The sequence below is a fragment of the Cryptomeria japonica genome, chromosome 7 (assembly GCF_030272615.1).
Source record: "Cryptomeria japonica chromosome 7, Sugi_1.0, whole genome shotgun sequence".
Taxonomy (NCBI): Eukaryota; Viridiplantae; Streptophyta; class Pinopsida; order Cupressales; family Cupressaceae; genus Cryptomeria; species Cryptomeria japonica.
The window spans coordinates 579,201,557-579,273,645 of record NC_081411.1 but is presented as its reverse complement, the minus strand read 5'-3'; the positions used below and the strand labels follow the sequence as shown (position 1 = coordinate 579,273,645).

Below are 72,089 nucleotides of genomic sequence, written 5' to 3'. Positions count from 1 at the left end.
CAATTCTTTCGCAAGCTCCACGTATTTCACAAGTTCTTGGTAAGGAATATGATCTCATAGAACAACTTAAAGCTACCCCTGCTAAGATATCCCTTTGGGATTTGATCCAAACTTCTTTCACTCATCATGGAATGTTACAAGATGCCTTGAAAGATTTGAATGTTCCTCCACCTAATACATCTAGTAATATAGTGTCTTTGGTTAACTCTGTGATGAATCCTAAAGCTCAAATTGTGTTTACTCAAGATGAGTTGCCTACTAGTGAAATTCAAAATCAATATGATCCCTTGATGATTGTGGTTATCATAAATGACACTGCTATAAGACGAACACTGGTAGATAATGGTTCTGGCCTTAATGTGTGTAGCATTAATCTATTGCATAAGATGAATGTGGATACATCCCTTATTGAGCCTGACTCTCGTCCCATTCGAGGCTTTGATAATGTGGCTAAGTCTTCATTAGGTATTATCACCTTACCCATCACAGTGGGACCTGTTACTTTGCCCACTCCTATCCATGTTATGTCGGGAAATCTAACATACAACTTGTTATTAGGGAGACCTTGGATTCATAGTATGCAAGTTGTCCCCTCTACATTGCATAGACAAGTTAAATTTATTTATAATAATAAGACATATACCTTGATAGGTGATACTAATTTTCAAGCTTGTTTGCAAACATCTACTTCCAAAGGGAGTTCTTCTAAGCCTTCCTCTTCTAGTGATGACTCGTTAAACAAGATACCTATGGATGAATCATCACCCTCTGATAATCAAAATTCTTTGGATGAGTCTGAAGTTCCTGAAGAAGATTCTTCTCAACTTGAATCTACACATGAAAAGGCTTTTGATCCTGAGAAGGTTCTCACAGAAGATGATTGGGGATCTCTTGATTTCAATCCCACCTTTGTAGGTGAGTATAGGGTTCCTCCTAGAGAGCTTAAAGTTGAAAAGAAGGAAGAAACTAGAGATCAATCAGTCTTACCTGAACCTATGAGCAATAATTTTGTGGCCGCTTCTCAAACTTCTTCTCCTCACACCTCTAATTCTGAAGAATTTGATTCTTTGTCTTATGAAAAACATCCTTCTCTTTCTGAAATGCCTAATAGTTATGGTCATGGTTTTCATATTTTGGCTAAGAGTGGCTATAGTGGAAATGGTTGTGGCACAAATGAACAAGGAATTAAAGTTCCTTTAGAACATAACATGCATGAATATTCATTTGGACTTGGATATAATCTTTCTAAGCCCACCAAAGCATCTAAAAGACCATCTCTCAATGTGAATTCTATATTTAGTAGTGATGATGATCTCACTTCAACTAAATCATCTTCTACTTCTATCAACTCTCATTCCCCTCATAAGGAAATCTTGGCGATGAACAAATCTCTTTATGACTCCCCTCAAATTTCTAAATCCACTTATGAATCTTTATCTCCTATTCATCATAAAGTCCTTTCCTCTAGGGATAAGGCTCTAATAAATTACACTCATCTTTCTTCTAAGATTTCTCATAACTTTCCTTCTTCAATTTTTATCACTTTATACATGTTTTTGATCTCACTTATAGTTGAGCATTTATCATGTCATATTCAAATACCTCATTCAATCTATCATGTCTTTAAATAACATTAATGGCTATTATGTTGCTCATCATTATGTGACATTGGTAGCTCATTTACTGGGGGCTCATTGTCATTCATGATGGTACAATTTCAAGTGCAATCATATTTTTGAAGCAACATAATAGCCTAATTTTTCTATGTTATCTCTTGTTCCTATGGGGTAATAGTGTGGAAATATTCATCGTCTTTTCTTTAGAATCCTCTTTTCCTAGATATGGGAGAAGATGTGTATTCTCTTTCTTATCCTACCCACTTCTCGTGAGGAGCATTTTACATACACTAATGTCTTGCTTGCATGAACTCATGTGAGTATGTAGTACATTTTGTTCATGTCTAAATCTCTCTCTAGAAGATTGTGTAAGTCCTTCTCATTGACCTTATTCTTGGGAGGCAATGATCTTTCCTTATTTTTATCTAAGGATCCACTTTTTCCTATTTCGTGGATGGTGTGAACTTTATTACTTGATGTTATTCCTTGTATGCATTTGTTGTTGTTTGTTCAAGGATTCTCTCTTACAAGAGGTGTAAGTCCTTGACTACAACCGCTTTTGCACTTGGTCAAATACATCCATAATGAATTCACTCTCCCAATTGGGTTAAAAAGAGCGTCATCCTTCATTAAGAATCACTTTCACCTCGCAAAAGAAGGAAGTAGTGCATTCTTATTCTCTTCTTTTTCTTATTCTAGAAGGTTTTATATTTGTCTAAAACAATTCCTCTCGAGGATAGGTGTCTTTTGTACAAAGATCTCTTCTCCTCTAAGGATCTCCTTTACACATACTACAAGATATCCCTTTTCAACTATCTTATCCTTGCTTAAAGAGTGCAAAACTCTCTTGCTTGGATCTATGACATTGTTGCATTTTTGGGGTATCTTCTTTTGTGATGAAGGTAGGTATCCTTGTTCTACTTTGCTTACGACATAAACATTACACTTTTTGAGCAATGAATCATTCTCGGAACCAGAGCACAGACTCTTAGAGCGAGATGTCTCCATTTTTCTTTTATGCAAGGTGATTATTCTCGAAACCAGAGCACAGACTCTTAGAGCGAGATGTCACGCTTTTGTACTATACATATACAGGTTGTAGCATACTCGGGCATAGACTCCTATGAGGTGCTTCTAACCTCACTTACACACACATGCACAAGGTTGAGTGGAACTAGCGGCATAAGGATAGACTTTCTCACTCTCCTCCCTTACATGGATCACCTAGACAGACTCTAGGGGCTAGTTTTCCATGTCCTTTTTCCCATGGATCACCTAGACAAGATCTAGGGGTGAGAAGTCCATGTTTTCTCTCTCACTATTCTTCTCATGGATCACCAACGTGTGTATTCATGCGTTTTTCCTTTCTTTTCTTCTCTTTGCATTTTGTTTCCATTTACATACTTCATCTTGTGTTAGAGAACTCTCAAATCCTCACACTCTTTGTTGTGTTGGAATTGAGATTTAGTCCTCTTACTTACCAAATAATTCTCCATTAGTTTTTGATCTCATATCAAATCTTCTTGTGAGCATTTGTCATCAATATTCTTTAACAATTCGAAGTGGTAAACATGATACCCTGTTTCAACTCACTAAAATTACCAAGCCGAAACAGGGGGGGCATATAGCTACCCTCGAATTTTCATCACCTTCCTTAGTAAGCATTAGGTGATTTTGTGATCTAACATGTGGTTTTGTAGGTTGTGGTTCCTAACTGAGTACTGCAGATACCACTGGGGGCTTCGTTCGACAGACTTATGGATATATCCTTTTTCAAATAACATTTACTTTTCTGTACTTTAGCTTGCATATGCACGTAGTGTTCATATGACCGCTAAAGTGGGGGCTAAATGTAGCCTCGTAAATTGTACGCACTTGCTAGGGTGGTACAATTTCACACCTAGTTTAGCACCCACCTTGGCGCATTTTTCATTTTTCATTGCATTTCCCCTTTAGCACTTAATTAATTAAATTAATTAGGTCTAAGGTTCTATTTTATCATCTCCCATATCATAAAGTTGGGCCCTTTCATTAAAGTGTGCCCCTTTCATTTTATTCCTCCAATACATCATTTAATCAAAAACCCTAATTAGGTCCTATTTTGAACTTGGGGGCTTGATTTCGGGGGTCAAAACATCTTGAAATCACCTGTAACTTTGGGATTCTCTCTAAAATCATCATATCTGACGGCCCTGAAAATTTGGTGAAAAGTTGTCGGGACCATGGCGCCCGGAGTGCACACGGTCCCGGACATTTTTCCCGAAATTTTAGGAGCGTGATCCAATCATAAAATAAAGCTTAACCCCAAGAAATTGGCAGGAGATTCAATCTCTAGGTCGGCCAAAAGTTGAAATTAAGACCTAGGGTTTCATATATAAGAGCTTTCTTTCTTCATTTGAAAGGATCGGAGAATTTTTGGTTTCAAGGGACCTTCTATGCAGTGAAAGAGCCGATCTTTGAAGACTTCAACAACATTCAACATCTATCCATCAAGCATTCATCAATTTCATTCATCCATTTAGGGCTTTGAAGACATTGAAGAGCAATAGGGGATCACCGACTGAAGATTGGCTTGTACCCCTCCCTTGGGGTTGGGTATGATTTCATGTTGTTTTCATGTCTTTGCATAAGCTTCATTATATCATTTGTATTCATGCTTTAGATCACTTTGCATCTTGATTTGGAGCATTTACATTATCATTTACAAGCAATTAGGGTTTACTTTCTAGGTTGCTCTAGTTTGCTTACTTGCATTTTAGGATCTTGCACACAAGGTCTGCACACACACTACTTTTACAATACAACTTGGCTATTCGTGGAGGTGGAAATCACCAAAGCGGGGGTTTGACTAAGGCAAAACCCTATATAGCCGCCCACCATACCCTTTCAGATATAAGTGCAGATTTCGGGATTCGAACGACGCCGCAAGTTGCAGATCCGATGGAAGCAGACGGAAACTGAGCTACACACCGAAATTCAGGGCAAAAGACCAGGACAGGGGTGTGGGGTGCCCTGGTCCTGCCAGGACAGGGGCACTGGGTGCCCTGGTCCCTGGGACAGGGGCGCTGGGCGCCCTGGTCCCTCTGTCAGACAGCAAGTTTCAGACAGCTTTTCAGGTTGCAGAACAGCAATTTCAGGAGCAGTTTCAGGGGCAGTATCAGGACAGTGGCGCCTGCGCCCCCGTCCTGAACATTTTCACTCAGATTTTAACTCCGGGTACGCATTTGCATTCTTGTCTTGTCCTTGTGTTTACAGCTTTCCATTGTTTAATCTCAATTCTGCAATCTTGTTATTAGTTCATACCTGCACTTTGGGTTAGGAATTGAACTTGCATCATTTTATCTTTCAATTACAACAGAGGAATAGAAATCCTAATAGGTAGCCCGTGGCTCTCTCTTCCACAAAAAGAAGTAGCCAATTGTGTGATACCTCTAGGCTCTTTCGTATTCCACAAGTGTGTGATTGAAAGTGAGATTAGGGCATGTTAGCCTAGTCTCGCTTTTTTCCCCCACACAGCATGTTTATGTTTAAATGATACTTCTTACAATTTAAATTATATATTGATTTAATTGTAAAATAAAATTTATTCATTTAGATATTTGCACACTAAATGTATAAATATTGTGCACATAAACTTTCAATACATACATAATTATATTTATAGATTTTTTTTAATTGCAACTACTTCCTTTACTCATATTAATCAATTCCTTGATAATTATGTTTTTGCTACAAAAGATTTGATAGAACCAACCTCCACATTGAAACTACCCACCATAAATCCCCCTAGTGCCCCCAAACTCTCCACCCCCTACACCTAATGAGGCTCAATTGAGGGTAACCACACTTGAAAATATAACCACATTATAGGAGAATATATATTTTTCACAATGAGTCAAACATTCTCCAATATATTTCATAGTTTTCCTCTTTGGTGCAAATCATCATTGACTATCAAATATATTGATGCAAATCTAGATAAATTCCATCTATGCAGGGATGAAAGGTGACAAATTTATTCTGATAGACTTTAGTACATACATATCCTTTATTTACATATTTCTAAATGCACCCTAGCCCCCATAATTTGTTGACCCTTCTATAAACAATACATCCCTCCAACAACAACGCTACATATCCTTGATTTACATAGTTTTAATAAAACGATGTAGGATCCACAAATTTTAGTGTATTTTTGGAAGTGATGGTTGATGGTTTTTTACCATAAACCACATAAAAATTGTGAGATGTCATTCATAATTTTGGAGGAATGGGATTCATTAGTCTAAACATGCAAACTAAGAATCAAACCCATTCACAACAACCTACATTGGGGAACGAAATGACCAATAGGCCTAACTTCAAACTTAAAGTAGAGTTGGGCACAAATGGTTGGATCACATCCCTTTTATTGAAAGGTTGGAATTGGATAAGATAGAATGATTAAATGCAAGAAATTGGCCTATTGATGCAAAAATGAGAGTAATCGACATAAACGGTAAGCTACAAATCATATATGAAAACTCTTAAGTACAAATCTAGAAATTGGAGTTAGAGAGGAACTTGTGTCAATAATTTGAGCCTGAAAGTTGTACTATGTGGCTAGGTGGCGTAGTCTTGTAGGTTTCTAATGTGGATATCAAAAACAGGTTCAGGATCAAGATGTCACTTTGAATATCTCCCTAAAATTTTGTTAGAAAAGTGTTGGACCATGTTGCTAAACCATAGTAACCAAGGTTTTTTGCTTCTTCAAAGTTTGATTCTCTTTGTCTTAGTCTACACTTTTTGAATCTATATTCATTCTCTTTTGAACCTATAACCTGCACACACACAAGAGAGAGAGAGAGAGAGAGAGAGAGAGAGAGAGAGAGAATGGTGTTGGATTGATAGGGATTTTCCTAGGTCAAATCTTGAGTTTAGAATTAACCCTATAGTGATGAATGAAATAGAAAAGAGAGATTACCCTTACAGGACAAAGGCTAGATCTAGAATTAAATATTGAATTAAAATATTATAGCTTTGATATTGCTATCAGGGTTCAACTGTGTATTTTTTGAGTCAAACCCATTGACCCATGTTTCATGAGTAGTGGTTCACAAGAACCCATCTCTCATGAGAATGAATGGTCCACTTAGCACTCATTGCATCTAGGCGATTCTCACAAGGGTAAAAAATTGGGACTTCCCAAGAGGTCACCCATCCCAGTACTACTCCAACTCAAGCACGCTTAACCACAAAGTTCCCTCTAAGATTAAACCCACTTATGTTGTAGCCCCATTTGTAAAACCTTAACAAGTTTTGTGCCTTATGAACCATTCATTATAGAGCCCCTTTAGCTCATCAATTGATAAGTAGGAGCCCCTTTAGCTCATCAATTGATAAGTAGGAGGTATTTTCCATAGCAAGTCAAACTATGATATTGCTATCAAGGTTCAACTGTGTAGTTTTTCAGTCAAACTCATTGACCCATGTTTCATGAGTAGTGGTTCACAAGAACCCATCTCTCATGAGAATGAATTGTCCACTTAGCACTCATTGCATCTAGGTGATGCTCACAAGGGTGAAGCATTGGGACTTCCCAAGAGGTCACCCATCCCAATACTACTCCAACTCAAGTGTGCTTAACCATGGAGTTCCCTCCAAGCTTAAACCCACTTAGCTTGTTTCATGGGTCAATGAGTTTGACTAAAAAACTACACAGTTGAACCCTGATAGCAATATCATAGTTTGACTTGTTGTGGAAAATACCTCCTACTTATCAATTGATGAGCTAAAGGGGCTCTATAATTAATGGTTCATTAGGCACAACACTTGGTGAATGTTTTGCAAATGGGGCTACAAGCTAAGTGTGTTTAACCTTGGAGAGAACTTCGTGGTTAAGCATGTTTGAGTTGGAGTAGTACTAGGATGGGTGACCTCCTAGGAAGTCCCAATGCTTCACCCGTGTGAGCATCACCTAGATGCAATGAGTGCTAAGTGAACCATTCATTCTCATGAGAGATGGGTTCTTGTGAACCACTACTCATGAAACATGGATCAATGAGTTTGACCGAAAAACTACACAATTGAACCCTAATAGCAACATCATAGTTTGACTTGTTGTAGAAAATACCTCCTACTTATCTATTGATGAGATAAAGGGGCTCTATAATGAATGGTTCATAAGGCACACCACTTGCTAAAGGTTTTGCAAATGGGGCTACAAGCTAAGTGGGTTTAACCTTGGAGGGAACTTGGTGGTTAAGCGCTCTTGAGTTGGAGTACTACTCGGATGGGTGACCTCCCAGGAAGTCCCAATGCTTCACCCCTGTGAGCATCACCTAGATGAAATGAGTGCTAAGTGGACCATTCATTCTCATGAGAGATGGGTTCTTGTGAACCACTACTCATGAAACATGGGTCAATGAGTTTGACTCAAAAACTACATAGTTGAACCCTGATAGCAATATCATAGTTTAACTTGCTGTGGAAAATACCTCCTAATTATCAATTGATGGGACAAAGGAGCTCTATAATGAATGGTTCATAAGGCACAACACTTGTTGAAGGTTTTGCAAATGGGGTTGCAAGCTAAGTGGGTTTAACCTTAGAGGGAACTATGTGGTTAAGTGTGCTTGAGTTGGAGTAGTACTGGGATGGGTGACCTCCTGGGAAGTCCCAATGCTTCACCCTTGTGATCATCATCTAGATGCAATGAGTATTAAGTGGACCATTCATTCTCATGAGAGATGGGTTCTTGTGAACCACTACTCATGAAACGTGGGTCAATGATTTTGACTCAAAAACTACACAGTTGAACCTTGATAGCAATATCATAGTTTGACTTGTTGTGGAAAAAACCTCCTACTTATCAATGTTTGAATCTCCTTTTCATTGAAGTCTTCGTAAAAAGGTTGAAGTTTCTATGTAGGACTCATCCATGCCTTCACGTAAATTTGATCACGGATGTCATCTTAAATGCTTGAAAATATAAAATATTTGACCTCTCCTTCACTTCCTTAATGATGTTTGATTGCTTGCTCAATTGGAATTGTAATTTGGAGATGTTTCAAATGAGGGGATAAGACTTGTTTTTACACCTAACCTCATGAAACATGTTGAAAATTATGAAGAAGGTCAACATCAGATATCATTTCCTTCTCATTTTTTTATGACCGTTGAAGGATCCAAATTTGGGCCCTTTTGGCCTGGACTATGGTGCCTAGTGCCCTATTCTAGTCCATATGGGCTAAGACAAGGTCAGGAAGCAAGAGAAGGCAGAGATCACATATCTAACACTGGTTTGAGAAGAATCAAGAATAATCAAGGCTTAGAAGGCAGGAACACTAAAGTGAGGCCCAGGTGAGCATGAAATTGTATGAGGATACAATTTATGACACTGCATTGTGTTTTTTAAGAAAAATATGGAAAACATTTGAATTGGGTTTAAAACCTAATTATTTTGACATCAAATTATTATAAGGTGTTGGTGGAAACATGTCATAACATAGATCCAAGGCACATATCAATCTAAATTGACAATGGTGTGTTCTATTGTTGCTCCTCCACATTAGTTATTCCTACCTCCATTCGCCAGCAAGTAATGGTGTCAGCATTGGGAGCATTGAACACTCTCTAGAAACTTAACTGCAAAGCTAACCACGTGGCAGTTGAAGTTAATACCAAAGAGAATGGGAGAGATGATGTTGATCCTAGAACCTTAAGCATGTCAAAACCATATGCATACCATTATTATCATAATTTTAATAATCCATGGTATGGTCTTGATCACACATCCACTTCTAAGAACTACAACAAAGTAGTCACTCTTAATTACTTTTCTTTCTCCAAATATACAAGTATGTCACATTTTATATACATATTTAATGCATATTAAACTCAATAAACATTTCTATTTTACAATCAATTAATGATTCATTACATGAACAATATATTATCTAGTTTGGTGTAGATGATTGGTACGCTATCTAGGTTAGATCATCTAGTGTCAATGATTGTCCAAATCAACACACCTTATGCGATAAGAGTAATAAATTACCTCTAATCATCTAGAGTACATTAAATATATTTAATTATTTTAATAAACTTAGACATGTATACTTGTTTATGTTTGAGCTTACATGCATTACTCTTTAATTTAAAATTAAGTGTGTACATGTAATTTTAAATTTGATATTCAATATATATATATAAATACATATCTAGAAGGAAAACGCTCAGGGATACAACAAGTCCTATCATTCATGAGCTCAAGAAATTTCTTGAATCACCCACATCATTTAAAGTAAATATGTATGCATACACACCAATTTTAAATCCTATGCAATTTACAAGTGTGTTATGCTTGCATTTGTAAATACTCGACCCTAATTCATGATTTTTTTGAGATATAAAAATTGCAAGTGAGACATTTGCCACACATTTAGTACCAATTCATTAGGATGTGGGAGATGATGAGCATCATGCAATATGCATGCATAATATATTTTATGTGTTTATTTTAAATATTTACTTTCCATAATACATGTGCAATTTTGATATTAATTAATTTCAAGCTAAACTTTTTCTTGTATAGGGTAAGGCAACATCTAGTTTAAGAGGAACTAAGAGGCCCTTTGAATTTCATGATGATAGAACCTAGAGTGTAATGATACAAGAACCTAGAGTGTAATGATACCTTTATTTTATATACTATTTCAATATTTGCATGTTATAGATAGTTTCAATATTTGATATTCATGTAGTCTATGTATGACTATTTCAATATCTATTGACATAGATGTATTTTCTATTCATGGACAATTTATTTGCTATTCACATGGAGTATGTATTTTCTATTCGTGCACTATGTGTCTTCTATTCATGAACTCTAAATGACTATTTTAGTATTTATTTTGTAGATTACATGTATGTATTTTCTATTCATGGACTATGACTATTTCAATATTTATTTCACAGACCATGATTATTATAATTCTAACTTTTCAAATTTTGAGGGATTAATAAATTGATCATCTCATGATTAATCAAACTTGAGCTGATTATAAAGTGAAATTAACTCATTTGCTCGTGTTTAATACCCTAAGTTTTCATGTCTAAATAATCTTTGGACCTTTGTAACCTTGGCTAACTTAATCAATAACTAAATCATGTTTAATAAGAAATTGAAAGTTTAATAGATCTTGGATCTATTGTAATCCTAGAATTGATTCCAAAAGGATCCACTAGATCTAAATATTTGTATGTTTTGAGTGAATTGTGAACCCCAAAATCCTCGCTAAAAATATAATCTAGTCTTGTGTCTGACTCAACCATGCCTTGACAAGAATAAATTCTTTTTCATACTCAAGATTATTATAAATTGAAATTAATTTGTTTTCTCATGTTTTAAAAACTAATTTTTCAAATCTAGAGAATTTGTTGACCCTTCTACCCTTATTAGTTTTACCTAATGGTATATGAGAAAATTCAAAAGAAACCCATGCCACAAATGTATGTAGTGTAAGAAGAAGAAATCAAGGCCAATAAAATATCTACTTGGTAAATCTAATTAAAACATACGATCAGAGAAATTGAAGGTATAGTAATTCATCTTCATGTCCTACAAAAGCAAGCAGTTTCATTTCAAAACAATTATCAGTTTCCACTACACCAATACAAAACTAGAAGAATTTTGGACACTTCCTGCAATCCCTTTGGAACTTATGATTGAAACTTATAGAGGAATTTGGAAAGCTTCCTACAAGCTATTTGAAACTTATGGATGTAACTTATGTCTATCAATCCCTAAGAATAATGAGTCATTTCTTTGTTATTATGAAACCATAGATGTTATGGTTCTATAAAAAAAATTAGGCAATTCCTTGCTTAGAAAAAGGTTGAAAATATTTATATATACTCATGATGAGTTGTCCATAGATGACAAGTGTAATAGGTATAGTCCATATGATAAGGATACATTGAGAAAATTGAGAGAAAAAAGATTGTAATGGAGAGGGAACCCAAATCCACAAATCCCATTTACATGGAGAATGTTTTGTATCAAGTAGATGATGAGATACCTTTGGAGGATTTTAATATATCCATAAAATAGTGACTAGCTTACAAAACTACCCCAACTCAAATAGGAAATGAAGATGAGGATGATGAGCATTATGGTTTCAACAAGTCAAGGAGAAGTGGAAATTAGAGTGTGAGGTAGGAAATCGAAAATGAGAATCAAAAGCATTAACATTAGGCAACCACAAACCTAATTGCAAATGAAATTAACTCCTATCACATTCAATGAAAGAATTGAAGATAAGATGTGAGCAAGAAATACAAACCAAATATAATCTCCTTCGATTGACCTCTATTGTTTTTCTTTATCCTTCAAATATGTTGTGGATCTCACCTACAAAGCACAATTGCAAGTGAAAGCAAGATTTGCAAGCGAAATTGATAGTGTAAGGATACTCAAAAATGTGGTTTGTTAATCAATGAGAAAAGGGCTCTTTTTTATAGAAAAATCGAGATTGATTGGATGGTTATGATTGATTTGAGATTGAAAGTAATCAATGGATGAGATTAAATGAGAGGACATGTTAAGTGATGATAAAAAGGAAAATTCATTTCCAATGAAAAAGAGAAGTGAAAATAAATACTGGAAACATTTATTTTCAACAAAATATGCCAAAATAAAATAGATGAGTGAAAATGATTATTGCAAATATTCATTTTCAACAAAGTATGCCATTTGAGAGTGGAGGAAAGGAGTAGTGATGAATAAGTTGAATGGAGAGGTAAAGAGAGATAGAAATTAGCAAGTGGAAGAGATAAGTAAAAGGAGATTGAAGAGTTAAAGGGAGAGAGAAATTAGAAAGTGGAAGAGTTAAAGGGGGTCATAAATAAATAAATGAAATTCATTTATTTCACCCACACATGGTAATTAAATAAATTAAAAATTTCTTTAATTAGAATAATTGGAGAAAGTGATTAAATAGTTAAAATAATTATTTAATCATGGAAAAACAATTAGCTTAGAATAAAGGGATTAAATAATTGAGTGAATTATTTAATCAAAGAGGAATGGTTAGGATAAAGGGATAAATAATTGAAGAGTTATTAAACCCTAGATAAGAAAATCGATAAAAGGGAGAAATAATTAAAGAATTATTAAACCCAAAGTAAAATGAAGAATGAATTAGGTCAAACCAGCCATGATAGGATTGACATAGTTAATAACGATGATAATGAACATGATCAACAAAATGATTGATAAGGATCAAAAATTAACCAAATTGATAATAATAGGGATCGATGACAAATCGATAAACATTGATAAGGATTGATGGAAATTGACAAATATTGATAATGATAAATGATGATTGATAATTGATAGGGATCGATGATGAATTGATCAAGATTGATAGAAATTGATAATGATTGAAAATGATAAATGATGTCTAATTAACATTAAAGGTTGATAGAACAAACATGTATTCCCTATAGGTAAATAATAAAAAAAGTCGGCTTCCAAAATGTCTCTTGCCCAGGCAATTTTGAAATCCCCTCACAACGGCTCCCTTGCAACGCTGGACCCTGTGTTGGGCATCGCTTATGTCATTGTCGTGGCCATGGGTAGTGGCGATGCTACTGCGGACATACCTGGTGGTGGATTCTCACGGCCCTCGGCTTCATTGGCCTCTCTCTCGGTGTCCCCTTCTAGCGATCCTTCTTGTGATGTTGTTCATGCGTGGGATTGGATGGGAAGGGCTCCTCCTGTCCCTTTGTTCTGCAAGAGGAGAGGGCCTCTGATTTGGGTCGCGGGCAGAATGAGGTTCGGAGGTCTCGGTCTGGTAGACAAATGTTTGGTGGGGTCATTCCTATGGCTAATGCCATTTCAATTAACCTGAAAAGATGATACCACAAAGGAGATTTCTTTTAATGCCTCTATTCTCTCTTCACATGGTGTGATGTGCAGGTTTAGGGGTTTTTGGCCTTCCCTCCCTCAGCTTCACACCTGGGTCTCTAATCAATGGGAACCTCTCACTACCAGTAAAGTCCATATTTTCCCTCTGGCTAAAGGTTTTTTTGTTGCTAAGTTTGACAATGCTCAGGACAGAAACAAAATCCTATGTGATAACTTTTTTAGCTGGGAGGATAATTTTTTGTTAATGATCAAGCCTTGGCACCCTGATTTCAACCCTTCTACTAAAATGTTTAATAAGATTCCAACTCGGATTAGGCTCCCTAATCTCCCATTGCATTTATGGAATGATTCTCTTTTAGAGGAAGTGGGTAACGCCTTGGGAGATTTTTTGATGATAGATGATGAATCCTTTGATATTTTCCATTCCACATTTGCTCGCATACTAGTTGATTTGGATATTTCAAAAAGGTTGCCTACTGAAATTATACTTAGATCTTCTAAGGATTCTTGGGTCCAAGCCTTGGACTATGGAGGGATTCCCTTCCGTTGTAGAAGATGCTTCAAAACCAGTCATGTTGCAGTGCATTGTGGTTTTGAGAAAAAGGCATTAATAGCCACATGGTGGAATGGTGCTTCTTCTCATCAGCATTATATGGTCAAAAAGAAATCTAAACAACCTTGGAGTTTTCCAGATGTGGTTGCTATGGAATCACAAGATCTTAGGACACCCCCTGTTAGGTTTTTTGAAATTGTGCAAGTCTCCAGCTAAATCCCCTAATGTGAGAGTGAATGGACCTCAAGATGCTATTTCTAGAGATTTAATGCTTTGGCTATTAATTCAAGTGGCCTATCTGATAAGGCTAAGCCGGTAGGGAGGTTCAAAGATGACATTTCTGAGACTATGATTGTTGGCTTTCTTCCACAGAAAAATAGTGCACTAGAGTGGCATGACATGGCAACACAAGTGGAAGATGATCGGATTTCTATCAAGGGGAAGAAAGCTAAATCCTTTAAGCCCTCATTTGACATGACTATTTGTTCCCAAAAGAGTAGCTCAAAATGTAAATCATGAAGGTTCTTGTTTTGGGACGAGTTTTGTGTTGATTTTTCCAGTATTGTTTCAAGGTAGCTGGCCGATAGCTGTTCTTTTGGCAGTCTACTTTTTGGGTTCTCTGAACTTTCTGTTTGGACAACATTCTGATTGTGGGTTCCAGATACTTTCAAAATCTATTTGTAAAGGGTTTTGCGTCCCTTCAAAACCTGATTTTTCTTTAATTAAAAACATTAAAGGTTGATCATGATCATGAAATGACAATTGAGAATGACATCGATAAGACCTAATTCAAATTCGAGAAAACGGGTTTGAATAGAAAAGAATGCAAAATAATGACACAATGTTAACAGATGATAAAGATCAAATCTGCAACATAGAGGAAGTGTTAGTAAAATGTGAAAAACTAAAAGAAGTTAACACAAACATGATAAAGTATGACACTGCAAGCGTTGACCATTTTTAGACGCCTACATAGAGAATATTACTTAAGGTCAATTTCATTCCTATGGACTTCTATAGGCGTCATTTAAGAGGCTACTCCTATAGGTGCCACTTAAGAGGCTACTCAATTCAATTCTCATGTATCAAGTTCCATTCTTTTAAGTGATAATGTTCCAAATATCTCAGTGTGACCATTTCAAGTGTTAATATAAATTTTATTGATACCAACATCTCAAGTGTTATAAATTTTATTGATACCAACATCTCAAGTGTTCTAGTATGTATTCATGAAAAGATTGATTTATTAATGTCTTGTATATCATCATCTCGTTCCAATATATATCTTATATAACTCTTTTTCTAATATCTTATATAACTCTTTTTCTAATTGATGAAGCTGATCAGTATTTAGACAATATCTTTTGAGGAAGCCAACCTCCCAAAGGAGCATAAACTCTAATAACAATCTTTAAGATACATTCCTTATAGAAGTCATTACAATACATTCTTTTCAAAGACACCCACCACTACCAATACAATTGACATAATTACTATATTCTAACCAACTAGTGGAATGACAAAGAAAGTACATGAAACCAAATATATTTATAATTACTACTTAATATACTAATATTATACCCCTAGATACATTATACATCCTCCCGCATATTCGGTCCTATTTTTGCATATTTCCCTCATACATTCATTCCTCATTCTCAAATTAGCTATTTTCTTTCTATTTTGAATGAATCCCATTGTGTGGGATCAATTTCACACATGAATTGAACCTTGAATTTCATAGTTGTCAACTCTCGTCATGATCAATTGATATGTTTTGCTATTTAAGAGCACTCAATATGATATGTTTTGCTATTTAAGAGCACTCAATATGCATTCTTTTATCATGGATTATCATGTGTATCATTCACATTTCAAAATCATTACAGAAATCTTTCAATTTAGAGCACTAAAAGGAACCTAAATTCTACAAATAGAATCCTAGGTCACATGAGTAAGAACGGTCTCTGACCACCTCCACAGCCATAAAATCAATCTAATCAAGCGGGTCGACTTAAGAGAATATGACCCTTCGAGTCGAATGCTTTATGACCCTTACAGTCGAATGCTTTCCCCAAAGTATTTTTTTCAGATATTGTCGATCTTTAATAGCCAGAACAGAACACGGATTATGCAAAACAAGTCACATCCATCCACTGTCAACAAATTTATTCCTACAGATTACAAGTCAAACCTGCAAAACTTGAATTTAAATACACAGCAGAGATCACAACGAAAGAAATCACATCTATACAATATTAACAGGTTTATTCCTACATATTACACACAAATCCACACAGAATGTCAAATATGCAACGCTTGGTAGTCAAATTTATTGTGTGTACAGTCGGTCTGTCAAATTCATAGAGCAACCCAATTCAAATTCCATTGTTTCACTTCAGACACACAGAAGAAATGATTGAAAGTTACAATTCAAATTTTCTAAATCAACTAATACATTTATTTCTGTTATTTTTAAATTCCAAAGTTGGAACTATATAATCTGTCCCAACTCTTAATTAGATTAATTATAGTCTCATTCAAATAACCTATATGATGTATTGTAATCCATTGATTCTTTCACATTTTAAAGTTATTTTGAAAAGAAAATGATTAACATCAGTTGGCCATTATTATTACAAGGCAAATATCTTTAGACAAATACAAGGAAAGAACGAACTTAAGCCTGCCCACAAATGGACAAAAATTATTGTGGTTTTGCAAGCTCAGTTTGCACAATCAAAGCCACATGTTTACTTAAAAGTCCCATCTGCCCCATAATAAATGGAGAGATATCACTAAACCCTTATGAAGTTTGAAATGGCATATTCCAAATAATTGGTAGTATTTGGATGTGAATAATTAGTAGTATTTGGATGTGAATAATTAGTAGTATTTGGATGTGCCTAAGAGACTGAATTCTCCGTGACTTCTAACCTTACCTGATATACATTTTAAGTCACGAGGTCCATAACATTTGCCTCCTGGATGTGAAATGGCAATCAGACATGCCAATGTGAAATAAAAATGAAAACCACCAAGTTGGTAAAAGTTACTTTTGAAACTTAAAAGAAATATCAGTATCTAAGTAAGGCTGAACTGTATGACTTCATTCCGAGACAATGTCTCAGCACTTTATTTATTTGTTTCCATGAACATTTTGAACACACCACATTAGAAATCACGATGTTGTTGGAAAACACATTAAATTAAAAAAACTTGAGTAGATATTAGTTGATGGGCTATGTGATTGGAATTGAGGCCATACATTGACATTAAAATCTCTGATTGATGCTGGTCATATGTTTACCTAGAGATGCTGATAGTAATTCATACGATAAGTACTTTTACATTTCATAAAATGTCTTTGTTTTCAGTTCAGCACTTCATACCCATAAAGTTATGCACCATTATATCAACATCAAGAATATCAATACAGAAGTAATTCTTGGCAATATTAATGTTGCCTGGCAGACACGGTAACTGTCAATGAGGGGCATGCTCAGCTCATAACTATAATTTTTCAGAAATATTCAATGCACATTTTTTAGTGCCTACATATGATGATAAATGAAGCATATAAGCCATGTGAAGTGTTCCTCTGTCAAACAAGTTACATGCTTGAATGTCTCTCCTCGAAGAATCCTCCAGAGAATTTTTTTTTGATGGAATTTTTCATCCAATTAGCAATAGCAAGCAGTTATTTCTTACCTACCCTGAAATCACAGTACTTAACATAGAATGCCAAGATCCTGCTTCATTTGTGGACTTGCAAAACACAATTTAGAAAAAATTTCAGCCATAGATAATGCACCATTAATTCCAATGCATGGAAGAGTATTTTAAGATTGAAACTATTTGCAAAAGATACCGGACAGCCATCATGGAAAGAATAAATTATAAATATTCTGGCCATATGTTGTGTCTACAAGGAAACATATGTCCTTTCTAAAGGAATATAAAACACTCTCTAGTTTCTAGTGGGAAACAAAATACACAAGAAAGAAGAAAATGAAAATATAAATGCTCTATGAATTTTATTGGCATACATGAAATCTCAGTAAACAGAATATATCAGGGACACGGGCATTTCAAGGACAACTCAAAAGAGAAATCATTACCCTCATTTAAAAGAGGATATTGAAGACAAATCTCTCTTCGTTTCCTGCACATACCTATGCTTTAAACGCATATTTACATCTATCATGACAGCATTACAGATTCGATAATACCGTACAAGCACAGGCAGAAATGGGGTAACCAAAGCTTAAAACTATTTGTGAAAAGAATAGGATAGAAATTTTCGAGAACCAAACAGCTGCATAATTTAAAGAGTGCCACAAACTCAATCCTCGTAAAAAAGGCATCTTTTTATATAAGGTTAAAAAACGTTTTAAGTTGATAAAAGCCTAGTCATGCAAGACACTAAAATTGTGAATGTCTTCTACATTCATTAACATTTGAGTAACTTCTCTTAATAAAATTACACTCATGATATTGCCCAATAATTTCTGAAAGGTATCTTGAAATTACGGTACCTCATTTGTAAGGAACGAGGCAAAAATTCCTAATATTTCATCTCTAAAACCTTCACTATAAGTTCAAAACATAATGAATTTCTTTAGTTTTTTACTTGTTGTGAAGGAACTAATTCAATCAATTGGTTAACACGCATTAAAATTAGTTCCCAAACAACTAAAGAATATGAAGAACAAAAAAACTCACGTGGGGAAATATCACAATTAATTAAAATGTATATTTTGTTTTTTCCACCTTGGATAAAAGGTATGCTCTAGACTAGATTTCACGGAAATGAAGTAGATCCACAAAATCTTGCTTGGAATATTCTTCATAGGCTTCACTGTAGTCATTTAATACCATGGAATGAAGGTAGAATAGCAACCAGCGGATCATTAAAACCAACAGGCACTGAAAATAACAAATGTGAAGAAGCAAATCAGTCAAGTAGTTAACACATTTTTTAATGCATAAAAAAAATACAATACAACATTCTAATTGCAGTGAGTGCACTACAGCAGAATATAGCTAGTTTTCTTGTAATTTGATGATTGTTGCAGAAAATTACTTGCAGGTACAGTAACTTTAATTGTAACAAATGCTAATGCTTATGATCACAGTGACACTTATCGTAATGATACTAGATGCTATAGATAATACTACCTCCATCATCCGGTATGACCTTGACAATTTCTCCTGCAACTTTTGACTGCAAGATACAATTAATATATGAAAATTGTGCCCACGTGAAACTCTAAACAAATGTTAAAAAAGTTTCTTGACATTGGTAGAGTTCAAAATCGGGTGGTGACCCATACATGAGCATATAAATTGGTAAACAAAACGCCTACTCACCATAATAGGTAGCTGGGAGCCAAGGTGCTCCAAATAACAGACCACCTGCCCCTCCTTAATAGATTTTCCCTGCAAGTTATATCAAAAATGTACTTTCAGCAAAACTTTCACAAGAGTAGTGTTCTCAATTTCTAGATTCACCTCCATTCCTTCAACTCCGAGAAAATAGGCATTACACACAAACAAGACAAACATGTGGGAGATCACAAGAACACATTTGCTCAGATAGGGCATTTAATTCAAAATGATTTAAAATGGCAGATAGCATCTCCAATAAGTAATAATGTGACAAAAAAGGTATATAAATCAGTCTGATATATTTTTTTTAAACTCCAAAACATAATAGTGTATTATTTAGGCACTCTAATACCGGATTCGCCTGTGTAAGCCCAAAATCGGCTTTGGGTCCAAGCTTGATACAAGTGCGATCCGGGTTTGTCCCAGGTACGCTGTGGGTTAGGCCCCAGGCACCCGGGCTGGATCCAGGATGAACTTGAACATACCCAGGCGTAGCCGGCAACGTGGTGAGGAAAAATGGCCCCACCACAAAAAAAACAGTTTTTAATACACTAAATGCTATTCAAACCCTAATTTCACCCATTTGCCTCATTTTTCACCTTCTCTTTGCTCATTCACTCATTTCTCATCACAATACTTGCATTTTTCACCATTGTTTTCCTCCAATTTTGTTTTGAAGGTGGTTGCATTTTTCTTCTAAGGTAAAAGTTGTGTAGGTGTGAGACACGCATCAAAGGCTTGGGAATCATTGGAGAAGGAAAATTTAGCCATCAAAGGTGAATGAATCCTCATTTTTTTCAAGTTTTCAAAATTTTTTTCAAAAAATTAAAGTTTTTTTAAAAAATTAAGTTTTTTTTTTTTTTTTAAAAGGAGTTTTGAATATTTTTTACACATCGTATATAATAGGGGGTTATAATGCCGAATTTTTTTCTAAAAAGTTTTGAATTTTCTAATTTAGGTTCATTCATCATACATAATGGCTGCAAGTGGAAGCTCTAGTTTGCCACTTTGGCGTTATACAACAATGATCAAGCAAATGTAAATGGTGCGAGTTATCTTTGGCAGCGTAGCCATTGTGGCATAGAGTATACGAGTTCATACTATCAAGTGAAAGGTCACTTATGTGCCATATGTTGATGATATAGCATCGGTAGAAATCCTACACGCCGACTCAGCAAGATCAAATGTGTAAATGGCCTATTGGCCTTACACATTTGATGAATCTATCAACTCATATTAATCCTTTAATATCTTTATTAAGTCACATATGCATTATCAGGTTTAATGATTAAACATACATTATCGAGTTTGACTTATCGGATTTGTTTCAAAGGGGCTGACTTTTGGTTAAAGTCCGCCACCCCTCATTTGAAGGCATGCGATGCTTCATGAAGGTCGTGCCTCATTGATGAGAGTCGACTCTTGGATATCTCCTTTCGACGGATATATATGGACGTGGTCTTCCCTCTTTGGAACAGAGATAAGACAGCAAGTTCGATCATAATCAGGCAGCTCGAATTCATGTACAAGCAGATCAATTGATGGTGAGAAATTTATGTAGCGTGCTCGGGGGTGACGATAAGAGCTTATCGTCTATGGTTGGGAAGGCAACAGATCTGATGTTTGCCTGTGGTTAATGAGCACTACCTTAAAATCAACACCATCCCTGCACACGGAATAAAAGCTTGTAAGAGGCCAGATAAAAAAGGGTTGTCAAAAGCTCTAATCCTGGAATATATTAGAGAACAAGAGCAAGCCGACATGAGAAGCAACAAACCAAAGAATGACCATCCCCTTGCCAAGGCAAGCTTGAGGAGGCCTCCTAGTGGCTCCACAAGACCAGCCATTGATCAATGTTATAGTTGTGTCCACTAAAGAGGTGATTGTGAGGGGCAAGTGAAAGATGCAAGTTTCATTGCCAATATCCTTATAGAATCCATTGACATGGTGGGGACTCAAAATGTTGTCCAATTCATAACGGACAAGCTAAAAAATGTAGGGCAGCTGGCTCTATAGTCGAGGCTACATATAACCACATTTTTTGGACACCAAGTGCAGTCCACTCAATCAATTTAATCATGAAAAAGATTGGCACATAAATTGATTGGGTCAAACAAATTTACACGGAGGCCAAGGAGATTCAAATGTTTGTGACTAATGATCACATGTCACAAGCCATATTCAGGACCACATCCAAGTTGGAGTTGTTGAAGGTAATTTAAATTTTATTTTTTGATTTTCTAGTTTGTTTTTTTTATAGTTGAAATATGACGTGTATTTTTTAATGCAGTGTTAGGTTGCCAAAACACAATTTACATCTCACACACTCATCTTAAGATGACTTGTGAAGGTGCATAAGTCCTTGAGTTTTATGGTCAACCCCTTGTGGAGTGTATGGAAGCAGTCAAACATAGAAAGAGCCCAAAACTAAGAGCAGTGATCCTTGATGATTATTGGTGGGATCGTGTGGAATATGTTTTGAGTTTCACCGAACCCGCCATGAGCATGATTAGGTATGCAGACACTGATCACCCATGTTTGGGTAAAATTTATGATAGCATGGACTCCGTGGTGGAGAAAATAAGAGCAATAACAGAGGCCAAGAAACATGACCCAACGGAAACATTTTTCAAAATTGTGCAACAAATTATTGTTGACCATTGGAACAAGATGACCACCCCCTTACATCTCTTTGCATTTGCTTTGACACCAAAGTTTAATAGAACAAAGATACTTGCATTGCCAAGGAGGGTGCCACCACCATATAGACATGTGGAGGTTGCTACTGGCTATAGGACTGCATTTAGAAAGATATATTCAGATGATGAAACTCGAAATATTGTCTTGAACGAATTTGGCCAATTCATATCTTCAAATATCATGATGTTACCATTCTTCATGCCGGTTATAAGATGGATGTCGATGAGTGGTGGTATGTACACGGTCAAGGCTCCATTTTCTTGCAGCCTCTTGTAATTCAAATTCTCTCCCAAGTATGTATCTTTTTATTTTTATTATTATCATTTTCCATTCAATGCTATCATATTAAAATATTTTTATTTATAATTTATGTTTTAAGTTTTTAACTAAATGTTGTATGCAAACTCAACAAGTTGCAAGTTCTTCTTCAGCTGAACAGAATTATTCTGCATAGCCCTTCAACCACTCGTTCAAGCGCAATCATTTGGATGCAAAAAAAGCAAAGGGTTTAGTCTACATACACTCCAACCTTCGTCTATTGTCACATAAGAAACCTGAATACAATGAGGGTGCGACAAGGAATTGGGATCTAGCCCCTGAGTGTGCTAATTTAGATGCTACAATTGCACAGCTTGCCCAAGTCTCTATAAATGAGGCAGCTCTTAAACTTGACACAGATGTAGTTGGTAGGGAGTGGCAATCCAATGGATTGTGGTTCAAATGATGTAAACCAAATGATGCCCTTGAATTTGATGATTCTCATGACAATGAATATGGAGATTAAATATGGGCCATGGATTGTAATTTGAATTTCATTGTGTCATGACATTTTGAGACTTGAAAGTTGAATATTATTGTTTTTGCAAATTATAAATATAATATTACAATATTATGAATATTTATTGGCAATTATAGATTTATGAATATCAATCTTCTTATAGTTATACATTGATAGAGTTTATAGTTTATAATTTTGATGTTTGAACATATATATAATATGTCTACATGTGTGCATGTGTGTATACGGATGTACCCGTACCCGTACTCAAGGAAAAAAAAATTGCCATACCCGTTAATCTGTACTTGTATCCATATCCGTACCCGTACCCAAATCGGCAACTAAGTAATTAGACATAAATTAAAATAACAGATTAATTAGTCATAATTCTGCAAATAATAGCTTTCCAGAGGAAGAAATTTTTTGTTTATTCAATAAATAGAAATCCTAACTCTCTTCATATAATTAATAACTTCTAAGAAACCAATCATGTATTGTTCATTACTTCATATAATGCCACATGTTTTGCTACACAAGCAATCAGACACCACAAATTTGAGCCTCGCAAGTTCATTCCACTTCAGGAAGATTGTCACCATTGGAAAATTCATAATCAAAATTCACAATAAGCAAGGGGATTTGCTAGATGAAGTTATGAATGGAGCAAAGAGGTAACTAGTAAGGCATGCAAACATATGGAGAGTTCTTAGCTAATCTTCTCAAGTTACTGATCTATTTTCAGTTCAAAATGTTAAAAACTCCACTTTCTCTGCCAGGTAGTTTCTTGCTTCCCTATTCAATGTGGAGAACTACGTGAATTGCTGCAGCAGATAGGTGTATCTACAAAGGAGGTCAAACATAAGGTCCAACTGAACAAGAAGCAAAGAAAAATCACGTATATTGACATCCTCACCAACTCCATGAACCTCACGTTGATGACAAGAAGAAAATTGGGGGTGCCTGAGACAACTGTAATGAGATACACAGCAGACACATCTGCCAATCCACAAGTAAATGCGAAACCTGGATTGAGGTTAAGTCAATGCCCATTTTTGTTAAAAGTGATCATTTTTCTATGAAGCACAAATGCTATATATACCAATGATGGAAGCAACACAATAGAACACTTTTTGCTAAACAATCTTGTTCAAGATAATTCACATGGACAGATAATATTGTTGTGATTTCCAATTAAACTATTCCATTTAGTGCCCAAAAAAATTACCACATAGCTCAAGCACCTCAGGTAAATTAATCATATATAGTTCATTACTTCATATAATGCCACATGTTTTGCTACACAAGCAATCAGACACCACAAATTTGAGCCTGGTGAGTTCATTCCACTTGAGGAAGATTGTCAACATTAGAAAATTCAGAATAAGCAAGGGGATTTACTAAATGAAGTTATGAATGGAACAAAATGATAAGTGGTAAGGCATGCAAACATATGGAGAGTTCTTAGCTAATCTTCTTGAGTTATTGATCTATTTTCAGTTCAAAATCTTAAAAACTCCACTTTCTCTGCCAGGTAGTTTCTTGCTTCCCTATTCAATGTGGAGAACTACATGAATTGCTGCAGCAGATAGGTGTATCAATGAACGAGGTCAAACCTAAGGTCCAATTGAACAAGAAGCAAAGAAAAATCACATATATTGGCATCCTCACCAACTCCATGAACCTCATGTTGATGACAAAAAGAAGAAAATTGGGTGTGCCTGAGACAGGTGTAATGAGATACACAGAAGACCCTTCTACCAATAGAAAAGCAAGTCTACAAGTAAATACTAAACATAAATTGAGGTCAAGTCAATGCCCATTTTTGTTAAAAGTGGTCATTTTTCTATTAAGCACAAATGCTATATACACCAATGATGGAAGCAACACAATACAACACTTTTTGCTAAACAATCTTGTTCAAGATAATTCACCTGGACAGATAATATTGCTGCGATTTCCAATTAAACTATTCCCATTTAGTGCCCAAAAAAATTACTACATCACTCAAGCACCTCAGGTAGCTTATCACCACTATGTTTGTGCCTCATGTACCTTCGGTCAGGCTCACTGAATCAAGTCCTGGGATAAATCTCTTAGCCAAACAGGATTCTTAAGCAGCCATGTCAACTTGCATCTGTATCTCCCCATTTTGCTAGGTTCATACGTAAAATTAAATTCAAAATAATAATTGCTAAGACATAATAGCCTCTGACCCCAAACCTAGAGCTGACGGATTGAGTGTTGATGGCAATAAAGAGAAGAATCCTCCTTCCAACTTAAGTATTTGTGACTTCAACTACTCACAAATTACATGGCCATTCCATGTTTATTTGTTATCTTGAACACACTTGCTCATGCAAGTTTGTGTGAATTTGTGATTTTAACAACACCAGTACACCAACTATGCCATCTCACTTGAATATTCTGTTGAGATATATGCTTAAGTATTTGACAATTTGTACTTAATTTCTGCATAAGAATTGTTTGATGTGTTTTGTACTAAAAGGCATTATGCACTTTCGGAACTGACAAGGGTGGTCAATCATAGCACCAGCTTTTATAAAGCAAATAGATAAATATTAATTCAAATAAAATAAGATGAAATATTTGCAGTGAAATGCATAAGTGAAGTTATTGTTGGTACAATCTGACATAAAAGAGAAGATCTTTTAACAACCCCCAATATTCAAAGAATCATAGGATTAACACAACATGTACCAATATAATCAGGGGGTTTGGCTGCCAAAAAAATTTTGAAAGAAAAGAAATTATATATTTTGATAAGAAAAATAAAATTCCAGACTGTTAAGAGTTTGCAAACTCCACCCAAAAAGGATTTCCATTGAGATACAGTACTAAGCCTAATCAGACCAGTCTCTCATGCCAGTTTTAACTTTTAACAGCACATTTGGCACCATGCAACCTTCATCGGCATACTTGGCATTGCATAAATCATCAACCATCATCAGTGCATTTTGCATGGCAATTATCAGACAGCCTCTTCCCACAAAACCAAGAACCTCTCTGCATGCCAAGTTTGCATGCAATTATCTATGACATCATGCAACACCACACATGCTGAAGTAAACCATATATGTGCAACAAATGACAGCAACTACACAACAGGGAATGCCACCATAGGCATGCAACATGTTGTGGCATCCGTGCCACGGAAATGTCTCCATTTGAGTAAACACTTGGCAATGCCCACATGACTCTACACATTGGACACATGTAAGGAAGGATGCAGCACAGAGCTGTTGGGCCTCTTTGTAATTCATGTAGAAGTTTGTACATGTATAGAAGAACCAGAAGATTGATATTGATTCTTTATGAATATTTGTTATATGTCCATTCTTGTTTTTCCACCAAAAGCCTTCCACACCTTGAATGTGTATTTCATTGATTGTTTCTACTTTCCATATAAATATTATATATTACTTTTTATTATCAACTGATACACAGGACTGTTCCTTGGACTACCTAGGATCTGGATTATCAGTATCAGAGCAAAATTCTGCATGCATATTGAATGCCTGCATGATAGAAAGAGGGTTGTATACTCAATTCTAGTTTTGAGTATTTGAACAAACACTGAGAACAATGAAAAATGGCTGATGAGCATGCAACTAAGGTTCTAACATACGTTCAAAGAATGATGCATAAAGCCTTGAAGACATGACACCAAGAACTTTTTGAACATTTCCATTAACTGATGGCAACTTGGACCAGTACTACAGTACCACAGGAAGCATATTCCATGCAACATAAGAATCCTTTTAGAGTACAAGACAATCTGGATATTACCATTTTAAAGCTAAGTTACCGGTTCGGGCTGGGCTCGGGTTTGGGCACGCAAACCCTGTTCATGGGTTCATGCAAAAATATTTTTGCCCTTTAGATTCGTGGATCAGGTTCGTCCGTATATATACATGTATATACACACACATATATACACATATATACATACATGTATATATATACATATATCTACATATACATATATGTATATATACATATATCTACATATACATACATACATACATATTTATGTGTGTGTGTGTGTGTGTATTTATGTATGTATGTATGTATGTATATATAGATATATATACATACATACATACATACACATACATATATATATGTGTGTGTGTGTATGTGTATACATATATCTATGTATATGTGTGTGTGTGGATATGCATATATAATATATATACATATACATACATACATACATATATATATACATATACATAAACATATACATATATATATGTAGATATGTATATATATAAACATATACATATATATATATATATATATATATATATATATATATATATATATATATATATATATATATATATATATATGTGCGTGTGTGTGTGTATGTATATATATATGTATGTATGTACATTTATACAGGGTTCACCCCACAGTGCAGCGGCAAGCTGCAAGCCGCGTTGATACGGCAGTATCAGTTCGAATCTCATGCAGGCGACTTTGGTGAAGGTAGTTTCACAAGCTACATAATGTGCATGCCCCCCCACATGCCATGATGATTGTTGGGACTCGTTGACTGCCTCTACTGAGGTCTACGCTGCATTGGTGCTTCGACAGGTGTGATGGCTGCCTGGAGGGAATGGTGTGTCAGCAGTGTTGCCATGCTGGTTCTGTTTCGACTGCTGTTGTTGCCCCTGTAGGTCTGGCGTATGTGTGTGCTGCGATTGGTGTTCATGATGCCGAGGTATCCATACCCCAACTCGTTCGCAGTGCCTGGTTGATCCACATTTAACATGTGTTGGAGTGATAAGGTGGCTTTGTGGAGAGATAAGGAGGTATGTTAGGAGGCAGTAGAAGGAATGGAGAGATAAGGAGTGGAGAAATAAGGTGAGATTGGAGCGATAAGGAAAGACAGGTGGTGTGCGGAGTGATAAGGAGTGATAGGAAAATGAATGGAGAGATAAGGAGTGGAGAGATAAGGCATACATGGAGTGATAAGGATGAATGGAGTGATAAGGTGAGATGATGATTTCAGAGATCAAATATGGAGGTGTTAATACCTCATCATACAAGATAATGTACTCGGGGATTGAGGTCCCCCGCTGTGACCCCACTGGTTCAAAGCTCCAGTCAAAAGCAATTACCAACCAAATATATATATGCATATATATATGCCTTAGTCACCACATTCGCCAAATTTCCAGCTTCAGGTTCGGGATTCGGCAAATCTATAAAAAAAAAATCGGAAAAATTTGCCGGAAAATTCGTACTTCAAAATTAAACCTTTGTGCCCAACCGCTGCTACAGCAAAATGAAGCGGTTTGTGCCCAGCCACCACTGCGTGAGACCCTGCCCACCCCGAGACTTCTCCCTCGCGCTCACAGTGCACTGCCAGATTTTTTTTTTTTGGTAGTCAAAGAGAACTTACCAAATTTTCATTAAAAATAATGTAACCTCAAGCATACATTCTCAACCAAGCATACATTAATGTTATTTTAAGAAATTCTCTTTCGACCATACATTAATATTGGTAACCTCACGCATAAATAGGTAAAAGTTGAAATGTTATTCTCTTTTGAAAAAATGTGAATGTAAAAGCTTTTATTTTCGACCAAGATTAATGTTATTTATTAATATACTTTTTAGTTATTAATGTTATTTTAATATACTTTTAGTTATTAATATTAAATAGATTTAGATTTATTTATTGTTTTATAATTTTAATTTATATTAAATTTTTATTAAAATTTGAATATTTAGTATATTTAATTTATTTTTAATCTATTTATAATGCTTTCAAATCTATTTTGCAATCTTAAACTATTTTGATAATATATTAAATATATTACTTATATTTAAAAAACAAAATTATATAGGGCAAATTTAATGGCAAATTTTTTTTCGAATTTTTTGCCTTTGCTGAATTTCATCCAAATTTTATGGTTGCTGAACTCAAATTCGAATTTGAACGCAGTGACATAGTGTGTATATATGTATATGTGTGTGTGTGTGTGTGTGTATATATACAAAAATTTAAAAAATATATAGAATTATAAAACTAAATACATTTGATAGTATGATACTTCATCATTGATCAATGCCAAATGCCAATTGATAGTTCATAATTGAATTGGAAGATGGAACAACGCAAAATGACAAAAGAAAAACAGCAAAGGGCAATTGGAATGCCTGGGGCGAACCCCAACACAGACGAACCCAGTTCAGGTGCGAGGACCAAAACTGGCAAACCCGGTAACATAGTTTTAAAAGGAAATTGATGACACAACATTGGATAACTAGATTTGACAACTCAAGGCACACTGCATCAACAATTCACTAATGTCAAGAAGATTTCCTTCGCAATGTTGAAATTGCTCATTTTAGCATTCCATGGTGGCAGACACTAAATGCAATAATGCAACAAGGATCCCCAACCTATTTAGACTTGTGATGCCCTTGTCAGTGCTATGTAGGAGGAATACTACCCCTCGTACATTATGATATATGAAGTTCCAATTTAGTTGTGCCAACATAAGAAGAAATCAATAGAAGATTAGCCACTCAACCAATGAAGTCCATGACTACCATGTGCACCTACACAAGAACATTCCAAAGCAAACACCAAGTGCTCAATTAAACTAGTGGGTCATCACCTACATTTATGCAAAAATGGAGTTGTTGACTTTAACACCTTTGATCAAACATTCTGCCATGCATCCATGATCAAAGCCAAGGCAAAGCTAAGGCAAAAACTTTCCATGAACAAGAAACTAACTTCAATCTTTTTGCATGGAAATAGAATTCCCCCATGCCCAAGCAACCACAAAACGTCAGACTAACAACATAAAGCCCCAAATTTTCCACAGCATCTATACCAAACAAAGACAAGGGCAAGAAACCATAAAAAAGTGATTAATGGTGCCATCATAACTGCACCAGTTCCCACCACAACGCTGAATGCCACACACAAAAGTCACTAGTTGCAAAAGACACATCAACCCTAAACAGGTCAACAAGACTAACAAAGAGGAAGAATGGTTGCAACAAGGCAAAGCTATTTAGGTGACTTGACAATGTACTTTCATGTATGCAGTCAATCCCATGCAAAACACAATCCCCTGTCACATCACGCCTCTCAAAATCTGTAACATTCTATTTGAAAGACCATAAATATATGATAGGGGTGGTGTTTATCAAACAAAGCAACAATGATGGACAATACACATTAGCAGCTCAAACTTAACCTCCACAAGTCATCATCATAATCCAAATTAACTTTAGCATTTGTAAAATATTTCTGCAAGATCACTTTCCTTATGCAGAAATCTGTGCTTCTCATATTGCGTCAGCAAGCAAGCAAGTGCTAGCCATGCGCAAGATTGCTCCTACATCACAACAACTACTCAACAAGATACTATTGTAGTCGAGGAAATGTTCGCAAGATTGCTCCTACATCATCACAACAACTACTCAACAAGATACTATTGTAGTTGAGGAAATCTTCGAAGAACACAAGGGTCTTATAACCCATTGCACAGTGCAACATAGAATCATTTTGGTTCACAGATCCCCTTTCCCATATAGCCCTCTTTATTATACATCTGTTTGGGAGAATGAATAAGTTTGGCACCAAATCCAGCAATTGATCGATCAATTCAAGATCCAACCTAGCACTTCCCCATGCAGAATCCCAATAGCCCTTACACCAAAGAAAGATGGCACATGCCACCTTTGCATCAACAATCACATGCTTAACAAGATTGCGGTGAAGAACAGATATCCTCTATCATGCATCAATGACCTTTTTGGATCAGCTCTGTGATGCGTAATACTTCACTAAGATTGACATCAAATAGGAATATCATCAAGTACCAACTCAGATTGAAGATATTTTGAAGAAAACATCCAAAACTAAGAAGAGACTAAACAAACAAATGGTATTACCAAAACAACTAGACATATAGGAGGCATACTACACCAAAACAACTAGACACTTTGGTATTACCACGGCTAGCAATGCTAGAACAACATTTACATTCATGTCGTTTGCGGGTAGACATTAAGTACCATGTCAAGTCTTGCATTCCCTATTACATTGCCAAGCCCTCAAATGGGAAGCTTGGAATTTACACCCCTTTGTCAACACCAACAAGACCTTGGGAGTCCATTGACATGGAATTCTTGAACAGACTACCTATGTCAAAGAATGATTATGTGCTTATTGTTGTAGACAAGTTCTCAAAGATGGGTCATTATGGCTACTGTTGTCACAAAATTTTGCACCCTTGCTTAACTATCAACTCGGCAACATTGTGAAACATGGAAACAACCCCGAACTGTGGGACCTTGCACAAGGGGGTTGAATCTCCGGAGAAGGCTAGCTTCCTTCTCAATCCAAGTGCAAGTGTTGAACCAACTCAACACTCCAAATTCTGCTTCTAAACCTATCCTAACTGCTTGCAAAGGAAAAGGGAAGAAGGAAATGCTAAAATGAAAGGAGGTGATGCACCAAGATAAGAGATGTTTCTCTCCCCACCCAGAAATGACACAAAGAATCAATTGAAATACCCAAGAGATGCACAAACTTCAATTGCATGAATGACCCCAAACGCATGTATGGAGGTTATAATTTGTTGACTGTCAAAGGGGGGGAAGGATTCCCACAAGTCACACTCAAAAACAAGTTAACATGACATATACTTGAGAAAAAAGCCACAAAACGTGCACTTACAATGAAGGTAAGAAAACATACACAACATGTTGAAGGAAGGCAAGAATGATAATTTCATTTCATTCTCAGGCCAATGGCCAAACTTACAGTTGCAGAAATGCAAGAAAATATACAAATCTTCAAGAGAAGTGAAAGAGCAAAGAGTAGCTTAAGCCAGCAAGGAGAGAACCCTTTACAATGAGGCTTAACGGCCTATATATAGCAAACTGGTCGCAGAGGAGAGACCAATGGTCAAGGAGAGGAAACCCTAACCCTAGCGTGCACAAAGAAAAGTCAGTCAGGGACAGCAAGGAGGTGCACAGACCTGACATGGTCTGCATGCAAGCAACCTGGCCATACCTTGACAAAGCAATTCCAAGGAAAAAGTACCTCTAGAAGGTGGATTGTCTGACACTCAAAAGTCAATGCATGCAAGCTTGACATGAGGGCCATCAAGTAACCATAAATAAGCATGGGCCTATACTCCACTTGATGGCAATCCTACAAAAAAGCATTAAATGTGCCCTTGTAGCTCCATGAATGAAATTAGACAAGTCGTGGGGGTTGGTGGAGAATTAAGAGCCTTGAGTGTTGATCACGTCATCTGAAAGTCTTGCAAGTCATCGAAAGTCGGACATCGGGTCCTACCACAAGGGGAGAGGAGTCAGGAACCTCGGAATTTCAAAATTCCGAGGTTTGGGGTTTCAAAAGGCTTGGGAACTTGGAATTTCTAGATTTCAGGGTTTCGGGTTTCAAAAGGCTTGGGAACTTGGAATTTTGGAATTCCAGGGCTTCAGATTTCAAAAGGCTTAGGAACTTGGAATTTTGGGAATCCGGGGTTCCAAGCTTCAAAAGGCTTAGGAACTTGGAATTTTGAGATTTCGGAGTTCCAGGTTTCAAAAGACTTGGGAACTTGGGAATTTCGGGATTCCAAGGTTCCGGGTTTAAAAAGGCTTGGGAACTTGGGAGTTTCAGGATTCTGAGGTTTTGGGTTTCAAAGGCTAGGGAATTTCAAGGTTCCGAGTTTCAAAAGGCTTAGGAACTTGGGAATTTCGGTATTCTGAGGCTCCAAGTTTCAAAAGGCTTGGGAACTTGGGAATTTCTTGATTTCGGGGTTTCGAGTTTCAAAAGGCTTGGTAACTTGGGAATTTCGGTATTCTGGGGCTCCAAGTTTCAAAAGGCTTGGGAACTTGGGAATTTCTTGATTTCGGGGTTTCGAGTTTCAAAAGGCTTGGTAACTTGGGAATTTCAGGATTCTAGGGTTCCAAGTTTCAAAAGGCTTGGGAACTTGGGAATTTCAAGATTCCAGGGTTCCGAGTTGATTCTAGGGTTCTGAGTTTCAAAGGCTAGGAAACTTGGGATTTTAGGATTTCGAGGTTCCGAGTTACAAAAGGCTTAGGAACTTGGGAATTTCAGGATTTCGAGGTTTTGGGTTTCAAAAGGCTTGGGAACTTGCCTCCCGACAAGACAACACTTAACACTTCATGACCATTGGCCTTGTCCTTGATCAACTGGGGCAGCACTGGTCCATGGAACATATCTCTGATCGGTTCTCACTGATGGTCCGAGGGTGTCATAAAATGACAACATTTTGGCAACCTCTGCAAGATGCTTGCCTGCTAAGAATGAAATCCAAAAGCCTTAAGCATCCATTGGGCACTGAGTCACTGGAAGGACCCAAAACATGTGTGTGCCAACACTTGGAGGGAAGCTGAAAACTAGAGCATACATTGTCTTTAAGGAGAATACAGCAGGTGCAAAAGCACTTATGAAAGCAAAACAACCTCTAATCTAATATTTACATTGATTTACAACAGATGCATTTGCCTTTGTCAAGGATGAATCTCTTGAAGGAGCTGATCTCCTTTATACCATAGTTGCAATCACCAGCCAACTGCAACAATTGAAATCTCTTGTGTGCATGCATCAAACCATACATATTGCTTATATGGTGAAAGAACACTTCACCATTCATCTTGCCACCATAAGGAAGCCATAAAATGTAGGCATTTGAGACATCCGAAGATGCATCAAGCGTACATACAGTGGCAAGGGGGTAGTATTTTTGGAGTAGGCTAGCCTCAAAAGAACTACCCCTTGCAAAAGAGAAGGCATCTCCTTCATACAAGAGGGCATCATTTTTTCCACAATAGCCGACCTCCTCTAGGCGTGAGTTGAAACCAAAGGAAAAGGCCTCAAACTCACATGGTGATGAAAAGTATACCATACCTCTTTCTTGACCTGCACAAGGGGGCTCCTCGTGCACATCAAATAGAAAACTTGGAAGCTTTGGTATATTGTCAAGTTGAGCAAGGGAACGACTTTTTTGACATATATGTTGCTGCTCAACATCACTATCCGTGATACATTTGTCCCGAATGAAACATTCAAGCTCAAGTAGATTGTCCCTAATGCTAAAAGAAACATCTTCACCTTAAATGAAGACTTCATATTCAACATCATCACATTTCAAGACACGGGAGAACCAGCATACATCATAATCACATGTTTTGATACTTAGTTCATCAGCACCAACTTCAAATTTATGAGGCACTTCATAAGATCTAAAATCTTCAGATTGCCTCTTTGTTTTGGTTTCTTCCTCTTGGCAACCAACTACAATAACCTCAAGCTCATGGCAAGATCCGTTCCCCATACTGCCTGTAGCAATAACATCATTTTTTGTGGCCTCCCCAACATGTGTAGCCACAACCACATTCTTTGAACATAAAGGAGCATCAATCTCCACCCTATCCTCTGAAAAATGGAACAAAATAAGGTAAGACATCAAAAATATCTTTTTCTTCACAATTTTCATCATAGATTGACTTATGTTCTGAAAGATCAACATCATGAGTTGATCTAACTGGCTACTGCGCATTTTCTTCACATCCCTACTCAATGTCCTGCTATTGTCAATGATCTTCAAATTTCCTTTGCAACAAGTCTAAACCTTGATCTTGTTGAGGGTAAGGGAGCTCACCACTAGCAAACGATAACTCCCCTCCCCCTTGATGATCAAGCCAATCCACCTTCCAGACAACAAGTCCACCTTTGAAGAGTGAAATAGTGTCAGGAAAAGAAGATCGATCTAGTATGGGATGTTGCAAGGGAGGTTGTAGAGGGGAAGACACTTGTAAAACAACAACTTGAGCTCCTTTGAAATCTAGGATTTTGAACCTAGGAGGCTTATTCGAAGGCTTAGAAGGTCTCCCTTGCTTGAAGCTTGGGATTTCAAATTTGGGAACTTTAGGGGCAAAACCCTCCCCTTGTATGAGTTGCATCTCTGTAGCTACTAGCTGCTGAATTTCTTCCTTCCGAGCAGAAGCAAGCTGCCTTGCAAGGAAGTCCCCATGTTGTCGTTTGGGGCTTCCATTTGTTGTTGCTGAAGCTGAGCCTGATAAGCAAGTTGGCCCTGTTGTAGACCATAAACTTGCTCCATCTCAATAGCTTCTAACTGCTCTTGGAAGTTCAATATTAGATCCTTGATGCTGACATCCTCCAGGCTCTTCACATGTTGATGGGCATGGTGGAAGGGATTGAAATAGGCTTCTTGGGGTCGTTGATAAACCTATACATAGCAAACTAGTCGCAAAGGAGAGACCAATGGTCAAGGAGAGGAAACCCTAACCCTGGCGTGCACAGAGGAAAGTCAATCAGGGTCAGCAAGGAGGTGCACAGACCTGACATGGTCTGTATGCAAGCAACCTAGCCATACCTTGACAAGGCAATCCCAAGAAAAAAGTACCTCTAGAAGGTGGATTGCCTAACACTCCAAAGTCAAAGCATGCAAGCCTGACATGAAGGCCATCAAGTAACCATAAATAAGCAAGGCCCTGTACTCCACTTGATGGCAATCCTGCAAAAAAGCATTAAATGCACCGTAGCTCCGTGAATGAAAGTAGACAAGTCGCAAGGGTTGGTGGAGCATTAAGAGCCTTGAGTGTTGATCACATCATCTGGAAGTGTTGCAAGTTGTCGGAAATCGAACGTCAGGTCCTGCCGCAAGGGGAGAGGAGTCGGGAACCTAGGAATTTCGAGATTCCACAGTTCCGAATTTCAAAAGGCTTGGTAACTTGGAATTTCAAGATTTTGGGGTTTCGAGTTTCAAAAGGCTTGGAAACTTGGAATTTCGAGATTTTGGGGTTTTAGGTTTCAAAAGGCTTGGGAACTTGAAATTTTGGGATTCTGGAGTTCCAGGTTTCAAAAGGCTTAGGAAATTGGAATTTCGAGATTTCGGGGTTCCGACTTTCAAAAGGCTTGGGAATTTGGTAATTTTGGGATTCCGAGGTTTCGGGTTTCAAAGGCTAGAGAACTTGGGAATTTCGGGATTTTGGGATTTTAGGTTTCAAAGGGCTTAAGAACTTGGCAATTTCGGGATTCTAGGGTTTCGGGTTTCAAAAGGCTTGGGAACTTGGGAATTTCGAGATTCCGAGGTTCCAGGGTTCCGAGTTTCAAAAGGCTTGGGAACTTGAGAATTTCAGGATTCCGAGGTTCCAGGGTTCCGAGTTTCTAGGGTTGGGAACTTGGGAATTTCGGGATTCCGAGGTTCCAGGGTTCCGAGTTTCAAAGGCTAGGGAACTTGTGAATTTCAGGATTCCAAGGTTCCAAGTTTCAAAGGCTAGGGAACTTGGGAATTTCGGGATTTCGGGGTTCCAAGTTTCTAAAGGCTTGGGAACTTGCCTCCCAACAAGACAACACTTAACACTTCATGACCATTGACCTTGTCCTTGATCAACTGGGGCAACGTTGGTCCATGGAACATATCTCGGATCAGTTCTCACTGATGGACTGAGGGTGTCATAAAATGACAACAACTACATTTGAAGAAAGCATCACTGGACCAAAAGAACAACACCTTTTCTCCAATAACCTTTGGGTCCATTTTGGCTTACTCACATCCATCATAATTGACTGACTTAAGAGTAAGTTTAATTTCACAAACCTTGTGGACAATGTTAGATACACAATCAAATCAGTCCACGACTTTTCATCCACAAACGAAGGTGGTCAATCACACACTTTTGCTCCTATGCACCTACAACAATGCTCATCTATGCACATGGTATGATGATTTGTTTTACATGAAGGATGCCTACGACAAAGATCCTATCACATCCATCAACATCGAAGTCACATAAACAAAAATGGGAAGTGAATAAGGCATAGAAGCCTCTACAGCACATTCAAGCATACACCAATAGGTGAAACAAATACCCTCATGCCAACAACAAAAATACAATGTATCACAACATGCACCACACATCTCACTCATTTTAGGCCAATGACAAATTTTGGTTGCACCTTCAAAGATAATACTTCAAGGGTCCACACTGAAAGATGAAAACTCTGAACTATGGTGTGTACGCCACTGTGCACAAAATTGGTGAGAATACTTTTGTCCATGATCTCCCACAATAGTTGAGCTTGTACCCAACATTCAATGAGGAACTTCTTAAGCCATATTTTCATCCACTCTTGGAGCTAGCAGCAACTCGACATCCTTTAAACTTGGATCCTACACATTTGCATACAACTGTGTGAGATGTAGTGACTAACACCACAATTACTTTTACTAGTTGCAATGCACATTTGTTGTTTCGTGTAGTTGATGCTAAGAAATCTACAAATTAGGCTAAGTGGTACAATCTTCAACAACTCTACAAGTAGTTGCCTCAACTTACCAAATATGCAATGGGGGCCGGTGCTCATCAAGAAAGAGTAAATAATCCAAGCACAACCTCGCACGCCAGTTTGCATTGGTGCACTTAGCATCACGCAACCTCTTCACACCAAGTGCTTGTGTGCAACTATGAACATCTCAACATGCCAAGTTTGCACATAGCTATCTATGACATCATGTGCCATCGCACATTCTCAAGTAGACATAAAAATACAACACTTGGAGGCATCTACACCACAAGAAACACCTTCACATGTAGGATACACCTAGCAACATCCATGCCACTTTCCACAAAAGCATATGCTTTGGACATGGCACATATCTACCACCTCTCTTTGTAATTCATGTATAACTAGTATAGATATTGTAAATTAAACTATCTAAAAAATTGCTAAGAAATATCAATTTTGGGCTATGTTATTCTACTTGAGAGTTATTTTATTTTACTTTATATTTAGTACCTACATGCATGGACACAAAAATAAATTTAATCTTTAGTTAAGAATTATTTTATCTTATCTAAATTGTTTGCTTTATTTTTATTTGAAGAGCTATTTTACTTTTGTATGTAGCTTTTAATTTTTACTTTTGGAAAAGCCACCATTCATTATTTTAGTAATATTTTGTTTTAGTTTTACTTTGAAAAGTGTAGTAAATATTATGTACTTATATGTCATTTTTTAATAGTTCCATTTGTAGGTGTAGACACCTAAAATTGTCCTGTCTAATTAAATAAATATATTTATCCTAATTCTTCTATTAATTAAATAAATCTTTATTTATTTAATTAATTTATTTATCCTCTTCTAGCCTTATTTCTCATTTAAATAAATGCATTTATTTATTTAAATTATCCTTTTCTTAAATTAAATAAATATTTTTATTTATTTAATTGATCTCATTTCTTCTATTAATTAAATAAATCTTTATTTATTTAATTAATTCATTAGCTTTTATCCATGACACATGTCATTCATCTCTTAATTCCTACACTACCTACCCTCTCATTATTTTCTTATTTCTTCTACCTACCCTCTAATCTTAGCCGACCATCTATCTTTAACACCTCTCAATCTTATCCCTCCATTTCTTATAATGTCTTCTATATAAAGAGATGCTTCCTTCATTATCAATCCTAATCGATCCTTCAAGCATTCTAGCATTCGAACTTCCATATGCGATCTAGCTATCAACCACATTTCCGTTCTTTGTTGAGCTCTTGTGCACACATAAAATCTGAAAGCAAATGTATCAAGCAAGATCAATGGAGATAGGAAGAATGGAAATTCGAATCATATTGGACATGTGATTGTATAATCTTTGTGATTTTGGTGATTTGCATAGTCTTAGGTAATCTTCATATGTTATGGTGAATCTTTGTTGTTGTTAGGCTAGGGTCTTGTGGTTGAATCTATTTTAGTCTTTCAATATTGTTGTTTCCATTTTTACCATAAACAGTAGGCATTAATATATATTTTAAAATTTTGATGCCTTCATACTTAAAAAATAAATAACTTTTTTAATACATATATATATATATTTAACTAGTATAGATATCTTAAATACATCTATCTAAAGAAATGCTGAGAGATATCAATTAGAACTATTTTATTTACCTTAAAAATATTTTATTTCATTTTAAACTATATTTACTACAAACAAAAATATTTAAATTATATTGTATCTACATTATTTAATTTTTCTTTGATACAATTTTTAAATTTGAAACTTCTTATCATTGTTCAAAAAAAATCATTAAAAATAAAAATTTATAAGATATATATTTTTAAAAGAATAATGTACTTATGAAATGGTGGATTATTTTTAAATATCTCTTTTTTTAGTTTATATCTATATCTATCGAAAACTTATAATTTTGATGAGGGTATATTTTGTTTTATATGGTGTTTATTTTAAAAATATTAAGTTTATAATTAATATTAATAATTTGACATGTGAATGGTTGTCAAATTTAAGCTATAAGGTAAAAGTTAACATTAGCACACTCACATCATCTCACTCCACCCCTTGCTGCCATTGTAGAATGCCTCTCGGCATTAATTATGTTGGTTATATTATTAATTTTATAGTTTTAGTTTTTTTAAATATATGTCAACTGTGTTTTGGTTTTTATGTACACAGTCACAACCTGAGATTCCATGCCACACTGCCATTATGGAACAACTCTCAGCCTAAATACAAGCATTTGTATGGCTTGTACAAGTTGGGCGGAACTATAAGATAAGACATCCTGGGAAATGTTTGTATCATGCTCATACATGTTTTGAATAGAAGTAGCATACATTCACCAGAAGCCTTCCACACCTTGCATGTGTATTTAGTCGATTGTTTTTGTTCTCCATTTACATAATCTATAATCTTGTTTACTATTAACTTATCCGTAGGATTGTCAGCCACAGAACCTGGGATCTGAACTAAAGTCTATCGATATTAAGGTTTACATAAGTTTGCAGAGACAAATATTCAAAGCCCTGAAATATTTTTCGAATTTTTTCCTTATGCATTTTAAAAATAGGAAACGCTAACCTCAAATATTCTTTTTCTAACTGTTGATAGTTGTGGCATACTAAATTCAACAAGCACAGATTAATAATATGACGTTAGTAACTTAGTAACATAAAACTTATAAAAAAGGCTTATATCACTCAATGTGCTTCACATTTGCTTGTATATGTTTCTTTTTCATGGTCATCACTCCACCTTAGGATGCTTGAAAAATGAATCCTTATGAAAGAAAAGTAATATATCAAGTTATTCTTTTATTATGGAAATCAATTATTATAATAACTGTGCTCTATGCATGGATCACTCCACCCAATTATAGAGATTCAAGGAAAACAGTTAGCAAATGCAAAATGCAGGGTCAACAATTGCCTTCAGAAATAACTCTAAATTTTGATCAGAAACTGAAACATCATCATTTTGGCTTTTGTGTTTAACTCCTTTTTGATCTTTTCCTCACCCTGAAGCCTGTGTCCTCTTTAAGGATTACTCCACCCAATTATAGAGATTCAGGGAAAAATATTAGCATAATGCAAAATGGAGGACCAACCATTGCCTTCAAACATAACTCTAAAATTTGATCAGAAACTGAAACATCATCATTTTGGCTTTCATGTTTAACTCTTTTTTATCTTTTCCCAACCCTGGAGCCTATGTCCTCTTTAACTGTTTAGAATATACCGACTTTCAGTGGAATTTAGGCCATTGCTTGCACATTACAGAGCGATGTTGAGGCTTGAAAGATGATTAATGATGGCTAGAACTTGAACTTAACATTTTTAAGTATGATGTTGGAGCTTGAAGGACGATTAAGGATGGCTAGAACTTGAGATTACAATTTTTAAGTCAACTCCCACAAGTTGGTATTACCAATAAAGACTCTTTTGGAAAGCAACATTACGATCACTTATATTATATTTTCTGCTGAATGAATAAAACAATATTAGAATAGATATAAAAGCTGACATTTGTATCACTGCTTGCACAAAGCTCCTCTGTGCTGTAGCTTCAGAGGCTCCATGTGATAAACATGATCTTCCAGAGTGATGACTAATGATTAGGATTGGAGAACATAAGACTTTTTGAAGTAGAACAAAAATTCAAAGAATGAATTTGTTTTCTTGTTGGCATTAGAATGCACACCATATTTAAACTCATGTTATTGAATATAACTTAGAATACAGGAACTTCAAAATAAAATCTACATTTAAGGACTAAACTTTGTAAGTCCACTGCAATCCTCTAGACACTAATTCCAATAGCAAGAAAATGATAATGAACACAAGCCTCTGCCAAGAAAAATCAAAACGCCTCCTCATTTGTCTAAGGTTTGGGATTTTCCCAACTGCTATCCACCCTGCTGTTTATCTTTGAATAGGAGAGCTTCAGTATAGCTGAAGAGCTATAACCTAGTGGAGATGCATTTCAGGAGATAATTCCAAATGTTGGTTGCCACTTTTTTTCCTTGGAGAGTTCAAGGGCACCCCAAATCAACTGCAAGGGTGATGGTGTTGTATACATAATATAGACTAAACGATATGCACTTAATGATGCCCAAATCCTGTAGCATCCTATCAGAAGTTGATGCACAGTTGTCGTGCTCAAACTTTCAAAATAATGAAATGAGGCATTCAATTACTTAGGATCTCTTTTTATTCTCTTTACTTCAGTGCAGTATGGGTTTGAGGTTTAAAAAAAATTAAAAAAGCCATGTGTACAACATATAAATATGCCCCTAGTTTTCATCTCTTCAAAGCACTAACAGCTTAGACAACTTGCAAACTTAAGAGTTTGTAACACATTATTGGATGTGATGAATGTATCTTATATTTTCTGATAAATCCTTGCTGTGCTATGTTTTCAAAGGAAACATTCAAAGAAAATAAAGTTTGTAATGAGAAAAATGAACAAGTAAAGAGACACGTATAAAAGTAAGACGAGAGAAAGCAAATAATACCTCTTTACACATCACAGGACCAACCTTCCCCTTTGCAACTCGGTTCTTTTTGAAGATACCAACCTATTAAAGTTACAGAATTTCATAAACCGTTAAACATCATCAAAATAAATTATAACAGCTTGGTCCATTATGATAATATCAATGTACTCAGAAAATCTTCACCTTTGGAGCGGTTACAATAAAAAGTCCCTCCTCACTGGTAACCTCACTAGATTTGTTGGTAAATGGATTAGAAGACCCAGTGGAAAGAGGTAATTTAGGGTGCTTTGGAGAAGGTGCTGGAGTGCTAACTATTGGATCAGAAACAACTGTCGCTTGGCTTATGATAGGTGCCGCCACCGATGGAGATGGCCCATTCCTCTTCTCTATATTTCGTCGCATGTGCATTTCAAAGTTTCCAGCCTGCAGCAAAACAAATGACAAACAATTCAGAAGGTATCGTTTCATGCTAAATATGAGCAATGTTATTTATAAGCCTCATCTGCTCAAGCATGATTAATGTAAGCAGTGAATAGCCTCATTTCTTTCCTATTTATACAGCTGAAGACTTGATATCTTATTCAAGTTTTGAATATATTCTTTGTAGAAAGATTTGTTATCTTATATTAACCTATCCTCATCACGATAACAAAGAGATGTATTTGCTACCATAAAAAGAGTCCCTGAAAGAAATTATGAATTCAGTGTTGACGGACTATTGGGAATCCTCTGAAACAACACAGGTATTCATGCTACAGCACAGGCACAGAATGAAGAATTTCTTCCCCGAAACTGGGAAAGTCTGGAAATTACAGAGTACACTCACCATGCAATCCATCAATCTACTTATATTGAGGTTTTTGTTTCTGCCAAGAGTTTGCACCAAATTTTCACAATCTGCTAAAAATTTGACTTAGATTATGTTCAAATGTACCCCATTAAGCTTGGGATTACATTCTAACATACCACATGTTTGTTACACTGCAACCTTGCTGTATGCTTGTTGGGGTTATAGAATGCCTTGTAACTTTGAAGTAAATTTGAACCTGACTCAAATTCTTAGAAGCGTTTCCCATTACTCTTATAGCACAACCCATTAGACATTTTTTATTTTTCAGATGTTTTGGCTTAAACGAAATTATTGAGTTCATTATTTAGAACAAAGACCTACTATGATATCTTGAGAATTATATGTTCTCATTATATTATACTTAGCTTATAGTGGCTTCACAGATTTTTGGTCTCAACTCCTTGGACAACTGGGTAGCTGGCTTCCTCGCTTCCTTGCAATTCCTAAAATATTATTTTATCCCATATTTAAAATTCCTACTACAATATCTTGAGAACTATATGTTCTCATTATATTATACTTAGTTTATAGTGGCGTCACAGATTTTTGGTCTCAACTCCTTGGACAACTGGGTAGCTAGCTTCCTCATAATTCCTAACATATTATTTTATCCCATATTTGAAGTTAAGACTTTACATAAGATAGAGACTGTAAGTTTGATTTAACAATGTCAATCAGGAAAAACCTTGATAATGAAGGGATTGAGGTTGGGTGTTCTAAAGGATATACAATGCCAGGTGATACTATCCTACGTTGCTTATGTTGTAGAGACCACTCATTATGTAGCAGATAAACTTGTCTGCATGTTTTAATGTTATCACTTGATATTAGTGTGACTCATCGCTCATTATTATTTACCTCCTTAACCTTATTAAACCCATGCACTGCCTATAAACCTACTTTAGCATATGCTTCATGATCTGTCAATGGATTAGCTAAACTAATAACTAATAACATATTTGTCTGTATGCTGATAATTTATATGCAGCACTAAAAATGTTGAAGCTAAACTTGTAAAGGATATACAATGCTAGGTGATACTATCCTGTGTTGCTTATGTTGTAGAGACCACTCATTATGTAGCAGATAAACTTGTCTGCATGTTTTAATGTTATCACTTGATATTAGTGTGACTCGTCGCTCATTATTAATTACCTCCTTAACCTTATTAAACCCATGCACTTCCTATAAACCCACTTTAGCACATGCTTCATGATCTATCAATGGATTAGCTAAACTAATAACTAATAACATATTTGTCTGTATGCTGATAATTTATATGCAGCACTAATAATGTTGAAGCTAAACTAATTTCTATTCCTGCACAAAGATCTGCACGTTCAATCAATCTAATCTCCTTCCAAGGCATATCCAGATTCATAACTACCTTGCAATCAACATCATGTAAGAGCCACTGTAAAAGAAAGGGTAAAAAAATAGTTCTCCCTTCAAAGTTCAAACAGCACATGGTGGATTGCAACAAACCTAGAGAGAGGCTAACCAGTGAAGGGGAATTAAATGAGCAGCAGATAGGTTTAAATTTAAAACATTACTTATTAAGCCAGCCAAAACAATGTTTTTCAATGAGATATTGACTAACATGAGAGATGAAAAATTGTTCCTATATGCATCTGCTTATAGACATCCTATAAGCTATTTCCTTTTGCTCGGCCATATTCTCTCAAACTTTCTTTCCAATCAAACTACCTAACTACATTCCCTCACGAGACAGGAATCAAGCAGTTGGCTCAACATTTTTCAAGAATCAGAAGACGTGTAGCATCTCATCACATAAGAATTTTAATTGAGCATTGAGAGAGGATGGACCAGTAGATGAAGAAGATGATTATTCAATCACATAAGGTATCTCTGATTCGCAGCTATGCATTTCAGATATGCTGTCCTCATTGGCCTCCTTATGTGACTTAGGATTTAAAACTTTAAAGACTTTCGTGCAACAGCATCATTCCAAGCTAAAGCCACAGCAAGTATGGTCATCAGATTCTTCTATCCTGATTCCTAAATCCTCAGTAAGTATACAGCCAAAGCTACATCTTCTCAACCATTTGTATGATAGTCCACCCACAAGTCACAACACTAAATTCGTACATCAGTCTAGCCCTAAAACAGGAGATTCAGACCTGAATGGCTGAATGTCAGAGCCATTCAGGTTCTCCAGCAAAATGGACTCCTGCTAAATTTAGCTGTCTGGCAAACTGTCTTGTCCCAGCAATCTTCAAAACAGATTTCTGTTGATCTTGGAGGATGTCTAATCTGTTAATGTCAAACCAAGTGCCATATTTTCTTCCCACCACTCCAACACAGCTCAAGTTATGCACAATTTATCAATTTTCAAGTGATGTATTTTGCAACCTATGTACTCAAACCTTGCATGGCTAATCTGGCAGATATGTTGTCTCATCACTTTGTCTATCTCTCATGGTTCCTCTCAAAGTCTCTGATCATTAATGGGATATTTCTTCAAAATATATATCTGATAGTTAACACAAAAGCAATTGACGAAATGCCTGATGGTACATATTGTCTCTCAATCCTCAGGCACAACCACATATCAATTTGCTCTCTTAATCGAAAAATTGGAAGACCAATTGTGTGAGCAATTTTGTATTCCAAAAAAGATTTAATGTAATTTAAATTACAATTTTGCTGCTTAACAAATATTTGGAATAAGAAATTAATCAATTCTATAGCATCAGTGTCTCACCTTAAGCTTGATCTCAGCAACATCTGTCTCATCACAAACCTCCATAATCAAAGACTGCAATTTCAAAAAGCAACCAATTATTAAAATACAGATAAATTAAATTAAATAGATGAAAGAAATAGTGAAAAGATTAATTGTCATCCTTTACCTTTTAGACAATAATGGACCATTAAAAAATGGAAAAATATATTGCAACATTGTAAAGGGCCAAGGCTGACTCACTACATGACATGAAGAGAACCGCAGGGATTTACTTTGATCCAAAAAATTATCAAGTTGAAAATTCCAAGGAAGATGGTAAATGACAATGCATTTATAAAAAAGCACTCAAACGACACAGAAACCAGTAACCAAACTCCAAGGTGCCAAGCTTCTGTAACAAAGCTTTCACAATGTACCAATACATTGCATATTCCTCCCAAAGCCTTAGACTTTCAAATTACAAATAGATTTCAAAGCTTTACAAGAATATTGCTTTTGTAGTTGAGCTTCTTGTATCTAGATATGGTCCATTTCAATAGATATTATAGAGAAAAACTATACAATGGTTGCAAAAAGTTTACAAAGAAAAAGCACTTGTATAAGATGCAAAATCTTTACTGAAATGAAGGTTTCAAGTATCTGAGCAGTTTCAAATCCCGTGCCCAAATTTATAAACACTCAAAGATGTTATTCTTAAATGTTCAACAGGAAATTTCCCATCTCTAGCGCTTAACAGTATGCTTCATTTGGTGGTTTCTTTTGTTTGTTGCAGTCTTCAGTGAGAATATATGTTTTTTTGCCCAGATCTGAGGCCTAAGCCATCCTCGAACAATTGTGAGTACTTTCCAGCAGTCTGGTGCCTCTATGTACTATGATTGTAAGCCCAGTCATTTTTTAAATCTTTGCTAAATTACAATGCTCATCTCATGGCATGTTCTAGCACATTACTCAGTCCCACATTTGAAAACCAGCCATATGCCGCCACATGCTACCCAACAATTGAACCATACAACAGGCTTAGCTTTTACAGCTCTAGCAGATTAAATCCAAGGCATGTGAGAATAAATAGGGTCATTAAAACCTCTGTAGAATAAGCAGTTAGAGCTTATGCCACTAACATGGGCACTGCATCTAACAACCTAGCTGAAGGACTTGGATTCCTAATGCTTGGTATCTGCCACTTGTATGTGAATGAAATTAAATAGCTCATTAATGATGACCAACCACTAAATGTCATCAAAAAATGAATCATTCCTCAAATGGTCATTAACAGTTTGTTAATGATGACCTGTCACACAACTCTCATTGTAAGAAACCAATTAGTATCATCAATAATGAGATTCAGGTACCACATAGAAAAAATAATCTTTGCAGTTTTAAAGATAATTTGAGAAGTCTAACCCTCTAGACAATTGGCTATCCAAACGTGAGTAATTTGTCTCATAGTGAAGAGTTGGAATTCAGTCCTTCATTAATTGAAATTTGTCCAAACCCGTATCAGTTATGGCAGCAAAACTATTTTTACCATAACTTCCATGCTTGATATGACAGTTTCAAGATCAGACAAAAAGGCCATGATAAAATTTATAAATATAATAAATTCAAGATCAGACATACTCTTAGTTGCACTATTTCAAATAGAGAAGAGTCAAATGTTTAAAGTTATAAATATATGAAGTCAATGGAAGCCATAGAGCTGTAAGGAATGTCCATTTGCAGCCTTGGATTGTTGTTTCAATAGCATAGTACTCGAAAACAAATAGAAAAATAAATTTACATTGTAGAGTTTTGTATTGGAATTTCCAGGCTGATTACAGATCACTAGGATGCACATTACTACATTCCTTGGCTGAAACTCATACTTTGACTTGGAATTATGCAGTCACTTAGAAAAAGAACATGTATCTGAGGCTTCTTTGCATTTGATCATTTTAACCTCCAATCAACATATAAAAATTGCCCAAAGATCCATTGCATATTCAATATTCTACATTTTTCGTTCGTTACTCGTGTCATTATTTCTGGCTAGATCATTTTGGTTGTGGATTTAAATCCATAATTGAAATGAGGTGATTTTAATATTGAATGCATGATTTTTTCATCATATTCATGGTAGAAAATTTCCTAGGCTTGTGTATTAAATATCCCTTTCATTTTGAGAGTAGCCTATAATGTAATAATGATACCTTGCTTGGGGAGGTAGCACTTAGACATGTATATGAATAATTAAACATCCAACTGGTGAAATATCAACCTTGATGTTTTTTAAATATATAATGATGCTAGTATAGGGCTTATAAATTGCATAGATTTGTTGTATACTTACTATTGTGATGTCCAAGATATAATTAATAAATAAATTTTAATACTTTATTGTAAGGCCCCAAATGTAATAACAAATCTTTCAGGCCCTTTATTTAATTAGATTAGTCAAGTCTTAGTTTGGTCGTGTCGGCCTGTTTGTAACCCTTCGGGAAAGTTCCCAAAGACCATATTTATGGCCAAGTCTGTCATTTGTGTTGGTATGCAAATTTGGTATTTTTCTCTGATTGTGTGAATTCCTGTTGGAGTTTTGTTATCCGCCATTTCGGAGGTGAAAGACCCTCCCTACTTGGTATCCGCAATTTCGGTAGGATTCATCCCTCACCCTATTATGCTCTGTGTACTTGTTCCGGATCTGGCAAATCTGGAAACTCATCATTGTTGAATCAAATTTTATTTCTAGCTTCATTTTTGGTATACATGCATGTTAAAGGATTCTTATCACTCAGTGTTCAATACTTGATATGCGCACAAAAAATCAACCCTTGAACCACCGAAGGTAGTCCATTGAACCACCGTACCACACGACAGACCCCTCCCTCCTACCACACGTGGAAGTCCATAGTACGGCTTCACCGTACGACCACTCCTTCCTCACATCACAGTACGACCTCTTCCCGTACGATCACCCCATCCCCACACCACCGTACGGCCCCCTTCACCATATGGCCACTCCATCCCATACCACCGTACGGCCACTCCATCCTCACACCACCATATGTACGGCAAACTCCCTCTACTTCACACCATATGCCCTTGCCAATACACTACTGTACAGTCAGGTACATCTCACACCATACGAACTTGACAGTGCACTACCGTACGGTCAAGGAACATTACAGTGGTATCAGAGCTGGTGATTTTACCAGCCTGTCGTGTAGTGGATGCAAGTGTACACTAGAAGGAGGTACTGTTCGGCCGACCGAATGGGGGAACCACAAAATCCTGCAAGAGAAGTCATGGCACTATTAAGGGAGCTAACCAAAAGCCAAGCTCAGCTCAACGACACCATAACCAAAGGGGAGCAACGACAACAAATCATGGAGGAAACATTAAGACAATTAGCCTTGGGAAAAACAAATGGAGAACAAAATGGGCAAGGCGATGATTCGGTCACTGGAAGGTCAAACATCCAACGCTCACATTCACGACTGCTAATGCCGAATTTTCCTCAAAAATCAGAAGCGCCACGTGGAGAGCAAGAACCCATCTTTCAGGAGATGCAAGCACAGTTAAACCAAGATTGGAGGGATGCAAATCTCGAGGGCGACATATCCTTCAAGGATTATGCTGAGCTCCAGATGAAATACTCGAGCGACAGAAGTCGGGGCTATTATGGACACTATAACAATGACATCAAGCTGAAGGTTGGCAAGATCAACCTGTCATCCTTTGATGGGACCGGAGCAACCTCGGCACGAGCTTGGGTACAAAAAGCAGATACCTACTTTCAAATCAACCCGACGCCTGAAGATGAAGCTATCAAGTTTGCAGCACTTCACCTGGAAGGAGTCGCACACGAATGGTGGCATCATGGAATGATCACTCTCAGCCATGACCAGATAACTTCGTATGCCAACTTCACGGAGAAGCTCATAGATCGGTTTGATGGGAAGGATCCAGAACTCAATTTCAAGGAGTTGACGCAACTAAAAAAGTCAGTACCTGTGGACAGTTACATCATAGAGTTCCAGAGACTATCCGTATTGGTAACAGACATCTCAAAGAGGAGATTGGTGGTCTTGTTCATGGACGGATTGATGGAACCTTTGAAAGGTTGGGTAAAAGGGTTCAACCCCAGCACGCTCACGGAAGCAATCAAAAAGGCCCATAACATGGCAACATCTTCCTCTTCCAAAAATTTTGCACATACCAAACCACCTTTCATTCCGAAGGAGAATGATAATAAACCCTTTCCGAAGAGGTCATTTCTTGATGAAGCCACAAAACAGGAACTTAGAAGGAAGAAGCTTTGTTTCACCTGCAAGGAGCCATGGGAACCAGGACACCGATGTTTGGACAAAGGGAAGATTCACTATATTGAAGTGATGTCTGATGGAGACAAGGAGCCTGAGGAAAGTGAACCACCAAGGGAAGAATCTGCCGAAGAAACCAACCTGGCGGAGAGAATCTCCACATTGGTACAAAGGGGAGGCGTCATTGCCACACAAGCGGGTACCACAAGGTGCGGTGTATTTAGGGTACATGGTACACTCCAAGGCCAACGAGTCTTGGTTATGCTCGACAGTGGGGCCTCGCTCAACTTCATAAACTCATCACTCGTCACCCAAAGGAGTTTGTGTACAAAGGAGCATAAAGGGTTCGATGTCAAGGTGGCAGGAGGCAATCTCCTATCATGCACTCACCTGGTTCCACAACTGAGCATCACCATAGGAAATTACACGGTGACCAACGATTTCTTTGTAGTAGATCTGGATGACACGGATATCATATTGGGCATTCAATGGATGGAGACCCTCGACCAGTACACACAGAGCTTCAAAAGGATGGAGTTCTCATTCGAGGTGGATGGCAGGAAAGTGGTTCTCAGAGGAATGTCAAATGGCGGCCCGAGGGAGATTCCCGCCAAACGGACGGAAGCCATCTTCAAACATGAAGAAGTAGTCTAGGCAGCACATTGCTTGATCTCGACAAAACCTATGAAAGAGCATCCGACTTACTACCAGAATGAGGAACTTCAGTCAGTTTTGGATAAGCATAGTTTGGTCTTCGCTGATATTCCACCTGGTATACCCCCACACCGAGGGTTTGAGCACACCATCGAGTTGGTGGAAGGAGATAAACCAGTTATCACCACACCCTACCGCCACCCGAAGAAGTTCAAAGAAGAGATAGAGAAAACGATCCAGGAACTCCTCGATAAAGGATGGATCCGGCCCAACTCTAGCCCCTTTGCGTCCTCGGTGGTATTGGTGAAGAATGTTGACTACCGTGCATTGAACAAGAAGACTATCAAGAATAGATACCCCATTCCCAGGATCGATGAGCTGCTGGACGAGCTACATGGCGCAGTCTATTTCTCCAAAATCAATCTCCACTCAGACTACCATCAAATCCGTATGAGGCAGAAAGATGTGGAAAAGACAGCCTTTCATTGCCATTACGAACACTATGAGTTCTTGGTCATGCCGTTTGGATTATCCAATGCTCCGGCCACTTTTCAGTCCTGCATGAACCACATCTTCAACAAGCAACTGCATAAGTTCCTACTAGTATTCTTCGATGACATACTCATCTACAACAAGACCTGGGAGGAACATCTGGGACATTTGGATGAAGTATTGGGGATTATGAAATCGCAATCATTGTACGCCAAAAGGTCCAAATGTGAATTTGGAATGACCGAGGCCCTGTACTTGGGTCACGTCATCAACGCCCAGGGGGTACAAGTTCACCAGGAGAAGATTAAGGCAATTTTGGATTGGCCTCCACCCAAGACTCTCTCGGAGCTGCGTGGATTTTTTGGATTGTGTAGTTATTATAGGAGGTTTGTGAAAGGATTTTCACAACTTGGTGCACCACTGACAGATCTGACAAAGAAAGGATCCTTCCATTGGAATGCACAGGCGCAACACACCTTCGACAAATTAAAATAAGTTATGAGCACGTGTCTGGTCTTGGCACTACCAGGCTTCACTCACCCTTTCATCCTAGAGTGCCATGCCTCGAGAGAAGGCATTGGAGCAGTGTTGATGCAAGACCATCACCCCATTGTGTTTTGAGAGTCGGAAGCTCTCAGGAGTTGAGCGGTTGTACTCCATCTACGACAAGGAGATGCTCGCCATCATGCATGCACTGACGAAGTTTTGGCAGTACCTCGTTGGGGCAAAGTTTGTTGTGCGGACAGACCACAATAGCTTGCGATATTTCTTGGAGTAGAGGGATCTGAATGAACGACAACAGAAGTGGGTGAGCAAAGTCCAGGCATTTGATTTCGACATTGAGTGTGTGAAGGGCAAGAATAACGTGGTAGCCGATTCCCTTTCAAGAAGGCCTGCCATATGTTCTTTATCCCAGATTTCGGCAGATTGGAAGGAACACCTGTTGGTTGAATACTCCAAGAATACTTTTGCGTGCGAACTGATGGATGGTCGAGTGCAGGATGACCGATACAAGGTGGTTGATGACATCATTTACTACAAGGACAGAATTTATCTAGTACCCGAGTCCAAGATCAAGGAAAAGATTTTAAAGGAAATGCATGACTCTCCCTTGGCCGGACACCCAAGATACTTGAAAACCTACAAACAAATCCAAGAAAGGTTTTCCTAGAAGAGACTTAAGAACGACGTCCTGCAGTATGTGCGGGAATGCAATCTGAGCACACCCTACTGGCTAGACTGTTGCAACCACTGCCAATCCCCGACCAGAAATGGGATAGCATCTCAATGGATTTCATTACTAGGCTCCCCAGAGTGCAAGGAAAGGATTGCATTTTCGTCGTAGTTGACCGCTTGACCAAGTATGCAAATTTTTTTGCCATCCCCACAGGATACCAAGCAGTTCAAGTGGCCGAGTTGTTCTTCCGTGAGGTATTCCACTTACATGGTCTACCGCGAAACATAGTCAATGACAGGGATAGTTGTTTTCTGAGTACCTTCTGGATGGAGTTATTTCGGTTGGCAAGAACCGAGTTGTCGCCCAGCACGAGCTACCATTTGCAAACAGACGAACAAACCGAGATTGTGAACAAATGGATGGAGGGTTATCTCAGGAACTACGTCTCAGCTCAACAGAAGGCTTGGGTTCGTTGGTTACATTTGGGTGAACATTGTTACAACACCACCTATCACATGTCGATAGGCATGCCACCCTTCAAAGCACTGTACGGTTATGAACCTTCTTCATTTGTTGATCTGGCATTGGGAGACGGTCGTGCACCGAGGGCCAAAGATTGGCTTCAGGAGAGTTTAGACATCCTGACATCTCTCAAAGATAATCTGCAGAGGGCTCAAAACCAACAAAAGATGTATGCCGACCGACACCGGATTGAGCAAAATTTTGAGGTGGGCGATCTGGTATACCTCCGACTTCAATCGTACAGACAATCCTCCTTGAAGACAAGTGGTAAGGAGAAGTTGAAGTTGCGTTTCTATGGACCCTACAGGGTGGTTCAGAGGGTGGGCGAAGTTGCGTACGATTTGGAGCTTCCTAAGGGGAGTCAGATTCACAATGTTTTTCACCTGTCATGTCTCAAGAAGGCCGTCAAGCAGCGCGTCACAATGTCCAAGGATCTGCCACCTATCGATAAAGAAGGAAAACTAATTCTAGAGCTGGCAGAGATCATCGATGTCAAAGAAAAGAAACTGAGATCACACACAATCAAGGAGTTCCTTGTGCGCTGGAAGAATCTACCCATCGAGGATGCCACCTGGGAAGGCGAGCAAATTCTAGAGCATCCAAGTTTGCAATTGCTCGAGGGCAAGCAATTTTTGGCCCGGGAGGACTGTGATGTCCCCAATATAATTAAATAATAAATTTAAATACTTTATTGTAAGGCCCCAAATGTAATAACAGATCTTTCGAGCCCTTTATTTAATTAGATTAGTCAAGTCTTAGTTTGGTTGTGTCGGCCCGTTTGTAACCCTTCGGGAAAGTTCCCAGAGCCCATATTTATGGCCGAGTCTGTCATTTGTGTTGGTATGCGAATTTGGTATTTTTCTCTGATTGTGCGAATTCCTGTTGGAGTTTTGTTATCCACCATTTCGGAGGTGAAAGACCCTCCCTACTTGATATCTGCAGTTTCGGTGGGATTCATCCCTCACCCTATTCTGCTCTGTGTACTTGTTCTGGATCTGGCAAATCTGGAAACTCATCATTGTTGAATCAAATTTTATTTCTAGCTTCATTTCTGGTATACATGCATGTTAAAGGATTCTTATCACTCAGAGTTCAATACTTGATATGCGCGCAGAAGATCAACCCTTGAACCACCGAAGGTAGTCTATTGAACCACCGTACCACACGGCAGACCCCTCCCTCCTACCACACGTGGAAGTCCACAGTACGGCTTCACCGTACGGCCACTCCTTCCTCACATCACCATACGACCTCTTCCCATAAGGTCACTCCATCCCCACACCACTGTACAGCCCCCTTCACCGTACGGCCACTCCATCCTCACACCACCGTACGTACAGCAAACTCCCTCTACTTCACACCGTACACCCTTGCCAATACACTACCGTACAGTCAGGTACATCTCACACCGTATGAACTTGACAGTGCACTACCGTACGGTCAGGGAACATTACAACTATTTAGGTAATGAAGAAATCTAGCTAAGAGATGATCAAGTTCTGATTGTACTCATATTGATAAATACATTTCATGTACGGTAAGACAGCAGAGCTCTGAGGACTTTACAGCCCATGCTCCTAGAAATATGATAACATAGTCAATTTAAAAGCCTGTAAAATTCTGTCTGCTGAAAAGAAAATTTGGTGATCATAGTGAAATAAAAGTCTGCATGGGAAGTTGGGTTGCCAATCCCTACAGATACCTAGACTGTCCTCTAGGCAAGTAATGCTAAATTTACTTGGCATGATTTGTACTTAGTTGATTGAGTCAGTTTTTTTTCATACTACCCCTAAAATGTTCAGTTCAATTAAGTAGGCATTTTTTCATACTACCCCTAAAATGCTCATTTCAGTTAAGTACACAATTTTTCCGTACTACCCCTAAAATGCTCATTTCAATTAAGTAAGCAGTTTTTCATACTACCCTTAAAATGCCTGTTTCAATATCATGGGCTACAGTGTAAAAAGGGCATCCATCACAATATCCTTTCAATGTCTCCCCATGAAAAAAAAAATTATTAAAGAATATTTGTTGATATGTGAAAAATGGCATCCATAACAAATCTCTCAATGTCTCGCCATTGCAAAATTAAGAAGAGGAAAGGACTGCTAGCGATCAGGTGTAGGACACTTAGTTTGTCCTACAATTTCTAATGCACAGAAATTATGACATAAGCTTGAAGTCAACAAAACTAACCAGTCATAAGACCAGTACACAGTCAGTAAGAATGGAGGAAACAAAGAGCGAGCGAGAGAGAGAGAGAGAGAGAGAGAGAGAGGGAGAGAGAGAGAGTTTAATATGGACAGAACATTAAATGATGTAACAAATTTAGACTGCATTTCTACCAGTGATTTTTCCACATCAGCTATCAGCCTTGTTCAATCTAAAAGTAACTAAGATATCTAGAAGAAATGGATACCCTTGATGTAATTCAGAATATGCACAAAAGAAAGATGACCAATTGAACCAATTTAGAACTTAAACACAATAAATAATCTTGTACCAAAATGAAAAATAATTGGAAAGAAAATTGTTCCTGACCTCAAATCCATCAGGAAATAAAGCATTGTTGTGAAAACCATTTTCTACTTCTCCCTGGGAATCACTCTCTGATGTGACCTCTGTATACCAAGTGACAAAACCACAGAATTTTGAAAATATACCAAGTGACAAAACCACAGAATTTTGAAAATATTATTAAGGTTTTTACTTAGGTGAAAGTTTCAACAAACAAGTCATTTCACAAAACCATTAAACATAAATGGCTAACAACCAGAAGGAATGCTCTTCTTAATAAGCTATTTTATGGAACCATCACACAAGAAATGGAGAGAATCGTATAAAACTTTGAAATCTTTTCTAAGTTTCCAACTTTGTAGACACTTTCAACAAATGAATCATATCATTAAACCATCATGTATATATGAGAGAACTAGCTGATAGATTATTCTGCCTAAGAATAACTACCAGAAAGTGCAAATCATGTACCTAAGATTAAATAAATAACAGAAAGTGCAAACCATGTACTAAGATTAAATAAATAACAGAAAGTGCAAACCATGTACCTAAGATAAAATTGGATCATAGTAAGAATAATCCATGCAAACTCTAATTCATTTTAATTTTTAACAGCTCTTAAACTCCCAAGTCTCCATTCTTAATTCTAAGGGTCAAGATAGAGAATACCTTAGCTATCAAAAGTCACAACTTTAGCCTAACACAACTTTTTAAGGAATTACAATCAAAATCTCAAGTTAAAATTTGGGACATTTAACTATCAGCTGCAAAACATTACAGCTGGCTCTATGTACTACAGGTTATACATTAAGAAATATGCTCTTGAAAATTCTATAGAAATCTTAGTCAATCTACTCTAGAGAAGGGTGGTGGATGGTGTTATTTGGGACATTTAACTAACAGCTGCAAAACATTACAGCTGGCTCTATGTACTACAGGTTATACATTAAGAAATATGCTCTTGAAAATTCTATAGAAATCCTAGTCAATCTACTCTAGAGAAGAGTGGTGGATGGTGTTATTTTTTTGCCATTCTTTTGTGATTTAAAGTAGAAATAGAGAAGAGTGGTGGATGGTGATATTTTTCTATGTACACATTTTTTTTATTTAGGGACTAAATTTTCTTACCAACCTGTACCTTGAATACTTCTAAATTTCCTTGATTAGGACACAAATTGTTATAAACAATGATGTTATACATGTCTATCCTAAGTACCTGAATTTGTAAACCAATACAATTTGTGTTGGGATCAAGGACAACACATTAAATATGGGCAAATGGGACACCTATGAAGAACCTAAAAAATTCTATGGATGTCAGGAATCGGTCAGAACTAACAGAATTGAATCTGAGTCTCTGAATGCTTTCAGTGATGATATTTCAATAACTGAAAGGAGTCTTCACAAATTTTTACCATTTACAAAATCTTATAAAGGCAAAATAGAACCAAACTCAGTATACACGAGTCACTTCACAATTTTTCACCTACCAATAAATTTTTTTGAAGGCAAGTTATAATTAGACTTTTGACTTCAACATTAGGCTGGCAAAACATATCAGTTTCATGATATATGTATATATACATAATAAATGTACATGTGTGTGCGTGTGTGGAGAAAGAGAAAAAGTGAGAGAGAGTGTGTGTGTTCTAACTTCTTATTCTTAGTGTTCAAGGATTAATTAACTTAAACAAAAAGAGGCAAGTCCCACTTTCATGACAAAAAATTGATTAGGGTTTCCCCATGCAAAATCCTTCTCAATATTAATAAAGTGAAGTATTTTGGGCCAGGGGCATCTTGCCCTTGATTCTTGCCAAGTGTTGAAATCCTCAATGACATGGAAAAGAGTAATTTTCATTACCAGCTAAATATAGTACAAGCAATGTAGTTAACAAATTTATATATCCATTTGACATAATTGATAATTATAAAATCATCATATTTACAAATCACGTATCGGATTCCTTTTCTCACCCACTTGAAGAAACTTTTTCCAATTTTCCCAAGAAAGCTATTTGCAATTCACTAACCATAGAGCTATGACTGAAAAATAAATTGTAGCATATCATTGTGGTGACCACTTACTGTCAGAAGCAATGGCTAATGTTGCATGTGAACTTTTGACATCGGATGGAGAGCTGAATTTCATTCTGCCACTGGTGGAAAGTGTTCCACAGTTATTTCTAGAGTACTTCCCACTGTCCAGCCTTGGCAAGGATCTGTGTGAGAATCCGTAGTGCATCTGTCTTGCATCACCTTTGTCACACAAAGCCTGAACATGTATGCGGGTTCCAAGAGAAGCTAAAAAAACATATAGCAATCAGGAATATCAATTCATTGAACACTCAAACAAGAAGAAATAAAAATTGAAAGCTTGAATAGCTCAAACAAATAGCATTACATATTAGAAAAGATGTCTTCCAGAGCAATAACAGAAAACATTGTCCAGAGCAAGTGATACAGATTTAACCATATGACGAAAGTAACTTTTAGCAAGTGGGACTTGAAATTTAGAAATTTAGAGTGAAACAGTCAAAATTGTGATTGAATAAGCTTGTGCCTTATTAAGACCAAACAGGCAACTGAAGACAACAAATTGACTTATAAATGCTCAGGGCAGATTTGATCACCACCATATTGACCATTTTGTTTATCAAACGTGCATGATTATTTAGCATTTCAAAGCATATGAGATACAAACAATTAAGATTTTGGAAACCATAATAGAAGACTAAATAAAGAAAATAGCCAATTTTTATTGCTTCAAAAGAAAATGGAAGTTCCAAAACATCAAATACCCTGAAAAAACAGCAAGGCCAAATACCCCAAGAGATGAAAACACAAAAAGATGGATTCAAGGAAATAGGTTATTTTGGCAATTTCCTTAAACACAAAGATTATTAGGCTGTCACTGAGGCAAATTAAATATCCAGAAAAATAATCCCATACTTCAAAAAAAATTGAAAACACTGTTTCCTAGGAGGTAGAAAACATATTTTATGCCTCGTATTAATATGTATGAACCATTACGGATTTATGATTATTCTTTATATGTAGAAACAATTATAATTTTAATAACAGCTGCATTAAATAAATTTCTATACTAGTGACCTTCACATAGAAAGTAAATTTAGAGGAGAATTTTTAAGCTCCATCCTAGCCAGCATACCAAGTATGGTATAAGGGAGCCCCTTTCATATATAAGCAGACCAAAAGGGGAGAATTGGCCGATTTTGAGCCAAACCTAGTCTATTCCCTTAAAGATGGACTTCTATTGAAAGCAGGTAAGTTGTGCATCCCTATAGAAAGAAGATTTAAGTTTTATGAGTAAGACCCATCCCCAGGCGTTGCAAATAATTTTGGAGTGACTAAAATAATTGCTAACCTTCAGCATTATATTTATTGGTCCTATGTACATATGGATGTGTCCAAACTAATTAGAAGTTGTAAGTTGTGTAGCATTGGCAAGCCAAGCAATCAAAAACTTGAGCTGTGCCAGCCACTAACTTTGCCTATAAGACCATGGGAGAGCATATCCATCAACTTTGTTGGAAGTCTTTCAGTGTCCAAGCATAGGCATGATTACTTGTTTGTGGCGGTGAATCATTTTAGCAAAATGGGTGTTGATTGTATCAGTATGCAAGAAAAACATTAAGGGAAGCAAAGCAGCTAAGTTACTCTTCAACCATGTGGGTTCACTTTAAACTTCCAGAGCACATAATATCAGTTATAACAACATGCTGCTTGGAAAAGTTTTGGGGTATGCAATGGAAAAATATGGACAATCATTTAAAGCTCTTCACTGCTTTCCATCCACAAACCGACAAACGAGTGGAATTTGTGAACAGATCTTTGGTGCAGATATTAAAAGGCTATAATCAGAAGCATCCCAACAATTTGGATGATATTTTGTTTTACATTCTTAAACCAAAGGAGTTCGCCATTTCAGGCATGGTTTTAATACCTACCTCCTAGTCCATTGATGTCTCGATGGGAAAGTCAAAAGGAGGGCAATACAATGTAAATAATGAGGTTCACTAGGCTGAAGAATGCATTGGTAAAGCTCTGCAAATTCACTTTCGTGTACAGTATAAGTTCAAGGAGTCACAAGCTAAAGTACAAACAAAGTAATGACCAGCATAGGGTTGAACACAAGTTCGAAGATGGAGACTTTGGATGTATCTGGGCAAAGAAAGACTCCAAGGGCCAGACAAGAAGTTAAATCCTATCAGGTATGGTTTTATTCAGATTGTGGAACAAGGGGGAGAAAATGCTTTTCAGTTAGATTTGCCTCCCTTCTTGATGATGTTTCCAGTAATCATTGTTGATAAACTCCAATTGTTTAAAGCTTCCATATTAGATGAAGAAGACAACTTGGTCTTACATTCCATAGATAGCTTGGCTCCAAGTGATCTAGAGGAGCTGAAGGGCAATGTTGTCTTGGACATGAAAGTAAGGAAGACAAGTAGGAGTGAATATGAAACACGGCTGGTGGAGTTGAAAGGACAAATGCCAAGTAAGGCAAAATGGTATATCAAAGAAGATGTGGGAAAAAAAATTCCTCACCTGCTAAATCCCCAAGTTTTGGGGGACCAAAAGCCTCTTTGACAGGGAGGTATATTCAAAAATGGGGTCAAAGTTGATGGACCAAGAGGTCAAGTGTTGACATTTCTAGTTGTGAAGTTGCATTATACCTAGAAATCAGGTGTTCATAGACAACATTATATTATATGAAACGAACTGTAACATTGTTAGAAGAGTGTCAGGGATGATCTGAAGCATCTCAAGAACGACTTAGAATAGGATGCAGGTCATAAAATGAAGACAACAAATAAATTTGACATTTTGGCCAGTTTCTAGAGGCAGCAAAAGTGCAACAATTACAGCGATTTCATCCCAATTGCAGCAAATTGCAAAATCAACTTATGACAAAAGTGGCAAAAACATCTTGACCACAATGTTTTAAAAAAATACTCCTAGTGGAAGCAGCAAATTCATCACTATTGAAACAAACCATGGAAGATGAAGGATTTTTGAAATTTTATTTGAATTCCCAACATTAAATCTTCCTTTTGGAGCCAAGAAAGGACATGGGAACTTCATAAATACTAGAGGAACACATTTGAAGGATTGGCTTTCATCAAAACCTCCTTGTTATGTTAATTTTGAGTTTTGCAAGTGTGAAAACAGGGGTCTCTAAGGTGCAAGGACATGTTGCAGATGGTTGTGAGCTAGTTGTAGCTTTGTTGAAGCTCACATTTGCCCTTGGAGATTTGTAACCGTCTTGAACTGAAAGATACTGGCATGAGGAGAAGAAACTCGCTCTTCTGGAGCTTTCTACCTTTCTAGGGTTTCTCTAGGTGTAAAACTTTTTCTTTCAATCAGTGTGTCAATTCTTTGCATGGTTGTATCCTTCTTCCAAGTTTATTTTGTGTTTACATCTACAATGAGCATGTGTTATTGATATTACATTAATTAGAAATGGAAATTCATTTCTTTGAAGGTATTTGTATGGTAGACAAAATAGAAATCCATCGTTTGTGAAGGCTAGGAGAGTATGTCCAGTTTTTTAACAGGTCAATTACCCAAGAAGAAATAAGTTTTCAGTGGCCGAGTTGAAAAACTATGCTGCACTTTGATTAGATAATATGCAAAGTGAGAGAAAAGACAAGGAAAAGATTGTGAACGAAAATCTTTAAGAATTCAAAAACAGAACTTTTACCCCTTCATTACCAGCAAAAATGTAATGTCCCCTTTTTAAAATGGGATTTAATAATGAATAATAATAATAAATTAAAACATAAAATAATTAGATAATATAACATAATTAAAATGTAATTGAGTTAATGAAAGGTCAAAAGGCATGGAATGAAGAGTTATGACTCTCTCAAACATGAGATGTAAAAGGGAGAAGAGATCATTAGAAAAGAAAAAATTTAATGTCCCCTTCTCCTTAGCACGTGGACATTTCCCGAGGTTGGCCTATCATTTGACCCTCGTAGGCCAAAGTGTTGATTAGAGGGTCAATTTGGCAGATACGGATGGCTTCACATATTTATTTCTACATGGTTTTGATGAGATTACACGTATGATGTTATAATTGCACTTTATAACATAATATTATTTTATTTTAATAATTAGAGTGTAAAAAGAGAATATGAGTTAATTAGAGAAGAATCTTCTCGAAGGAACCAATCATGTGGAGAAATAAGGATAAATAGAGGAGGTTGGTTCATTGTGCATCATTGGTTATTTGTTTTCTTCTCTTGTATTGTGGTTGTGGAGCCAAGGGTTGTCCGCAGATTTGGTCGTAGGGAACAATACCTCCCTTTGATCTGCATAACTGAGGGGGTGAGAGATCCTCTGAAGGGTTGCCTTGAGAGTGGGGGACATTCAGTCCTTCATATTGAGCTAATTGGGGTTTGATATCAGATTTCATGGTGTACAATTTTGTTGAAGACTTCAGCTCTTGGATGAACGATTAGTAATGATTGTGTCTACACATTGGGAGAGGCTAGGCAAATTTCCTTAGAGCATATTGGAGGAGTTTTGTGTTGTTTGCAGGTGATATATCAGATCTGAGACATATTGCATTCAGACCCTCCTCTACCACAATTTTGCTCATAGGCCATTTTGGATGCATCATTTCAAGGTTTTGAAGACAGCTATATTTTTGGTGAAGTAAGGCAATTCTTTTGAAGACAATTTGAGGGAAATTTTGTGGAAGATTCAGTGATATATCAGTTTGAATCAGAAATCGAACCAGACAGCCTCCATCTTTCAATTTTGCTTATATCTCACCTTTGGGGTATCAAATTGCCTCAATAAGGATAGCGCTATATTGAAGAAGGGAAGGTGATCATTCTAGGAGAAGAGATCATTCTAGGAGAAGATTGACGGTGTTCGCAGCTGATGATTATTAATTATCAGACTTTCATATGCAGCAGGGGCGATTCTGAAGAATAACTCGATTTGGCATTTGTGAGGGCACCAAAGCTTGGACATTGATTGCTTCTTCAAGCATAAGGCAAGGCATTTATAATCAGGTTCCTTTTGGCATCATTCTCATTGTAATTTCATGTTGTACACTGTTCACTATGGCTGCCATGTGTACTCAGAAATTTTGAGTATTTATTGATAGGTAGTTAGGGACTTGATCATGTGTGTGAGTATTGTAATGACCTCATTGTCTCATGAATAAAGGAGTAATATAGTTGCACCTCTTGAAACATTGTCTCAAGGTCATCAGCTGCGGGAGTGGTATTCTTGCATTTAGACTCATATCATTGCATTTGAAAATACAAAAACAAGTTACACGATCATCCTAGATGATTAAATAATTACTTAGAAGTTGTTTGCAAGTCATATTCAGTTGTACTAGTGGTTAATGCTCCAAAAATCTCAGTCTGAAACTTTATGACAGTTTAGTGCCAAGTGTTTGACATAATATCTCTAGCTTAGAAATCAGAATTTCACCTCATAATCAGCCAGGGATATTACAAAAAAAGGAAGGAGGGCAGAAATGAATGGAATCATGTGAACCAATTAAGGATTAATGGAAGGAGGTGAGAATGGGAAGTAGAAAGGTTGTGTCTCTTTCAAAGGGCAAAAATTATGAAGGGTTGTACTATTTCAAAGGGTATAAATTGTGGAAGGTTGTCTCTTGCGAAAGGGCAGGCATGGTGAAGAGATGTGACCTCTCCTTCACATAGGAAGATATAAAGGGAAGAAAGTTCATGAGAAAGAGATGTAAGGGAGATCAACTTGGAGAATAATTTATTATTCTCAAAGGTAGCAATGAAGGGTGGTGACTCAATTCTAATGAAGGGTGGTAACTCAAGCCTTATGAAAGGTGGTGACCCTTTCACCAATGAAGTTAAAAGAGATCATTCCAATCATTCAAGGATCACTTATGAATCATCATTTCAATCATTCAAATCAAGCAGACAATCAATCAGCAAATCATTCTATCAAATCAACAATCACTTAATCATCACTCGTAAATAACTCAAATCATCAAATCAAAGGAATTCATTCATTCAATCAATCAATCATCGAATGAATCAGATTTGGCATTTCATAAGATATTAAAATATACAGCAGTTCGATTCAATACTGTAGTTTGGTGGCATAGTGAATACTGTGTATATGTATACATGCACACTGTTGATTAACAATGCATTGCTGTTTATGACTGCTTCGATGGCATAATAAATATTATTAGTATCTGCTCACTACTGGTTAATGTTGTACTTTTGTTTATGTCTGATTATTTCATGTATAATGCATGCCTAACACTGGATTCTTTATATGTTCTGATTGATTATTAAATTCAGCCATGGTAGGGGTAATGAGGGGATTACAAGGAGGGGAACAACGATGGGGTACTCTTCTAGGATGGTCCCATGAGGCCAAGGGGGTACAAGGGATACTACCTTTGGTCTTAGAACAGATGAGCTTCCCAGGCACCCTATTGTGAATACACCTCGTCCCTCTATCATGGTGAATTAATATACCAAGAAGATCAATCATAGGAAGTGGGCAATGGATGACAAGATGAGGGGGAACGGTTGTAGGACACCTCACTGGGTACACCACCTCATATAGATGGCAAGGGCCACATGAGGCCAAGAGGGTTGGTATATCCACTCTTGGGCCTAGGGTAAAAGATCTAGGACACCCTATTGAAGTCACCTAATCCTAGCTCTCATATAGTTGAACTTCCCCCACACATATTTAAGATATTTTATGATTAAATTGATATTTCTACTATATGCTTAATGATTCCTAATTAAGGTCTGTTTAGTGAATTATTGTTGTAATGGTTTCTAACCCGATTTGCAGGGCTTCAACCAGGTGAAAGATATTTCTAACCCAGCTTTTGTTTATTTGGAAATTGAGATTTAGGGCTAAATTAGGGCATTCCCAAAGACGGAACATTACAAAACTATTCAGATAGCTTCCAAATTTAAGACAAATGGGTATTGTGTGTGCAACAAGGTACACAGCATTTTTTGAGGCCTCAAATCTGACTGATTTTCAAGAGGACGAAGCAGGCAGCAGCCAGGTACTTTAACAGCCTGCATTTCCAATTCCAAGAAGTGTTGGCTTTAGCAAAGGTGCATTTGGTGGATGAAGTGTACCAGTATGGTCCAATGCAAAGCAGAAGATAGATAGAAGAAAAAGGGAGACAGTGACAAAAAATAGCAATGCACACTTAGTTAAAAGGGAAGTTCTTCAAGATCACCTGAGGCTGAAGACCCGAGCGAATACAAGGAAGTGAAGCAAAATTTGTAAAGTCGGGATGGCAAAGAGGAAACCTGTGGCTATGAAGGAAGAGGCGATTCCAGTTTCAAGGTAGAGAAGGAAGATGAAAAAGCCCAACGAGGTGCCACAATTGTAGTGGATCACATAAAGCCCAAGTTTGCCCTCAAAACTGGTAAAATTTTTGTTTGGCTCTGGCAGGCTCTCAGCAAGAAATCTCACGTCTTTCTGAGAAAGTGGGCTACTAAACAATAGCTTGACTATAGAAGTTAAAGCTGTTCTATAACTATTAAGAACACGAACAGTTGTAGCACTTATCAACAAACATGACTAAATCAAAAATTAATTCAAGGGACGTTACAAAGATTTAGTAGCAACTAACAATTTTCTGTTCCAAGATCTAAATTAAGAGCTTTTACAAGATACATTAAAGAAAATATAAACTTCACTTCTAACTTAATAACTTAAAATAGAAATTGCCATATAGCAAATGGAAAAAACATCGTACACAAATTAATCCAAACTATACAGATTTCCACTGGTAGAGAAATAACTAGCAGATACACAGAATCAAAAAGAACTGAAGGCAGAAAATAAGAATTTGCGTTGCTCAAGGCAGAAGATTTATTTCCACCTAAACCATCCAACCTTCTTGTCCACGAAGAAACATGAGCTAGACAGCAAACATCACTATACTAGTAAGGAAAAATCTATCCAACTCAGCAAAATCTCAAAGAAGATGTGAGAAGATGTGAGAAGCGAAGCAACATAAATATCCAAAACATTATAGCAGACATTCTTCGCCTTTTATGCAGGATTCATTGAATTCCCCAACATTGTTTTTAATCCGTTGACAAAGAAAATTCAAGAGGAAAAGTGGTATGCCAAGATCCCTGAATGTCCAAATCCCATACACCTGGGTTGATCTGAACAAACACAATTTACTAAACACATTAATATCGTTTTAGATCTAAGATAATTCATTCTATTTTATTCTTCCTGCCCTTAAAGTGATCATACCAATCAAAATAGCCATTTTGGGACGTCTTAGAATAGTTTTAAAAATAACATTACTCAAAATGAAAGAGGCCGCGACACTCTGATCCAGTTGTTATATTCAGTTCTTTCCTTTTGTTGCCCTCTAATTAAATATCCTCAAAGCAGACCCATTTCAAAAAATTTACATGGTTATTCACAACGAGTTTTTATGCAGACCCATTACAAATTTTATATATTAACTAGTTTTTCTGCATTCCAGCTTAAAAAATTTTGGAAGGCTATTCGAAGAAGATTCTTCTATGCGCCGAAAGTCCACATCAAAATCTCAAAATGAAATGTTCAGAATAACCCCCGCTACTCAGATTCAATTGAAAATGTATAAAAACATTACTTTGAAGTATATATATCGAGTGACAATACGAAAACCCAAAAGAAGGTAGAAAAGAAACATACTTTGAAGGAAGGTGGAAGCACATGAAGCTGCCATTGTCTTCTTCTCCTGGCCTTCTTCAGTTCCAATTCAATGCTTTTTGGTCTGCTTCCCACAAATAAGGATGGTGAGAAATTAATGTAGTGGTTAGATAATGTTATAGCTACATGTAAGACTTTATAACACTCGCGGCCTCCTTCGTTAACTCCGTCCTCCCTTTCTCTATTTCTCCACCTAAACACGCCATTATTTCTTGTGTCTTCTTCGAATGTCACTCAATTTTTGGATGTCATATCGGGCATGAAACCAAACTCACCTAAAATTTACGAGAGCCTAAAGTTTTTGTTCATTGCTAATTTGTTTTATGATTGTCTGGATCTTGAAATTAATGTAGACATATAGGAGATATTATGGAGAAGTGTACAGGATAGTCTCATATGATGCAGGTCACCTTAGTAGTTTCAAATATTGTAAGTTGACTACAAAAACATTTAAGGAGAATTCGGTGCGTAGGTGTAAATCGTTATTGATCTATATTTGTTAAATGGATTTGATGAGCTTGTTTATATCCTATAGAAATATATATAGGTCAGCTATAATGGTAAAAATTATATGTGAAGTTGGGTTATAGTGTTATTGAATAAAAATAGAATAAAAATAAAATAAAAATGAAGTTTAGTTGTCATAATTAGTATTGTATATGTGAATTTGGTTTATAATATTATTTTGTGAATGAAATTAATTTTGTTGAAATTAGTTGTATTCATCAAAATTGTATATATGAATTTTGTTTATAGTATTATTGTCAATAAAAATATATTTTTTTAATGTTTAGTTTAAGTTAATGTAATAAAAAGTATAGACTAATGGGGTGGTTTAGTTGGTTAAAAGCTTTGGATTTTTCTCATACAAATCACGAGATCGATTCTTATCATCTCAATTAACCTAGTGGCAGGCTCGTTTGGGCCCACTCTATCATCCCAATTGGTTTATTAGGGGGTGTTCGCCTTGTCTAGAGCTAAGCTCCAAGTGATTGGGTTGTCCCTACTGATTTCACTCAAACACAAAAAAAAAAAATTGTATATATGAGTGTAGACACCTAAATTTGGTTAATTAATTTAATCAAATTTAAATCATTTTCTTCTAATTAATGAACTCCCTATCTCATTCCTCCCAATTAATTAATTAATTCCCCAACCCATACCCATTATCATTTTTATCAAATCTATTTATTATTGCATCAATATCATGGAACAATATCAAACATCCGAAGACGACATTGAGCATACATAAAAATCGAGGAACTATCAAATCTAAGCGGGATTTTGGCTTGCATTTGTTATTTCATTTGAATTATGTGTTCATTTTATCGTTCTAATCTTCAGGTGTATGATGTCTTGTGCTTGTTTGGTTAGTTAGCTTTCTTTTTAGTGCTTAGTTTAGCACGCACATTTTTCATCGCACATTTTTTGGCACGCCCAATGGAACCCGCTTCACGGGTCATTTAACATTTTTTGTTGTTTGAGTGTGTTTATTGCAGATTTTGAGCACTTGCAGGCAAAAAAGGGGATCTATAAGTTGATTTCTGCCTAGGCGGAAGTCTATTTTCTCAATCCTGTGATTTTACGAAACCGCGGGTTTGCACCCTGAAACTATGGGTTTGCGCCTTGAAACCGTGAGTTCACTATTATCATTTTTTTGTACAGAAGATAAAATCTCCATTTAAGTTTCGGGTTTTGGTAAATGATAATTGGCATTTTTCTGCAGAACAACGAGTTTGCACCCTAAAATAGTAGGTTCGCACCTAAAACCACGGGTTTGCGCTCTGAAACTGCAGGTTCGCTATTATCATTTTCATATGACAGTGGGATCGCCATTATCATTTTCATACGGAAGGTGAAATTTCCATTTTTAAGTTTCAGACTTTTATAAATGATTTTTGGCATTTGAATACACAGGAGCGGAGTTGCATTCTAGACAACCAACAGGAATGCACACTGAAACAATGAAACGCACCCTAAAAAAGCGGGAATGCACCCTAAAACAGCAGGAACGCAACCGAAAACAACGGTTACGCACTGTGTTATAGCAGATTCGCTCATTATCATTTACATGAATTTTTAGCATGTTATTTTAGTATTAATCAACTAATTTGTGTGTTGTTGGATGGTTTTTTACTAATGTTTGTGCAGCATTTCGAGCTATAAGAAGACCCCTAAGTGTTTAACACTAGCGTTTTGCTTGTAGGACTACTAAAGAGAATGGGGTTTCGTTGAAACAGATTTGCTTGTTTCATTTATTTCATTTCCTTCTTTATTTTGCATCTTATTGCATAATTAGGCACACTTCAATTCAATTAAGGGAATGGACATGTTGTGTTTTCTGAGTAATTAGGCACACTTCAATTCAAGTATAGGAATGAACCTCATGTCTTTCGTGTCTTGCATGCTTGTGCATCTATAGAGTGGTCCTATTGCTAATACACATTATCCTCTCCCTATGGATCTCATGGTCGTAGGTGCAAGAGAAAAGTGTTAGCGATACTCATTTTTCTTTTTAGTAGTGAATCACATCTTGGGGGCCTCATCACCTCAAGGGAGTGTTTCAAAATGAGGGCATGTTTGGGATAGCATCTCTCTTAGCACAACTTTGTGCGGTGTTTTTTGAGCCGCTATATAAAAAATTAGTCAAATGGTTGAAGTGTTGAGTGAATTTGTCGTATGTAGAGGCCTTCTCTGCACCGATAAGCTCAATTAAAGTCTTAAGTGGCTTGCTTCGAGAATCCGTAATTGGACTGGACCGATCGAAAAATTACTATGAACCATTGTTATAGTGATCCCAAACTTTCTACTTGTTGACTCGAGCATTATGATACGTGCATGTCAAAGACACCCCTCATGTACCCCCTCAATTTGAGATAGAAAATTTCTCAAGATCTTTGGGTCTTTAGAAATTCAAAGTTTGCCACGCCCGAGAAGTGTGTTCTAAGAGTGGAGCTAGTGCTGCCAAGCTTCTATTTATCTGGTTGGATGTGGTATTCTTAGTTAGGGGATTCAACATGTACTGTCATTTGACTATCCTAGGAAGTGCAAGACTTTTTTTATTGCATTCTATCATTTATATGTGCTTGTTGTGTTTGTATCACAATGATCTTTTGTCAAAATCAGTATTAATCATCAAACACATCACATTTCACATAGTCCTAGTTGTTGTCCTGCAACGAGTTCGCTTCTTGATATAGCGGGAATGCCTAAATGTCTTGAGCTAGATTGACATACCTAGCGCAATCACTGCCATTTGAACTCTCATGGGTTTGCTTTGAAAACTTGCAGGTTTTCTCTTTACCCTAGCGGGTTTTCTATTCGTCTCACCTATCTTTCATGAGCTTGTCCTTAGATGTCATTGTGTTGTCGCTATGTTGTCGGTATTGCCTTAGAAACTACTTGATTCTTTAGTTGTTTGTTATCTTTGTGATTTTGGTCTTAGACATCGTCACGCTATTGAAATTGTGTCTGTTTAGCGTTAGAGTTTTCTTGATCTATCGATAATTTATACCTATATTTCATGATCATGTTCTTAGACGTCATTACGCAATTGAAGTGTTGGTCGCAGCACATTAGAAATCTTTTGAGTTTTTAGTAGTCGGTATTTATCCTTGCGTATTCTGAGTCTTGGATGTTGTTATACTAGCATAGTGTTGTCCTTGGTTCATTAGTTCACTCTTGATTGATACCTTTGGTTCTTCGCTTTTGCACTCCAATTTGGCTTCTGGCTTACGTCGTTTTCATCATCCACTAGGGTCTCAACTTGCATGGTCACTTTTATCATCTCAATTGGTAGTCATCACCTTAGTTATAATCATCTTGGTTCTTGCATCATCACTATCGTCCACTATCAACTCTCATCTCCCAATTTATGCCATCATTGCCTTCTTCCTAGGTTATCAATCTAAACATCAAATATCTAAAATTGAACATCAAATTTCATCCTCTATCCAACTTCTTCAAAGTCATTCCCCATCTCATCTTGGTCTTTGGTCTATCGTCCATTATCATCTTTCATCTCTCCAACTCATCAACTAATCGTCATGTTACAATTTTATTATGACGAGTTTGGTCATCCTTCATTTTCTTCCACTTCACCCTATGTCAATGATGATGAGGGTATGGTTGATCAACCTGATGACACAAATATCTCGATCCTACTATGATGAGTATGGGCATCCCTTATTTTCTTCCACTTCACCTTATGTCTATGATGACGATGGTATGGTTGATCAACCCGATGGGACAGATCTCCAAGTCACACGCAATCTTATCTCAATTCTCCATCCAGTTCTAATCTTCCATCTTATCTAAATTCTCCATCCGGTTCTAATATTCCATCCTATCTAAATTCTCCATCTAGCTCTAATCTTCCATCCAGTTCTACTCTTACATCCTATCTCAATTCTCCACCTGGTTCTAATCTTTCATCCTATCTAAATCCTCCATCTAGTTCTAATCTCCCATCTTATCTCACTTCTCCATCCAATTCCAATATTCCATCTTATCCAAATTCTCCATCTGATTCATATATTTCATCCTATTTCATCTAATCCTAATCTGGTATCATTTGTCACACAAGCTATGAATGGGGGCATGAGTTACACAATGTCGTTATCATTTGTGCCCCCGCCCACCCAATTAGTGCCACAAGTGGCTAGTGCCTCGCAACATCAACCTCAAATAGCATCACAACCTACAGTTTCAAAAACTACAATTCAGTTATCTACAGGCACTGCCTTCATCCATTATTGTGATGAACATTCATGAACAAGCAAGTGACACCAATTGCAATCCTTCATCTCACCTCAATCCTCCCCCATCCACTTCCTCTTATCTCAATCCACCATCCACCACATCTTAACTCAATCCACCAGCTTCCCTTCCAACTCCCACATCTATCATTCCTCTCTCACTTTCTAACTCCATCAAAAACCTTTCTTCCATTAAGATCGTCCACCCACAATCCCCATCACCTGCTCCTACCATCATTCACACTCAATCCAAGGAACCTCTTGTCCTTCCATCTAGGCAACCTACCCTAGTTGATGAATCTCTCATCCTTTCATCTAGGCAACCTACCCTAGTTGATGAATCTCCCATCCTTTCATCTAGGCAACCTACCCTAGTTGATGAATCTCCCATCCTTCCATCCACTCCATCTCTCTCAGTTGATGAATCTCCCATACTTCCATCCACTCCATCTCTCCTAGTTGTAAAACCTCTCATCCATCCATCTATCCTAGCTAAAGATCCTCTCATATTTCTATATCATCTGGTTGAAGAATCTCTCATCCTCCCATCTAGTCCATATACCCAAGTCATTGAATCTTCCATCATTCCATCCATTCCATCTGAAGAGTCTACCCACTCACCTCTTGTCACACCATCCATACCAATACCCTCATGCCAAGATCTTGTTCAAGAGCATGTTCAAAGAATTATTGATCCAACTCAAGATCCTACCATTCCATCTACGCCATCTCAAGATCCCCTATCATCCCCTCTTCCAAGTCAAGGTCCTCTTGTTGCATATGCTCCACCGCTTGATCCTATGTTTCCTCCTATCCAAACCATCCTACCACCATCACTCTATCCCCTTGGTTTTCTTATATTTGTCCATGGCAGTTCCCTCACAGTAGAAGAACATCTCATATGCACCACCCATTCTCCTCCATTTGATAAAGGACTCACGTCTTGTTACCTAGAGAACAAATATCCTGCCCTAGATAAAATGTATCCTACTATAAATAAAATGCTCAAAAAATGAACTATCAAAGAAAAGGCTCAGGCCTACATGAGCAAGGTACTTTGGAGACCATCCATGTCAAAGCAAATCCAGGATATCATGGTCTTGGTTACATATCCCAAGGCACTTCAAATAAAAATGTTGGTACAACTAATGTAAAATCCAAGTATGCTTCCAAACCTACCATCCTATCTCCCCATCGTTCCTCCATGTCATTTATCATCATCCCCCCTCCTCCATCATATAAAGATAAAACAACCATCCAGCTTCCTCCATCCTCTAAATCCATTTTGAGTCCCTATATCCCAAAATCTACCTTCATATATCCCTTGCATGCAAAATCCATTTTGGGCCCTTATATCCCAAAATCTTACCCTCCATCTTTTGCTACTCGTCCCTCCATGCACAAATCCACTATCTCCATCACCCATCATGAACATCCTATTCCTTTCATTCGTAATCAGGGTCAACAAAGGCACATGTCCTCACATCCCATCCAACATCCTACATTCATCACATCATCCATAATTTCTCCATCTCCTACACCTTTGCACACTCCTTCCAATGCTACTAGCAACA

General features: G+C 37.0%; 1 protein-coding gene across 1 annotated transcript; it reads right to left on the bottom strand.

Moving 5' to 3' along the window:
• Nucleotides 1-18,435: 18,435 nt before the first annotated feature.
• Nucleotides 18,436-66,076, bottom strand: LOC131048341 (uncharacterized). The gene is made up of 9 exons (XM_057982261.2): nucleotides 65,741-66,076; nucleotides 57,110-57,325; nucleotides 55,049-55,128; nucleotides 45,383-45,436; nucleotides 41,991-42,230; nucleotides 41,826-41,888; nucleotides 19,454-19,522; nucleotides 19,262-19,307; nucleotides 18,436-19,009 (listed from the first exon to the last, which is right to left on the bottom strand). Exons 1-9 carry the CDS (start codon nucleotides 65,772-65,774, stop codon nucleotides 18,948-18,950), a joined length of 864 nt encoding a protein of 287 aa, XP_057838244.1. The 5' UTR covers nucleotides 65,775-66,076; the 3' UTR covers nucleotides 18,436-18,947.
• Nucleotides 66,077-72,089: the final 6,013 nt, after the last annotated feature.

Coding starts and splice junctions, on each gene's coding strand:
- LOC131048341 (XM_057982261.2), bottom strand. CDS start 65,774: ATGGCAGCTTCATGTGCTTCCACCTTCCTTCAAA. Junction 55,129..57,109: donor ATTAGCCATTGCTTCTGACA/GTAAGTGGTCAC, acceptor CTTGGTATACAG/AGGTCACATCAGAGAGTGAT. Junction 19,308..19,453: donor GCTCCCAGCTACCTATTATG/GTGAGTAGGCGT, acceptor TGTATCTTGCAG/TCAAAAGTTGCAGGAGAAAT.